Source organism: Scyliorhinus canicula, chromosome 19 (genome assembly GCF_902713615.1).
Source record: "Scyliorhinus canicula chromosome 19, sScyCan1.1, whole genome shotgun sequence".
In the NCBI taxonomy this organism is placed as follows: domain Eukaryota; kingdom Metazoa; phylum Chordata; class Chondrichthyes; order Carcharhiniformes; family Scyliorhinidae; genus Scyliorhinus; species Scyliorhinus canicula.
In genome coordinates, this window is record NC_052164.1 from 11,827,343 (window position 1) to 11,899,431 (window position 72,089).

Genomic DNA, 72,089 nt, shown 5'->3' on the forward strand with positions numbered 1-72,089 from the left:
TTCAGAGTGCCCAAATTACCTAACAGCATTTCGGGACTTGTGGGAGGAAACCGGAGCACCCGGAGGAAACCCACACAGACACGAGGAGAACGTGTAGACTGCGCACAGACAGTGATCCATGCCGGGAATCGAACCTGAGACCCTGGCGCGGTGAAGCAATAGTGCTAACAGTGCTGTGAATCTATGGAATTCGCTACCCCAGAGTGCAGCGGAATTACTAAATTTAAGGAGGTGTTAGACAGATTTTTAATTGGTAATGGGTTGAAGGGTTATGGAGAACGGCAAGATGGTGGAGCTAAGGCCAGGATGAGATCAGCCATGATGGAATGGCAGAGCAATGGGCCAAATGGCCTGATTCTGCTCCGATATCTTACGAATTTATGAAGTTATATTATGGTTGCTGTTTCCTAGACCAGGAGCCATCTGCTTTGCCATTGGGTTAAAAGAATGGGGATATAGAAACCATCCTGAAAACACTGTCAGAACAATTTCTCTTCTGTGCCACTTCGGCTTACAGCAACCAGTCATATTCACATCACACTTTCAGTGAAACACCCTGGGTGTTATCAAACAAGAAAATAGACACAGAGACTTGAGAAAAGGCATTGCCACAAGTGGACACATTTAGTCAGGAGTTGTGTATCTGAGAAAGATTGTCATGCAGAAGAAAGGAAGTGAGCTGGAGGGATTTTGAGCGGGAATTCCACGGCCACGGGGCTAGAGGCAGTGGCTAGTGGTATTGTTGTTGGACTAGTGGGCCACAGACCCAAAGTAATTCTCTGGGGACCCCGGGGTTTGATTTCCACAATGGCAGATAGAATTTAAATTCAGTTTTAAAAATGGAATCAACATGAAACCGTTGTCAGTTGTAAGAATAACCTGCTAAAAGTGGCAGGAAAGACGGACCTGAGCCGAAGGAACACCGAGAGTTCTCGTCAGAGTAGGCCACATGATTATGGGCCTGTAGCTTTTACATCTGTCTCTAATTGGTCTGTGCATCTCTTCCACTAACATCTTTCCATTATTTGGTCATCTGTAATGAAATTCCAATAGAATAAAATTCCCTTTTTCCCTATTATTGAACATCCTTGACATTTTCACCACAAACGGTATTATCCCGTACGATAAAACTAACCTGCTACAGAAATGGTAGAGCAATGTGACTGTTGGTCATTTCTAAATTGCCATTCTTTTTCTCAGAGACCATTGTTACAACTGAGCGGGAGGATGGTGTTGCAATCGTTGTGCTGTTGTCCTAATCATCTGCAGAATTGAAGACATCTAGTGAGAGTATTGGAATTTGAATTCAGTAAAAATAATTGTGGAATCAAAATGCTGTGGCATCAACATGAGGGAACATGAAACAGGAAGGTTGCTGTTATAGCCCCGGGGAGGCAATCTGCCGTCCTACTCCTGTCTGGCCTATATGTCACTTCAATATTCCACCAATTCGATCGATCCTAAACTGACCTCTGAAATGGCTCAGTTGTAGAAGACATCCTACCCGGACCCTTGTACAAACAAATAGAAATGATCACGAAATGCCAGGCTTGCTGACAGACCACAAAATAGATCATGCCCTTTAGATTGGCCCTTTGTGGAGCCGGTTTATGTAACTCGTGTCGTCAAAGGTGCCTACAAAGCAAAACAAAAATTGTCTCCGTTTCTTCCTTTTAGTATCTCCTAAACGTCAAGAAATCGCAATTTCCAGAACAGCTCTGGGGAAATTCTTATCCTTTTAAATGTAGAATGTGCTATCTTACAAAACTCAACAATTTGATCTTATTCGGCTCAGACATTTCACTGAAACTATATGTTCCGCTCAATCGCCAAAGGCAAGGAGTTGCAGTTCGTGCTTTTAAATTCAAAAACACACAAAAAATGTTCTTAATTGATACAACAATCCTGAAACTTTAATGATTGTTTTACTTTCAGTGAAAGTTTAGAGTTGTTGAAGGCTGTACGTTTAGGGCTAGTGCTAAGTGATTTATTTTTTTTTGGATTTTGCCAAAATCTTAAATTCACTAAATCAGATATTCGGGCCCAGACTTGACACCTGATATAAAAAAAACAGGAAATCGAAATTCCGCTCACTTCATTCCAATGTTGGGTCGGGTCCTGACTCCCGATTCTGAATGTGTTTCCTGTCGGGACCTGGTCAGTAAACTCGACCCCAGCTAACACAGTGCAAAACACCTCGGGGATGGGCTCGAGTTTGTCCAGTGACCCGGCTTAGCCTGGGATTCGGATTTCCCGGTATGTCACACTCTGAGGGCATCGGGAAGAAGCTGCAGGACGATCCCATTGCCAAGGGATCCCTTCACCCTCTGACCCATTGTAATAACATTGAATAACCCGTTCCTGGTCAAGATATACCAGGCAAATCCCTACATATCACAACGTTGGGATCTGTCTCTCTCTCTCTTTTACACACACACACACAATCTAATTCCTTGACTAAACTTTATAGGATCCACCTGCGCCTATAAGGTTGGAGCTGAGGTTTGATGTGGTAAATGAACGGAAATAGCTGTTTGTATACCAGCCCAGTACAAAGGTAGAAGATGTGTACATTCTGAGTTGAACAGTCTTTGCTGTTAATTCCTGGGCCACAGGTAAGGTCTGACGGATGAATAGGAGGGCTCGGTAGAAATTACCTTCGCGGCTTTAGTTCTGGACTCCAGGCTGGACTGCAAAGTAAGATTTGCCTTTTATTATTAACTCGCTCGGGGGGAAAGTCTCTTCGCGTTTCGCAGCCAGGGAATTGCTTGCCCAGTCAGCTGTGTACAGCTCCCTGGTTTGGCGTTTGGAGGATTTCCCCTTCATGGCTACAGAAACATACATTTGAAAAAAAACCCAAATTATTCCTGCATTTTATTTTGTGAGTTGCACTCTCTTCATTTTCCGATCGGCAGCCGAAACAAACTGGACGGAAATGTTCTCTGCCAAAGCGGTTTTGTGTTTTCCTTTTTTAAAGTTTGCGATGAATTGATGAGTTTTCCCTCAATCTCTTTCTTTGCTCTCGATATCCACATTCCTCCAAATCGCGCCTTCCCCGGCGGTGCTGGCAGATACATCTTACAAAGGTCTCTCTTTGTCAAAGACAGGTTTATTTGATGGAACTGCAGACCTGCGGATTTTACAGAGGAAAGACTCAGATTCTGCATAGGGGACGCCTTCATTTCTGCCCCTACACTGTAATCGTGTGTGTGTGTTTTGTGCGCTTGCCTTTTGAAACTTGACGATCCCAACCATTCCTGGCTGCTCTCTCGCATTCTACCCACCATAACTTGAGGTTATGCCGTCCTCCTGAACCCACAATAAGCCCCCTACCCCAACACCCCTGCGCTCGCTGACCTACACTGACTCCAGGTCAAGCAACCTCCTGGCCTTGATATTTTCATCCTTGTTTTCAAATCCTTCCGTGGTCTCACCCCTCCCCATCTCTCTATTCCCCCCAGTTCCACAACCCTCTGAGATACCTACTCTCCTCTAATTCTAGCTTATGGAGCATCTTCGATTTTGATCGTTCCCCCAGTGCTGGCGGTGCCTCTGTTTGCCTGGGCGCCAAGTTGGAATAATAGAATCCCTACAATGCAGAAGGAGGCCATTCGGTCCATCGAGTCTGCACTGACCCTCCGAAAGAGGACTCTATCTCGGCCCATTCCCTGCCCTATCCCAGTAACCCCTCACATTGATCATGGCCAATCCACCTAACCTACCCATAGTACCATAGAATTCCTTCAGCGTCGAAGAAGCCCATTCAACCCATCGAGTCTGTGCCAACCCTCTGAAAGAGCACCTTATATAAGCTGACTCCCCCACTCTATCCCCATAACCCCACCTAACCCACATAGCTTTGGCCACTAAGGGACAATTTAGCATGGTCAATCCACCCAACCTGCACATCTTTGGAATACGCTCCCTAAACCTTTCTGGCTACTACCTCTCTGCTTCTTTAAGACATTCCCTAAAACCCTACCTTGTTGACCAAGCTTGAGGGCATCTAAGATAACTCTGCTCGTGTGGTGTCATTCTTATAATGTTCCTGTGAGATGCTTGGGACATTTTATTACATTTAAAATGCTGTCTAAATATAAGTTATTATCGTTATTTTGTGTGCCGGCATGTCTATCTTGGTGCAAGTATGTGTATGTGTGCTGTGTGTGCCTGTGTTGTGTGCTGTGTTATGTATGTGTTGTCTGTACATATATGCACGTGTGTTGTGTGCTTTGTGCATATGTGTACACATTGTATGCTGTGTGTGCATATATGTGTGTTCTGTGTATATGTATGTGTGTGTTGTATGTACATATATGTGTGTGTTGTGTGCTGTGTATGTATGTGTTTAGTAAGAAGTCTTACAACACAAGGTTAAAATCCAACAGGTTTGTTTCAAACACTAGCTTTCAGAGCACTGCTCCTTCCTCAGGTGAATGTTGTGTTGTGTTTTGTATGTGTTGTGCGTCATAATTGCTTATGTTGTGTATTATGTGTGCATATATGTGTGTGTGTTGTGCATGCAAAAGTAATTGTGTGTTTTGTATGTGTATGTGTTGAGCAGTCCATAAGGTGCCCGGGATAGGCTTGAATTTTTTAGCCAAGACTAAATTTCTGACCTGTGAGATGTTTCAGGAGATTCAACTGTAGGTTAACAGGTGACCAAATCTAACATTAGACATAGACATAGAACTTACAGTGCAGAAGGAGGCCATTTGGCCCATCGAGTCTGCACCGACCACTTAAGCCCTCACTTCCACCCTAACCCCATAACCCAATAACCCCTCCCAACCTTTTGGACACTAAGGGCAATTTAGCATTGCCAATCCACTTAACCTTTGGACTGTGGGAGGAAACCGGAGCATCCGGAGGAAACCCACGCAGACACGGGGAGAACGTGCAGACTCTGCACAGACAGTGACCCAGCGGGGAATTGAACCTGGGACCCTGGCGCTGCGAAGCCACAGTGCTAGCCACTTGTGCTACTGTGCTGCGTTTTAAAAGCAACGCAACAGATTCTCGGAACCATCTTTAACTCTTTTTTAAAAATTCAACTAACTTTGGGAACTAAGCTAAATCTTAAAACCAGGTGACCGATTCATCTAAGCCTAACTCAAATGTGCAACCCTCCCTCCTAAGGTTGAAATACTGTGGCTAATTTTCTTACTCTGAGAATATTGCTGCTGCAGCGCTGCTGGTCCACAGTATCTCACAGCACAGAAGGTCATCATTCAGCCCTTCGTACTTGTGCATACTCTTTGAAAGAGCTTAACAATTAATCCAACTCCATTGCTTTTCCCTAAAGCCTTCTATATTTTTCTTTTTTGTGGTATTTATCAAATCTTCCCTTTTCAGATCATAATAAATTTCTGTGGGAAACGTCATTTGCCTATTTCCCCTCTCATCCACTTACCGATGATTGTATCTCTGCATTCTTTGGTTACTGACCCTCTTTTATTTATTGCTTTTACTTACCATCTACTCTATCAAAAAGTTACATAATTTTGAACACCTCTAATAGATCTCTCCTTACATTATGCAAGTCCCACTTGCAAGTAGGAGCATGAATGCTAAATTTAAACTTAAACAAGGCAAGTCTTCCTGTTTACCCAATTCATAATTGGGACAACACGGTGGCAAAGTGGTTAGCACTGCTGCCTCACAACGCCAGAGACCCGGGTTCGATTCTGACCTCGGGTGACTGTCTGTGTGGAGTTTGCATGTTCTCCCCGTGCCTGCATGGATTTCCTCCGGGTGCTCCGGTTTCCTCCCACAGTCCAAAGGTGTGCAGGTTAGGTGGATTGACCACACTAACTTGCCCCTAGCTGGGGTTACAAGGATAGGGCGAGGGACTGGACCTGGGTAGGGTGCTCCTTCAGAGGGTCGGTGCAGACTCAATGGGCTGAATGGCCTCGTTCTGCGCTGTAGGAATTCTATGATAATAAGAAGTGTGTTTCTGTGTCAGTAAGTGTATTGGTGTGTCACTGTGTATGTTTGTGTGTGTGCGTTTGTGTATCGGTGGGTTTCATAGATTACATAGAACGTACAGTGAAGAAGGAGGCCATTCAGCCCATCAGGTCCGCACTTCAGCCCTCACTTCCACCCTATCCCCCTAACCCAATAACCCCTCCTAACCTTTTTGGTCACTAATGGCAATTTATCATGGCCAATCCACCAAACCTGCACATCTTTGGACTGTGAGAGAACACCGGAGCACCCGGAGGAAATCCACGCAGACATGGGGAGAACGTGCAGACTCCGCACAGACAGTGACCCAGCGGGGAATCGAACCTGGGACCCTGGTGCTGTGAAGCCACAGTGCTATCCACTTGTGCTACCGTGCTGCCCGAGTGTGTTTCAGTGTGTGTGCATCAGTGTATGTGAGTATCAGTATGTATCAGTGCATGAGGCATTGTGTGTGTGTGCATGAAGTGTGTGTCAGCGTGTGTATCAGAGCATGTGTCATTGTGCGTGTGTGTGTGTCAGCGTGTGATTCAGAGCATGTGTCATTGTATGTGTGTGTCAGTGTGTGTATCAGAGCATGTGTCGTTGTATGTGTGTGTCAGTGTGTGTATCAGAGCATGTGTCGTGTGTGTGTGTCAGCGTGTGTATCAGAGCATGTGTCATTGTATGTGTGTGTCAGTGTGTGTATCAGAGCATGTGTCATTGTGTCAGCATATGTTTGTGGGTGTCAGTGTATGTGCGTGTCAGTATGTATCATTGGGTGTGCCATTGTGTGCATATTGGTGGGTGCCAGTATGTGTGCATCAGTGTATATGTGAATCAGCATATAACAGTGGGGGTGTAATTGTGTCTCAGTGTTTGTGTGTGTCAGTGTATATCAGTGGATCTGTCAGGCAGCTAGTTCCGTAGCCTGTGTAGCCTAGAAATCCGATGCTAAGAACAGATGTCCAAGCAGAAAATGTATATTTTACAGCTAACATTTCAATAGACGTATGAAAAGTCTGATGATAGAAGCACGTTGACTACTTTGAAATAAAGAAACCTAACGGGAATAGACGTACACTGAAATATGTGTTGGTGAAACCAAAGAGTTTGAACCAGGCTTGCATATATCACCAGTGCTGATATTGGACTAGTATCGACTGAAATTGACAACAGATTGTCTATAACCAATTTATATTTTATGAAATATTGCCTGGAAAATATCGTGGAAGGCACGATTATTTAATTATCCGTTACAGTTACCAGGGGCTGGTTTAGCTCACTCAGCTAAATCGCTGGCTTTTAAAGCAGACCAGCAGCACGGTTCGATTCCCGTACCAGCCTCCCCGGACAGGCGCCGGAATGTGGCGACTAGGGGCTTTTCACAGTAACTTCATTGAAGCCTACTAGTGACAATAAGCGATTTTCATTTCATTTCATTTTCATTTCATTTCAGTGCATGTGGAGGTCATTCAGCCCATCCAGTCTGAACCAAACCTCCGAAAAGAGCCCTCCAATGTGGCCAACTCTCCGCCCCTATCCCGTGACCCAGCACATTGATTCTGGCCAATCCACCTAGCCTACCCATCTTCGGACTGTGGGAGGAAACCGGAGCACCTGGAGGAAATCCATGCAGACACGGGGAGAACGTGCAAACTCCACACAATCATCCAAGGCTGGAGTTGAACCCGGGTCTCTGGCGCTGTGAGGCAGCAGTGCTAACCACTGTGCCACCGCGCCAACCACAAAATAATGCATGACTAATTTTCTGTTCTAAATTTAACCATTTACCTGAAGGCCAGCTCGCTAAGTAACCTTACATTTTCCATCGGTTGTATATTTTATTAGTAATCCTTGAGATGTGAGTGTCATTGACAAGACACAACCTCTCTCTCCTTGAGATAGTGGTGGACATTTCTCTTGAACAACCGGCAGTGGTTTTAATGCAACTGAGCAGCTAGCTGGGGTCCAGCAGGTTAGTATGGGGACAGGAGTCACATACTGGGCAGCAAAAACATAGATATCCTACTCTAAAGTGCATTTGTGTTGGCCAAATGGGTTCTTGGATAATGGGAGAACTTCGTGATCACTTACTGAAGCCATCCTGCCTGCAAATGTGAGCTCACTGTCTAGGTTACTAATCCAGTAACCTGGCCATCGACCGCTTGCATTTGTACAGCGCCTGTAACTGCTAAAACATTCCAACGATCATTACCCTCCAAAACTGCACCAAGCCACATGAAGCAGATGGCAGAGTGGGTGGTGTGGCTGCTCTGAGCTAGAGGCTTCTGATTCAAGTCAGGTCTGTGCTCAGAACGTGGCCAAACAGGTTGAGTGCGTCAACCTGCAAAGTATTTCCAAAGGCAGACAGACCCCTGTGTCAGCCACCCTTGCTCTCCTCAAGCTATAAGCCTCTGGAGACATTTGAAGGATCGGCTTGGTGCAGGAGAGTTTGGGGAGGAAGTTCCACTATTTTTCAGGACTCTGAAACTGAGCACCGTGTCTGACCTGCTATTTCAAATTATTTGGGGGGACTGCGCTTTCTCAAAAATTGGCAGACCGCGGTTATTTGTGACTCCGGTCATTCTGACCTGTATTCCGTTTTGAAATGTTCGGCCACACGTCCATTCTGAAAATGGGTTACTTTAATTTCGATCATGGGAGGACAGTCTGCCCCAAGTGCGGCGTTTTAATGCGAGTCCGCACAGAGAAGGCCAATGAGATAATGGTCGAGATTAATTGGTGAATTTAAAATGGGAATGAGGAATTAACCCCCAAAATCAGCTCCACAAACACTTCAAAAAGTGAATCATGTTCGAATAACACTAACAGCATGGAAAACCGATGGCAGTTGGTGAGAATCAGTATGAGGTTGAGAATTGATTCTGAAAGGTGTGGTTTAACGTTTTTAGTTGGAACAGCTGCTTCGTTTTGTTCTGGGAACAGATGGTGGTTCCATTGACCAAATGAATAAATTTAAGCAGAACAATATCGTCAAGAAATGTTAAATTGTTCAGCTCCACGAGTCGGGGTTGCAATGTGTCGATCGTGAACACATATATAAATTATTTCGGAAGTATTTTGCAAAGCCTTAGCTCCTAAAAAGTAATTTAAGTCTTTCCCCTAATATAGTTATTCGCAATATTTTGAACTGTCTCTCTCTCACACACACTTTGCACAGGTGTAGTTTATCTCTCACACACACTTTGCACACGTGTAGTTTATCTCTCACACACACTTTGCACAGGTGTAGTTTATCTCTCACACACACTTTGCACAGGTGTAGTTTATATCTCACACACACTTTGCACAGGTGTAGTTTATCTCTAACACACACTTTGCACAGGTGTAGTTTATCTCTAACACACACTTTGCACAGGTGTAGTTTATCTCTCACACACACTTTGCACAGGTGTAGTTTATCTCTCACACACACTTTGCACAGATGTAGTTTATCTCTCACACACACTTTGCACAGGTGTAGTTTATATCTCACACACACTTTGCACAGGTGTAGTTTATCTCTCACACACACTTTGCACAGGTGTAGTTTATCTCACACACACTTTGCACAGGTGTAGTTTATCTCCCACACACTTTGCACAGGTGTAGTTTATCTCTCACACACACTTTGCACAGGTGTAGTTTATCTCTTACACACACTTTGCACAGGTGTAGTTTATATCTCACACACACTTTGCACAGGTGTAGTTTATCTCCCACACACTTTGCACAGGTGTAGTTTATCTCTCACACACACTTTGCACAGGTGTAGTTTATCTCTTACACACACTTTGCACAGGTGTAGTTTATATCTCACACACACTTTGCACAGGTGTAGTTTATCTCTTACACACACTTTGCACAGGTGTAGTTTATCTCTTACACACACTTTGCACAGGTGTAGTTTATCTCACACACACTTTGCACAGGTGTAGTTTATCTCTTACACACACTTTGCACAGGTGTAGTTTATCTCTAACACACACTTTGCACACGTGTAGTTTATCTCACACACACTTTGCACAGGTGTAGTTTATCTCTAACACACACTTTGCACAGGTGTAGTTTATCTCTAACACACACTTTGCACACGTGTAGTTTATCTCACACACACTTTGCACACATGTAGTTTATCTCTAACACACACTTTGCACAGGTGTAGTTTATCTCTAACACACACTTTGCACACGTGTAGTTTATCTCACACACACACTTTGCACACATGTAGTTTATCTCTAACACACACTTTGCACGCATGTAGTTTATCTCCCACACACTTTGCACAGGTGTAGTTTATCTCCCACACACTTTGCACACGTGTAGTTTATATCTCACACACACTTTGCACGGGTGTAGTTTATCTCTTACACACACTTTGCACACGTGTTGTTTATCTCCCACACACTTTGCACACGTGTAGTTTATCTCTAACACACACTTTGCACAGGTGTAGTTTATCTCTCACACACACTTTGCACACGTGTAGTTTATATCTCACACACTTTGCACAGGTGTAGTTTATCTCTAACACACACTTTGCACAGGTGTAGTTTATCTCTAACACACACTTTGCACAGGTGTAGTTTATCTCTCACACACACTTTGCACAGGTGTAGTTTATCTCTCACACACACTTTGCACAGGTGTAGTTTATATCTCACACACACTTTGCACAGGTGTAGTTTATCTCTCACACACACTTTGCACAGGTGTAGTTTATCTCACACACACTTTGCACAGGTGTAGTTTATCTCCCACACACTTTGCACAGGTGTAGTTTATCTCTCACACACACTTTGCACAGGTGTAGTTTATCTCTTACACACACTTTGCACAGGTGTAGTTTATATCTCACACACACTTTGCACACGTGTAGTTTATCTCCCACACACTTTGCACAGGTGTAGTTTATCTCTTACACACACTTTGCACAGGTGTAGTTTATCTCTTACACACACTTTGCACACGTGTAGTTTATCTCACACACACACTTTGCACACATGTAGTTTATCTCTAACACACACTTTGCACGCATGTAGTTTATCTCCCACACACTTTGCACAGGTGTAGTTTATCTCCCACACACTTTGCACACGTGTAGTTTATATCTCACACACACTTTGCACGGGTGTAGTTTATCTCTTACACACACTTTGCACACGTGTTGTTTATCTCCCACACACTTTGCACACGTGTAGTTTATCTCTAACACACACTTTGCACAGGTGTAGTTTATCTCTTACACACACTTTGCACACGTGTAGTTTATCTCCCACACACTTTGCACAGGTGTAGTTTATCTCCCACACACTTTGCACATGTGTAGTTTATATCTCACACACACTTTGCACGGGTGTAGTTTATCTCTTACACACACTTTGCACACGTGTTGTTTATCTCCCACACACTTTGCACACGTGTAGTTTATCTCTAACACACACTTTGCACAGGTGTAGTTTATCTCTTACACACACTTTGCACACGTGTAGTTTATCTCCCACATACTTTGCACACGTGTAGTTTAGCTCCCACACACTTTGCACATGTGTAGTTTATCTTCCACACACTTTGCACACGTGTAGTTTATCTCCCACACACTTTGCACACGTGTAGTTTATCTCCCACACACTTTGCACACGTGTAGTTTACCTCCCACACACTTTGCACAGGTGTAGTTTATCTCTTACACACACTTTGCACACGTGTAGTTTAACTCACACACACGGAGTTACTCAGGGTAGTGTCCTCGGCCCAAATATCTCCAGCTGTTTCATCAATTACCTTCCGTCCAACATAAGGTCAGATGTGGGGATGTTCCCTGATGATTGCACGATTCCACATGCAAATAGAGCAAGATCTGGATAATATCCAGGCTTGGGCTGGCAAATGGCAAGTAACATTCGTGCCGCACAAGTGCAAGGCAATGACCATTTCCAATAAGAGAATCAAACCATCACCCATTGACATTCAATAGCATTACCATCACTGAATCCCCCATTGACAACATCCTGGGTGTTACCATTGACCAGAAACTGAACTGGACCAGCCATATAAATACTGTGGCTACAAGAGCAGGTCAGAGGCTAAGAATCCTACATCAGGTAAATCATCCCCTGACTCTCCAAAGCCTGTCCGCCATCTACAAAGCACAAGTCAGGAGTGTGATAGAATACTCTCCACTTGTCTGGATGAGTGCAGCTCCAAATACATTCAAGAAGCTCAACACCACCCGAGACAAAGCAGCCCACTTGACTGGCACCCTTTCCACAAACATTCAAACCCTCCACCACCGAGGAACATGACAGCTGTTTGAAACATCTACAAGATGCACTGCAGTAACTCGCCAAGGCTTCTTAGGCAGCACCTTCTAAACCCACAACCACTAACATCTACAAGGACAAGAGCAGAAGATACCTGGGAACCCCACCACATGGTGGTTCGCCCCCATGTCACTCCCCACCCTGACTTGGAAATATAATACTGTTCCTTCACTGTCGCTGGGGCAACATCCTGGAACTCCCTCCCTAACAACAGTGGGTGTATTTACACCTCAAGGACTGCAGCAGTTCAAGAAGGCAACTTACCACCACCTTCTGATGGGCAACAATTGATGGCCTAACCAGCGACACCCACATCCCGTAAATTAATTAAGAAGAACACAAACAGACACACACTTTGCATTGGTGTAGTTCTCACACACAGACACACACTTTGCATTGGTGATGTTCTCACACACACACAGACACACACTTTGCATTGGTGTAGTTCTCACACACACACTTTGCATTGGTGTAGTTCTCACACACACAGACACACACTTTGTATTGGTGTAGTTCTCACACACACACACAGACACACACTTTGCATTGGTGTAGTTCTCACACACACACACAGACACACACTTTGCATTGGTGTAGTTCTCACACACACAAACAGACACACACTTTGCATTGGTGTAGTTCTCACACACAGACACACACTTTGCATTGGTGTAGTTCTCACACACACACAGACACACACTTTGCATTGGTGTAGTTCTCTCACACACACACAGACACACACTTTGCATTGGTGTAGTTCTCACACACACACAGACACACAGACACACACTTTGCATTGGTGTAGTTCTCACACACACACAGACACACACTTTGCATTGGTGTAGTTCTCACACACACACAGACACACAGACACACACTTTGCATTGGTGTAGTTCTCACACACACAGACACACACTTTGCATTGGTGTAGTTCTCACACACACACACAGACACACACTTTGCATTGGTGTAGTTCTCACACACACACACAGACACACACTTTGCATTGGTGTAGTTCTCACACACACACACAGACACACTTCGCATTGCAGTGAAGATGTTTTCTCCCTCAGACACACGCATGCGCCTTGTTTCTGACTGGTTGTGCAGAATTGAAGGTGTATGTAGGTGTTTTTGAAAACGTCAGGCGGCATTCACTAAGGGGGCAGATAGGGATTTAATTAATAAAGAGCTATGCCCCTCTTTGGTATCCTCTCCATAAACCAGGTCTCCAAACTCTACTGGAGATGGGGGTCTAATTCTTCTTTGTAAAGGGAGATGAAAAAGATTTAGAAGATCACACAAATACTTTTACTCGGATCTGAACCAAATTAGCACGGGAGGCGCAAGTCTTAGAGCGCAAGCAGTGAGAAAGTGGGTTAGGCTATGGTCTGGATATCTTTCTCTTTGACCTTTACAGATTGCTTGGCGCGCTTGTTCAGGAGGGACTGTTACAACTATCTGCACCGTGACTTTCTAAAGCGATAGTTTAAACTGTATATAAACGCCCAAAGCAATGTCCTCGTTTAAGAATCAAGTTGGCTCTCGGCGTTAATCGTCCTTTTGTCGTATTTGCTATGAATTGAGTTTGGCTTTACCTAACAAAACAGTTGAGATTTCATTAAGCAATCTTGCCTGATCTCAATGAACAGCAAAGCTGATGATTTGTTGAAAGATCCTGCAAGCTCTCATGTTAAAAAAACTTCTCATTTTCAGACATTTATTTTGTTGACTGTCGCTTGTTTGCGGAATGGTCCTGTTTCTTATTCTGCATTTAATCTACATAAACGTGCGCCTTTTTTTTTTTCCAATTTCACCCATAAATCCGAATGGAAGAAAGAAACAGCGACCCGAGCACCAACATCTGAAATAACAATCTCTCTCCTTGTGCCCCCGCAATCTCTCGGCGTGACTCACAATTCTCCCGTTTGACCAGCAAACTAATCCCTCCGTCCACCCCGTAAAACCAACCATCCCAATGATTTCATTTTTGTAAAAAGTTTGAACACCGTGGAGTTTTCCAATTTGAGCAAGTCCATGGCGTTGGACTGTGAGTGGGCTGCAACTAACAGGCAGTTACCTCAAATAAACTACTTCCCGGATTGCCCAGAAATCTATTCTTGGTTTTGGTGTCGACTTGTGTTTGTACAGGCTTTCTCAGAAAGATTACCTTTCTGCCTAATATTTCACCCTTCTTCCCCCGACACGGTGCAGTCGATGTTCAATGGAAGCCCGAGAATACAGGGACCACATTATTGAATTCCTTAACTCTCTACCAACACGTTCTATATTCCAACTGAATAAAATTCTCATTATAAAACGACCTTAATTCAATCGCAACTGCTTGTGGCAAAGTACTGATCAAGAATCTGCAAAGAGGGACATGTTGCCCCAGGTCTAACTATGCAGACAGATGGGGAGATATTGAAATAATGTAGCACACGGCTACATTAAATGTGCAGATGACATTATTTATAGATTCGGTTGCGAACGCAAGCGTGTTTTTTTGCGAAATAAATTGAAATAATTACAATTACAACACAGAAGAGTCTGAAAAGTGAAGGGACCCGTTAATGTTTCAGTCAGAAGAATAATTAGCCTTCCAATAAAATAAAAATATGCTGGAAATACTCTGGCAGAATCTGTGGGGGGAGAAAGCGCCTCGAATCCAATATGACTTCTTCAGAACCCTCACCTTCAGGGTCTGTAGGAGAATCGTGGTGGACTCGGAAAGTTAGCTCCGTTTCTCTCTCCACAGACCCGCTGAGTACTTCCAGCATTTTCTGTTTTTATTTTAGGTTTGCAGAATCGGCAGTATTTTGCTATGAGTACTCCGAGGGTTTATCTATGTCTGTCCCCTTACCAATACTGAAGAGTTCTGCTCTGGATTGAAAACCTTTCTTTAAATTTATGTTTCGCCTTGAGATGGCGACTTATAAACGGTGGACAATTATAGAAAGAATATCACCATCAACGGTTCCTATATTTGTCCGGGTATGTCATTTCTGGAGTCCCCCCCCCCCCCCCCCCAGGATCTATTCTTCCCCCACCTCCCACCCCAACCCGCTCTCCTCAGCCCCTCAGTGAGCAGCCAGAGGCACAGTCTTGTCTGCTGCCGACAGTTCTACCTGCCCAGCGCTCCCCTCCACCTGATTGCCATGTTTCTGATCATCAAATCCTAAATGAGTCAACATTTCAAGCTGGATTGACAAGGCCACCATTTTTCCTCCCTGACTTCCACTCCCCTCCCCTCTTCCTGGCCCCATTTTCAGGCTACACCAACCATTATGGAACCTCGGTACCCTGTTTGATTCAGAGTTTCCATCCCGTCCCTCGCCACTTCCCCGCCTGCACAACTACTTCCCAATCCCTCATTCCACATATCCCCAAATGTGTCTCGCCAACAGTCCATCCTTCTCCATCCATCCAGCTGTGTAACTGTGTCCAAGTTCAGCTGCCCACATCCTGTCCTACCTGCATTCACCCACCCTGAGCTTCAAATCATTGCCCGCCAGTCCCATGGGCTCAGCTTGTCCGAATTCCTGCCCCTTCCTCCTGCCATGGACACAGGGCACCCGGGCAGCGATTTTGTCAATCAGGTGCTGCTCTCTGCCATACTTTCACAGTAGCTTCATTGCAGTGTTAATGTGAGCCTACTTGTGACACCAATAAAGATTTTATTACATTCATTCACTCTCAGCGGTTTAAAAAAAACCCAAGATAGGGCAGCACGGTGGCACAGTGGGTTAGCCCTGCTGCCTCACAGCACTGAGGTCCCAGGTTCGATCCTGGCCCCAGCTCACTGTCTGTGTGGAGTTTGCACATTCTCCCTGTGTTTGCGTGGGTTTTGCCCCACAACCCAAAGATGGGCTGGGTAGGTGGATTGGCTACGATAAATTGTCCCTTAATTGGAAAAAATGAATTGGGTACTGTAAACTTTTTAAAATGTTTTTTTTTTAAACCCAAGATCCCAACGTTTCCCGGACAAGCCTCCCACAACAGGCGCCGGAATGTGGCGACCAGGGGCTTTTCACAGTAACTTCATTTGAAGCCAATTTGTGACAATTAGCGATTTCCATTCCATTTTCATTTCATTTACTGACCAAGTTTTGGATCAGCCCCTCCTGATCTGTCTCCACTCCTTCCTTTGCTCCTCATCTTTATTCTAACCTCCTTTAGCAAAGCCCCTCGGAATGGCTTCCACATTAAACACAATAAAGGAACGCGTGTTGTTCCATCAGGACGTTGCCGGGGTTGGAGCGTTTGTGAGGAGAGGCCGGATTAGGCTGGGGGATTCTCCCCTTGGAGCAGAACAGGCTGAGAGGTCAGCACTGTTGCCTCACAGCGCCAGGGTCCCGGGTTCGATTCCCGCCTCGGGGCACTGTCTGTGGGGAGTTTGCACTTTCTCCCCGTGTCTCCCCAGAGCCAAAGATGTGCAGGTTAGGTGGGGGTTACAGGGAGTGGGCTCTTTCGGAGGGTTGGTGTAGCCTCGATCGGCTGAATGGCCCCCCCTTCAGCACTGTGAGATTCTATGGATCGTATGATAAGGTGTACAAAATGATGAGGGAAATAGATAGGGTAAACAGGAAGCCCCCCACCCCCAGTACAGGGGTCAACCGGGGAATATGGATTGAAGGCAATTGGCGGGAGATTTCGAGGGGATCTGAGGGGAAACACCCAGAGGGTGGTGGCGATTTGGAATTCACTGCCTGAACATTTAAGATGCATTCAGATGAGTAATTGAAACGCCAGAACAAGGCTACCGACTAAGTGCTGAAAAATGGGTTTAGAATAGACAGGTAGAATAGAGTAGCACAGACGCAATGGGCCGAAGGGTGTCTTTCTGTGCTGTCAAACTTTACGACTCTCTGGATCTTTCACAATAATATACAGATGAATGGCCCCCGTAATGCAATTGAATCAGAGGCTGTGATTTTCAAGTTGGAGCATTTGTAAATGATTTAGGTGGATGGTGCTGAGGGCTGGTGTTCACTACCTGCGGATCAATCATTGGGGTTGGCGGCTTGAGAGACAGGAGCTAACTTGCTGGGTCAAACAGAGTCGGGTCAGATCAAGTTCAACCCCCATCGGTTTCGTAATAACCCGCAAAACACCTCCACCTTCAAGCTGCAGATTGCAGGATTGTGCAGGAGAAAAACGAATGGATTCTGTGCCCAATTCCAGGCTCGGGGGGGGGGGGGGGGGGGGATCAGTTCAGTCTCACCCCCAGCCCCACCGCATCTGCTGAGAATGGGGTCTGTGTGGGGCGCGGGAGTCAATAGTCAAAGAGGGAATTCTGATCTTTATAATCTCACTCCTTCAAACCCGGCGGGCTGAGTTTGCACCATCTGCTGTGTTGTATTGAATAAATAAAGCAGAGCTGTGCTGGGATCTTGGCCATTGCCGAATCCGTTAACCTCTCAGCAATGTGTATTAAACAGGTTCATTGGACTGAAATAAACATTCATATCGCTGGGTATCTGAAAGCGCTTTAACACCAATGAATGATTTGGAAGAGTGATCACTGTTTTAATGTGACAGGGACGGGTTTTATTGAAGATTTAACCAGATCCTTTCAGAGTCTTTTTTGCTCTCATGGTCGTAAAATTGCATCAAAAAATGGAAGTGAATTTCAGACATCTAACACCCCCCTCCCCACATCCCCTCCCTCCCCTCCACCTCCCTCATCCCCTCCACCTCACTCACCTCCCCACCCCCTCCCCTCACTCACCTCCCTCCCCTCCACCTCCCTCATCCCCCTCATCCCCTCCCCTCCCTCACCCCCTCCACCTCCCTCATCCCCTCCCCTCACTCACCTCCCCCCTCCATCTCCCTCACTCCCCTCATCCCCTCCCCTCCCTCATCCCCTCCCCTCCCCTTCCCTCATCCCCTCCCCTCCCCTCATCCCCTCCCCTCATCCCCTCATCCCCTCCCCTCCCTCAGCTCCCTCCCCTCCACCTCCCTCATCCCCTCCCTGCCCTCAACCCCTCCCCTCACCCCCTCATCCCCTCCCCTCACTCACCTCCCTCCCCTCCACCTCCCTCATCCCTTCCCCTCCACCTCTCTCATCACCTCCCCTCCCTCTCCTCCCCTTCCCTCATCCCCTCCCCTACACCTCCCTCAACCCACATCACCTCCCTCACCCTCCCTCCCTCCCCTTACCCCTCATCCTCTCCCTCACCCCCTCAACCCCTCCCTTCCCCTTTATGCCCCTCATCCCCTCCCCTTTATGCCCCTCATCCCCTCCCCTACACCTCCCTCACCCCGTCCCCTCTCATTCCCTCCCCCTTCCTCACCTCCTCAACCCCGCCCTTCCACCCCTCACCCCACTTATCCCCTCCCCTCCCTCATTCCTTCCCCTCTACCTCCCTCCCCCCCCCCCCCTTACTCCCCTCATCCCCGTCCCCTCACCTCCTCACCCTCACAACACCCATCCCCTCCCCCTCCTCACCCTCACCCCACCCATCCCCTCACCTCCTCCCCCTCACCCCTCCATAAACAGAAATGGATCGGCCGAGTGTCAGTTCCGAGTCTGTGGTTGGCTGTTGGCGGGTTTTCTGTGAAGTTGGTGCCGAGTCAGAGTCTGGGAGGAGCCAGGTCCGACCCGCGGTAAAAAGAGCAACTCCTCAATCAGCCCGAGACAGAGACAGAGCAGAATGAGGAGAGAGAGACGCGGAGCCCAGCCCAGAGCAGCCTGAGCACAGCAACTACAGCAGCGCCCGGTCACCCTGAGCCTCCCCCCCGGGGCATTCACCCCCCTCTGTGTGCCTCCCTCCCCCCCCCCCCCCCGGGGCATCCACCCCCCTCTGTGTGTCACCCCGGAGACCCCAGCCACCCCCCCCCCGCAGCCACCCACCCTCCTCTCTGTGTCTCCCCCAGCCCCCCACCTACCCCTTCCCCGTGTCTCCCCCAGCCCCCCACCTACCCCCTCCCCGTGTCTACCCCCAGCCACCCACCCCCCAGTCTCCCTCTGTGTCTCCCCCAGCCAGCCACCCCCTCCCTCTCTGTGTCTCCCCCAGCCAGCCACCCCTCTCTCTCTGTGTCTCCCCCAGCCAGCCACCCCCTCCCTCTCTGTGTCTCCCCCAACCAGCCACCCCCTCCCTCTCTGTGTCTCCCCCAGCCAGCCACCCCCTCCCTCTCTGTGTCTCCCTCAGCCAGCCACCCCCTCCCTCTCTGTGTCTCCCCCAGCCAGCCACCCCCTCCTTCTCTGTGTCTATCCCCCCCCCCCCCCCCCAGCCCCCTCCCCAGCCCCAGCTCTGTCCTCACTCTCTACCTGGTGCAAGAGGCGCCTCTCAAAGAGCCGCCGTCATTCTCGAGGAAGTGAATTATTTGTTTAAATCGTTGCCAACTTCCGCACGGTTCAACTGGCTGAGGTTTTCCAGAGCGAGGAAAGAAAGCGGAGATTCACCCCCCTAACCCCCCATCTCCTCACCCACCCGCCGGTGGAAGAGCAGGTAAGCCCGCGACCTTTCCTCATTGCTCTGGGCCAGCACGGGAGCGCCTTTCGCCGGCCTGAATGTGCAACCCGGCGCCTGAAATACTGTATAGTGAGTGTGACAGAGGCGGGAGGGAAGGGACTGGTCCCGGGGTTCACCCTCTACCCCTGCACCCCACCCAGGACCCATTGGGCTGGGGGGGAGAGGTGAGTGGCAGGGGCTGGGTGGGAGACAGAGAAATGCCCCCATCTGCTGCCACTTGCCAATGGGAGACACAGTACAGAGAGAGCAGTAACTCTGACTGGGACCTGCTCCTCACTGAGAATCAATTCAGTGCCAGCACCACAACCTTCATGGGAATAAAGACAGAAAATGCTGGAAATATCCAGCGAAACAGAGAAACAGAGTTAAACGTTTCAGATTGATCACCTTGCCTCAAGAGGTTCTTTAAAACTTTGGTATTAATTAAATTGAGACTAATTATATTTCAGGACAGACTATTTCTGTATATCCTAGATTCGACCAAATGTTTAATCTATGTTCTCATTCAAGGAAGATATTCCCACCCCAGTTCTGAATATCTTACAAAGCAGGATTTCAAGAAATTGAACTTCAATTCAGTTAAAGAGATTCTGCTTTGCCAAGGTGTTAGTGGGGTAAACAGGGCGTCGGGACCGTCCGGACGGGCAGACGGGATTCTCTGAGCTCCTGTCTTCTACATATTTCATATCAATAGAATCATTTGCATTGCGCTTTTGTGGTTGATTGGTTTAGGGTTCAGGGCCACCCGTCAGGATGAAAGCAGCAGAAGGAAAGATGAGATATACAGGAAGTAACGATTGGGCAATGTTTGGGTCGAGTTTTACAGCCTGTACAATGCAGCCGAAGGGGGAAATAACTGGGAGATAGTTGCGGGTTAGAATAGGAGCGAGGGCGATGGATTCGGAATTGAATACAGTGCACAGTACAGGCTGTGCCTGTGTTTTCTATCCATTCCCCCCTTTAGTTGAAGACTATTAGAGAAAGAGACACTGCCTGGTTAACTGGGGCTCCTGCCAACTGCGACGAAGCAGCAGAGTTGGAGTATTGAAGCTCACATTATTGTTCGCGCGCCCCGCGTGAATATGCCGCGTCTTTTCACAATGCCACCGTCAACAGTCAATAGGAGGTGTCCTGATTTCACAAGCTCCCCGGGAGCTGAGCCAAGCCGGTAACTGCTTGGATTGATCCCGTTCCACATTTCGGACACTGCGCTTAAGAATTGAGGAATTAGATTGACCAGTCTTTGAGGAATTGTTGAACTCAATAGTTTAAGTAAGTCACCAGAATAGGTCGCCAGTGGCTCCTGCGGACGATACACAACTGCGGGAGTCACTTGTTCGTCTTTCAAAGTTCTTGGCCACAGGTTAAACTCCCAGGCCCAACAACTCGTGTATTGTGATCAAAAGTGTCGTTTACCGAGAACATCTAACAGCAGAATAGTCACGCACACACCCCCTTTACACCCCCTCTGCAACCCCCCTACACCCCCACTGCCCCTCCACACCCCCACTGCCCCTCTACACCCCCTCTGCCCCCCTACACCCCCACTGCCCCTCTACACCCCCACTTCCCCTCTACACCCCCTCTGCCCCCCTACATCCCCCACTGCCCCCTACACCCCCACTTTCCCTCAACACCCCCACTGCCCCTCTACACCCCCACTTCCCCTCAACACCCCCACTGCCCCCTACACCCCCACTGCCCCCTACACCCCCACTGCCCCCCTACATTCCCCCACTGCCCCTCCACACCCCCACTGCCCCCCTACATCCCCCACTGCCCCCCTACACCCCCCACCGCCCCCCTACACCCCCCACTGCTCCTCCACACCCCCACTGCCCCCCTACATCCCCACTGCCCCCCTACGCCCCCACTGCCCCCCTACAAAGTTGTCAGACAAAGTTGTCGAGGAGAATACTGAGATACAGGCTACTAGACTAGAAGGGCTTGAGGTTCATAAGGAGGAGGTATTAGCAATTATGGAAAGTGTTAAAATAGATAAATCCCCTGGGCTGGATGGGATTTATCCTAGGATTCTCTGGGAAGCTAGGGAGGAGATTGCTGAGCCTTTGGCTTTGATCTTTAAGTCATCTTTGTCTACAGGAATAGTGCCAGAGGACTGGAGGATCGCAAATGTTGTCCCCTTGTACAAGAAGGGGAGTAGAGATAACCCCGGTAACTATCGACCATTAAGCCTTACTTCTGTTGTGGGAAAAGTCTTGGAAAGGTTTATAAGAGATAGGATGTATAATCATCTGGAAAGGAATAATTTGATTAGAGATAGTCAACATGGTTTTGTGAAGGGTAGGTCGTGCCTCACAAACCTCATTGAGTTCTTCGAGAAGGTGACCAAACGGGTGGATGAGGGTAAAGCAGTTGATGTGGTGTATATGGATTTCAGTAAAGCGTTTGATAAGGTTCCCCATGGTAGGCTATTGCAGAAAATACAGAGGCATGGGATTCAGGGTGATTCAGCAGTTTGGATCAGAAATTGGCTAGCTGATAGAAGACAAAGGGTGGTGGTTGATGGGAAATGCTCTGACTGGTGTCCAGTTACTTGTGGTATGCCACAAGGATCTGTTTTGGGGCCGCTGCTGTTTGTCATTTTTATAAATGACCTGGAGGAAGGCGTAGAAGGATGGGTGAGTAAATTTGCAGATGACACTAAAGTCGGTGGAGTTGTGGACAGTGCAGAAGGATGTTACAAGTTACAGAGGGACATAGATAAGCTGCAGTGCTGGGCTGACAGGTGGCAAATGGAGTTTAATGCAGAAAAGTGTGAGGTGATTCTATTTGGAAGGAATAACAGGAAGACAGAGTACTGGGCTAATGGTAAGATTCTTGGTAGTGTGGACGAGCAGAGAGATCTCGGTGTCCATGTCCATAGATCCCTGAAAGTTGCCACCCAGGTTGAGAGGGTTGTTAAGAAGGCGTACGGTGTGTTAGCTTTTATTGGTAGAGGAATTGAGTTTCGGAGCCATGAGGTCATGTTGCAGTTGTACAAAACTCTGGTGCGGCCGCATTTGGAGTATTGTGTGCAGTTCTGGTCGCCACATTATAGGAAGGATGTGGAAGCATTGGAAAGTGTACAGAGGAGATTTACAAGAGTGTTGCTTGAAATGGAGGGAAGATCTTATGATGAAAGGCTGAAGGACGTGAGGCTGTTTTCGTTAGAGAGAAGGTTAAGAGGTGACTTAATTGAGGCATACAAGATGATCAGAGAATTAGATAGGGTGGACTCAAGAGCCTTTTTCCTCGGATGGTGATGTCCAGCACAAGGTGACATAGCTTTAAATTGAGGGGAGATAGATATAGGACAGATGTCAGAGGTAGGTTCTTTACTCAGAGAGTAGGAAGGGTGTGGAATGCCCTGCCTGCAACAGTAGTGGACTCGCCAACACAAAACGCATTCAAATGGTCATTGGATAGACATATGGACGATAAGGGACTAGTATAGAGGGACTTTAGAACGGTTTAACAGGACGGCGCAACATCGAGGGCCGAAGGGCCTGTACTGCGCTGTAATGTTCTATGTTCTACACCCCCCACTGCCCCCCTACACCCCCACTGCCCCTCTACACCCCCCACTGCCCCTCTACACCCCCCACTGCCCCTCTACACCCCCCACTGCCTCTCTACACCCCACTGCCCCCTACACCCCCCACTGCCCCTCCACACCCCCCACTGCCCCTTCACACCCCCCACTGCCCCTCTACACCCCCACTGCCTCTCTACACCCCACTGCCCCCTACACCCCCCACTGCCCCTCCACACCCCCCACTGCCCCTTCACACCCTCCACTGCCCCTCCACACACCCCACTGCCCCTCCACACCCCCCACTGCCCCTCCACACCCTCCACTGCCCCTCCACTACCCCCACTGCCCCTCCACACCCCCCACTGCCCCTCCACACCCCCCACTGCCCCTCCACACCCCCCACTGCCCCTCTACACCCCCCACTGCCTCTCTACACCCCACTGCCCCCTACACCCCCCACTGCCCCTCCACACCCCCCACTGCCCCTTCACACCCCCCACTGCCCCTCTACACCCCACACTGCCCCTCCACACACCCCACTGCCCCTCCACACCCCCCACTGCCCCTCCACACCCTCCACTGCCCCTCCACTACCCCCACTGCCCCTCCACACCCCCCACTGCCCCTCCACACCCCCCGCTGCCCCTCCACACCCCCACTGGCCCTCTACACCCCGCACTGTCCCCCACTGCCCCTCCACACCCCCCCACTGCCCCTCCACACCCCCCACTGCCCCTCCACACCCCCCACTGGCCCCCTACACCCCACTGCCCCTACACCCTCCACTGCCCCTACACCCCCCACTGCCCCTCTACACCCCCCACTGCCCCTACACTCCCCACTGCCCCTACACCCCCACTGCCCCTACATTCCCCACTGCCCCCTACACCCCCACTGCCCCTACACTCCCCACTGTCCCCTACACCCCCACTGCCCCTCTACACCCCCCCACTGCCCCTACACCCCCACTGCCCCTCTACACCCCCCACTGCCCCTACACCCCCACTGCCCCTACACCCCCACTGCCCCTCTACACCCCCCACTGCCCCTACACCCCCACTGCCCCTACACCCCCACTGCCCCTACACCCCCACTGCCCCTACACCCCCCACTGCCCCTACACCCCCACTGCCCCTACACCCCCACTGCCCCTACACCCCCACTGCCCCTACACCCCCACTGCCCCTACACCCTCCACTGCCCCTACACACCCACTGCCCCTACACCCCCACTGCCCCTACACCCCCACTGCCCCTACACCCCCACTGCCCCTACACCCGCCACTGCCCCTACACCCCCACTGCCCCAACACCCCCACTGCCCCTACACCCCCACTGCCCCTACACCCCCACTGCCCCTCTACACCCCCCACTGCCCCTACACTCCCACTGCCCCTACACCCCCACTGCCCCTACACTCCCCACTGCCCCCTACACCCCCCACTGCCCCTCTACACCCCCCACTGCCCCTACACCCCCACTGCCCCTCTACACCCCCCACTGCCCCTACACCCCCCACTGCCCCTACACCCCCACTGCCCCTACACCCCCACTGCCCCTCTACACCCCCCACTGCCCCTACACCCCCACTGCCCCTACACCCCCACTGCCCCTACACCCCCACTGCCCCTACACCCCCACTGCCCCCTACACCCCCACTGCCCCCTACACCCTCACTGCCCCCTACACCCCCACTGCCTCCCTACACCCCCACTGCCCCTACACCCCCACTGCCCCTACACCCCCACTGCCCCTACACCCCCCACTGCCCCTACACCCCCACTGCCCCTACACCCCCACTGCCCCTACACCCTCCACTGCCCCTACACCCCCACTGCCCCTCCACACCCTCCACTGCCCCTCCACTACCCCCACTGCCCCTCCACACCCCCCACTGCCCCTCCACAACCCCCGCTGCCCCTCCACACCCCCACTGGCCCCCTACACCCCCCCACTGTCCCCCACTGCCCCTCCACACCCCCCCCCCCACTGCCCCTCCACACCCCCCACTGCCCCTCCACACCCCCCACTGGCCCCCTACACCCCCACTGCCCCTACACCCTCCACTGCCCCTACACCCCCCACTGCCCCTCTACACCCCCCATTGCCCCTACACCCCCACTGCCCCTCCACACCCCCCGCTGCCCCTCCACACCCCCACTGGCCCCCTACACCCCCCACTGTCCCCCACTGCCCCTCCACACCCCCCCCCCCACTGCCCCTCCACACCCCCCACTGCCCCTCCACACCCCCCACTGGCCCCCTACACCCCCACTGCCCCTACACCCTCCACTGCCCCTACACCCCCCACTGCCCCTCTACACTCCCCACTGCCCCTACACCCCCACTGCCCCTCTACACCCCCCACTGCCCCTACACCCCCACTGCCCCTCTACACCCCCCACTGCCCCTACACCCCCACTGCCCCTACACCCCCACTGCCCCTACACCCTCCACTGCCCCTACACCCCCCACTGCCCCTACACCCCCATTGCCCCTACACCCCCACTGCCCCTACACCCTCCACTGCCCCTACACCCCCACTGCCTCCTCCACCCCCACTGCCCCTACACCCCCACTGCCCCTCGACACCCACACTGGCCCCCCACACCCCCCACTGCACCTCTACACCCCCCACGGCCCCTCTGCACCCCCACTGCCCCCTACACCCCCCACGGCCCCTCTACACCCCCCACTGCCCCTCCACACCCCCCACTGCCCCTCTACACCCCCCACTGCCCCTCTACACCCCCCACTGCCCCCTCTACACCCCCCACGGCCCCTCTACACCCCCCACTGCCCCCTACACCCCCCACTGCCCCCTCCACACCCCCACTGCCCCCTCCACACCCCCCACTGCCCCCTACACCCCCCACTGCCCCCTACACCCCCCACTGCCCCCTACACCCCCCACTGCCCCTACACCCCCCACTGCCCCTACACTCCCCACTGCCCCCTACACTCCCCACTGCCCCCTACACCCCCCACTGCCCCTACACTCCCCACTGCCCCTCTACACCCCCCACTGCCCCTCTACACCCCCCACTGCCCCTCCACACCCCCCACTGCCCCTCTACACCCCCCACTGCCCCTCTACACCCCCCACTGCCCCTCTACACCCCCCACTGCCCCTCCACACCCCCCACTGCCCCTCTACACCCCCCACTGCCCCTCTACACCCCCCACTGCCCCTCTACCACCCCCCACTGCCCCTCTACACCCCCACTGCCCCTCTACACCCCCCACTGCCCCTCTACACCCCCACTGCCCCTCTACACCCCTCACTGCCCCTCCACACCCCCCACTGCCCCTCTACACCCCCCACTGCCCCTCCACGCCCCCACTGCCCCTACACCCCCACTGCCCCCTAGACCCCCACTGCCCCTACACCCCCACTGCCCCACACCCCCACTGCCCCCTACACCCCCACTGCGCCTACACCCCCACTGCCCCTACACCCCCCACTGCCCCCCTACACCCCCCACTGCCCCTCTACACGCCCACTGCCCCCTACACCCCCCACTGCCCCTCTACATCCCCACTGCCCCCAAAACCCCCCGCTGCCCCTCTACACCCCCCACTACCCCCTCCACCCCCCACTGCCCCCCACACCCCCCACTGCCCCTCCACACCCCGCACTGCCCCTCCACACCCCCCACTGCCCCCTACACCCCCACTGCCCCTCTACACCCCCCACTGCCCCTCTACACCCCCACTGCCCCCTACACCCCCACTGCCCCCTACATCCCACACTGCCCCCCTCCACCCCCACTGCCCCTTTACAGCCCCACTGGTCCCCCACATCCCCCACTGCCCCCTACACCCCCACTGCCCCTCTACACCCCACACCCCCCACTGCCCCTCTACCCCCCACTGCCCCTCCACACCCCCCACTGCTCCTCCACACCCCCACTGACCCCTACACCCCCACTTTGCCTCCACACCCCAACTGCCCCCTCCACACCCCCACTGCCCCTACACCCCACTGCCCCCCTACACCCCCCACTGCCCCCTACACCCCCCACTGCCCCCATACACCCCCACTGCCCCATCACACCCCCTCTACACTTGCACTTCCCCCCACACCTCCACTGCCCCTCTACACCCCTACTGCCACTCTACACCCCCACTGCCCCTCTACACCCCCACTGCCCCCTACACCCCCACTGCCCCCCTACACCCCCACTGCCCCCTACACCCCCACTGCCCCACCTACACTTGCACTGCCCCCCACACCTCCACTGCGCCTCTATACCCCCACTGCCCCTACACCTCCACTGCCCCCTACACCCCACTGCCCTCCTACACCCCCACTGCCCCTCTACACCCCACTGCCCCCCTACACCTTCACTGCCCCCTACACCCCCACTGCCTCCCTACACCCCCACTGCCCCCCTACACCCCTACTGCCCCCCTACACCCCCACTGCCTCCCTACACCCCCACTGCCCCCTACACCCCCACTGCCCCCCTACACCTCTACTGCCCCTCTGCACCCCCACTGCCTCCCTACACCCCCACTGCCCCTACAACCCCACTGCAACCCCCACTACACCTCCACTGCCCCCCTACAGCCCACTGCCCCTCTATACCCCCCACTGCCCCTCTACACCCCCCACTGCCCCTCCACACCCCCCACTGCCCCTACACCCCACTGCCCCCTACACCCCCACTTCCCCTCCACACCCCCCACTGCCCCTACACCCCCACTGCCCCTACACCCCCACTTCCCCTCCACACCCCCCACTGCCCCTACACCCCCACTGCCTCCCTACACCCCCACTGCCTCCCTACACCCCCACTGCCCCCCTACACCCCCACTGCCCCCCTACACCCCCACTGCCCCCCTACACCCCCACTGCCCCTCTACACTCCCACTGCCCCCTACACCCCCACTGCAACCCCCACTACACCTCCACTGCCCCGTTACAGCCCACTGCCCCTCTACACCTTCACCGACCCTCCTACACCCCCACTGCCCCCCTACACCCCCACTGCAACCCCCCTACACCTCCACTGCCCCCTACAGCCCACTGCCCCCTACACCCCCACTGCAACCTCCCTACACCTCCACTGCCCCCTACAGCCCACTGCCCCCCTACACCTCCACCGGCCCCCCTACACCTCCACTGCCCCCCTACTCCCCCACTGACCCCTACACTTCCACTGCCCCCCCTACACCCCCACCGCCCCCTACACCTGCACTGCCCCCCTACACCTCCACTGCTCCCTCCCTACACCCTCACTGCCCCTTCCAAACTTGCCTCAGAGTGTGAAAGGGAAGAATCGAGAGGTTGTAATGATGATAGTTCGCAATCTCAAATGAGGATGGGAGCAATTGGAAATGCTGAGTTGGGGAGATGGTGATGCAACCGGACTAGTAATCCAGCAGATTAGGCTAATTCTCTGCCGAGGTGGGTTCAAATCCCGCCATGGTCGCTGGTAGAATTCAAATGCGATTAATTCTAATAATGTGGAATTGGAAGCCGATGTCAATCTCGCCCTCAACAGCCTCAATCACAGAGGCTGGCAGGTTTATAAAGGCCTGGTCATTAAAATATTGTGTTTTAGAAGACTGGAACAAAGTGGAAGTTACATTTCAATAAGGATATCATTACATTTAGAAAGTGCTCTATCCTCTGCATGTCCTGAGAATAACATAGCTGCGTTAGCACAATGCTAAATTGCTGGCTTTGAAAGCAGACCAAGCAGGCCAGCAGCACGGTTCGATTCCCGTAACAGCCTCCCCGAACAGGTGCCGGAATGTGGCGACTAGGGGCTTTTCACAGTAACTTCATTTGAAGCCTACTCGTGACAATAAGCGATTTTCATTTCATAATATTTGTTACAACTGGCAAAAACTGCTAACTTTGGCACGAGTAGTGTTTTGGGAAAAAAACTGAGGAGATTCCTCCCCAAATTCCCGATGCTGGGAAAGTGGGAGTTCGAGTTATAGACAGTATAGTGAGTGTTAAGGTGCAGGAAGAGCAGGCAGGAACAAGCTGTGGTAACTTTGGAAAAAACAAGAGACAATTGTTGGAGGAGAGCTGGGCGCCTCACCAGTTCTGGGAAAGAGAGACAGAGAGTGTATTCAGGTGACAGAGCTTTTCTTGTCTGTTTTTCAGAAGTGTGAGAAAGAAAGTTCTCCAAACATGTGCAGGGTGTAAATCAGTTCTGACACGAACAGATGGTTAATCTCAAATATTAATCGGAACAAGTTGGGTCATAAAAGCTGATCATTTTGTCAAGTTTGTTAGATTTATAGTTTCTTCTAAATCAGAAGCCCAGTACAATATTAAACTCGCACAAAAATTCCCGTACCAGCCTCCCCGGACAGGCGCCGGAATGTGGCGACTAGGGGCTTTTCACAGTAACTTCATTGAAGCCTACTCGTGACAATAAACGATTTTCATTTTCATTTCATTTCAAATTCAAAAATTATAACATTTTACAACCTTTACCGCCCAATAGGAATGGGTGGTTCAGTATCGCGAGTTTGCTATTGGTCCGTTTCCCCACCTTTAATAAACATTTTTCCCTGCTATTTGCCACTATGGTCCAATTTCTCTTGCTCCATTCCCTCTCACTTATTACTTAATGCCAAACCCCATCCCACTTATTGAACAGTCTTTGGAGTTGGGCATGGAACGGTCAGTCCATTCAGAGTTGACTGGATAGAACTCGGGGACAGCTCAGGGGCAAACCCCTCATTAATCCAGCTCACATATCAAATAGGTTGATGTGGAGATGCCGGTGTTGGACTGGGGTGAGCACGGTAAGAAGTCTTACAACACCAGGTTAAAGTCCAACAGGTTTGTTTCCAATCACTAGCTTTAGGAGCGGAGCTCCTTCACCTGAGCTGCGCTCCCAAAGCTAGTGATTGGCAACAACCCTGTTGTATTAAATAGGTTGGTGCTGGCTGAAAGGTATCAGGAGGACACATTGGGTTTCAAACCGCACAGCAGCGTTCAAGCTGCTGCTTTCTCTTTTGTAGATATTTTTGACCCGAAGGACAACAACCCTTAATAATAAATTGGAGGGCTGAACGGTGGCACAGTGGTTAGCATTGCTGCCTATGGCGCTGAGGACCTCGGTTCAAATCCCGGCCCTGGGTCACTGTGAGGAATTTGCACATTCTCCCCGTGTCTGCGTGGGTTTTGCCCCCACAACCCAAAGATGTGCAGGGTAGGTGGATTGGCCACGCTAAATTGCCCCTTAATTGGAAAAAATAATTGGGCACTCTAAAAAAAAATTTTTTTTTAAATAATAAATTGGCAATTTGTGTTATTTACCTGGTGCCTGTCATGGAGCCGGGAAGGGTGTAAAGTAACCAAAATCCTTTCAATGACAGGTCTGCAGTTTTGATCATTGACCGGCAAACTATTAGTTTAATGATAGATTATAGCTTGACTCAGGATTTATCACACCTCCATTTATTTTACTGAGGTTGTCCCGTTACAGTCTGGTAATGTTACAGTCCCGTTACAGTCTGGTAATGTTACAGTCCCGTTACAGTCTGGTAATGTGTTTTTTTCTTTGCAGTCGGCCTGGACCCTTGGTGAAAATTCCCTCGGCAATGCAAACTGCCACATGGAATAGCCTCGGAGAACAACAAGCATCACCGTTAACCCCCAGCTTCAACACGTGGAAATCACCCGCCCTTCCCAAGAATTTGGGCATAACCACGTCCGGGAGCAGTGCCTTCAGCCCCTCATTGACCACCACCCCCAACTTCTCCTTTAACAATAAGTATGCTTTACTCAACAGCCCGGGCTTGAAGCCTCAGGATTGTGTTCAGTTCAAACCCAACGTCCAGTCTTCGGTTGAATACTTTTCAAACTCGCTGCACCCAGCTGTGGACATGGCTCACTATCATGACACTTGGTTCCGACCCCCTCATCAGGGGAATGCAGCTGAGGAGGGGGCTCTACCGGCCACCTGGTGGGACCTACACACTGGATCAAACTGGATGGATCTTCAGAACACGCAGGGTGGTCTCCAAACATCCACCCACCCAGGTGGGCTTCAGCCTCCTTTAGGGGGCTACGGGTCTGACCATCAGATCTGCGGCCCCCCAACTCACTTGATACAGTCAGGCCAAGTTATGATCAACCAGGATGGATATAAGCAAACTGACCCCATCCAGGAGCCCCTGGTCCTCAACCAGACGCTGGAAGGTGCGACCAGGGCGAAGAGCAGCAGGCGCTCCCTGTCCAGGAGCTCGGCACAGGGCAGCTGCCGATGTCCCAACTGCCTGGAGGCGGAGAGACTGGGGGCATCCACGGATGGCAACGCCAAGAAGAAGATCCTTCACAACTGCCACATCCCAGGCTGCGGCAAGGCCTACGTAAAGACCTCGCACCTCAAGGCCCACCTGAGGTGGCACAGCGGGGACCGGCCCTTTGTCTGCAACTGGCTCTTCTGCGGGAAGCGCTTCACCCGCTCAGACGAACTCCAGCGGCATCTGCAGACCCACACAGGCTCCAAGCGCTTCTTCTGCCCCATCTGTAACCGGGTCTTCATGAGGACCGACCACCTCACCAAGCACTTGAAAACGCACGGGGAAGGCAGCCTGGCAGCCAGCAAAGAACCCAGCGGGGAGGCCAGCAAATGCAGCTCAGTTTCCATACAATCGCAGTCCCCAGGAGACATGCAGAGAGACTGTGAGGGTAAGGGGGTCAGCGATGGACTCCCAGTCACTGAGAGGCAGCAAAATTGAAACTATTTTTTTCTCTAGCAGAATGAATAACCTATTGTCAGTGTGTGGACTTATCAACTGCTGTATATTGTCCTGGGGTGAGATTTTGAAGGAAGTTCAACATTCCCAGAAAAGGTTACACTCAAAGGGGCTGTATAGTTTTGAAAAGTTGCTAAGAAAATCAGTTTTCATTTCTTTACAATGTAGTTAGGACTCCCCACAATCCCACGGTATCTTCCTCCATTTCAAAGAGATGCAATAGTCCCTATCTCATCCATTCCCTGTGGCAAAGCAATTCCTATCCCGTCTGCGTAAAGAATTTGCTCTTAGTCTCACTCGGCATGCTCTTACTTACAATCTTAAATTAATGGACCCTCATCACCAACCAGAAGAAAATGCCCCTTTTCTGTTCATTCTATTGAAATACTTTGGAACTTTAAAAAAAAACTCCTTCAAATCTACTTTTCCTTCTCTGCTCCTTGGAAACAGTCCCAGTATTTCAGTTCTCTCTTCATAACTGTAGCTTTCCACCCCTGAGATCGTCTTAATGAATGTTCTCTCTTAACTACTTCAATGAAAATTTAGAAAAATGTTTCCTGTCAACTTTTGTTTTTAACACGAGGCAAACGTCCCATTTAGCGTGCTTGTTTCTGATTCATCTATCTTTCGACTGATGTTCATTGTCAACATTTAAACCATCAATTTGAACAGAAATGTACTGACTAGGGCGGCACGGTGGCGTAGTGGGTAGCACTGCTGCCTCACGGCACTGAGGACCCGTGTTCGACCCCGGCCCTGGGTCACTGTCTGTGTTGAGTTCACACATTTTCCCCCTATATGCGTGGGTCTCACCCCCACGACCCAAAGATGGGTAGTTTAGGTGGATTGGCCACACTAAATTGGCCCTTAATTGGAAAAAAAATGGGTACTCTAAATTTTTTTTTTAAATGTACTGACTAGAATAATTTGGACAATAAGGGGGCATCACTACAGTGGTTATTTACATATTAGGCTCACTTCTACTGAACAATCATTTCTGAAAACGAACTGCATGAGGACTAGGGTAAGCTACACTCTGGGAGGGTACTATCTGCCTTGGCCTGATTTCTGCGATTTAAAGAAAAACATCACTCTTATTTTGTTTTCAAAAATTAAAATGTTACAATTTCTGCACTTCAAAAAGTGGTTCGCTGTGTGCAGTGTTTTGAGATGGTTTGATGTGATAAGGTACTATGTAAGTGCAAATATCTTCCCTAAATTGCTCCAACTGGCAAGAATGACTCTTTGAAGGAGGTTTGTGCCATCAGCTCAGCCTTACTATAGCCTCTTCAACTGAAGGAATTATTCACATCATAACCACTATATAATTCCAAAGCAGCAGAGAATATTTGTTGCAGCCACATGTTCAAAAAATGTAAAGTAAAACTTACTGACAATATTTAACAGAATGAGCAAACAGCTTGGAGACATCTACTTTGGTGGCTCTTGCAATGTTAGGCAAAGAGTGAGAGTGGTAACTTTGTTTTTTTAAAATTTAAAATATGGTTTCAAGACCAATCATCTAGGTTGCATCTGGACAGCAATAAATAATGCGCTAATGATTTTAGTTGTGACACAGGACTCCATTAATAGTTAGGATGAAAGGCGCAATGGCAGGTGCACTTCAGGATCTTGCCCTGGCGCGAGTAGTGTTTTTTTTATAGTCAACACCCTGCGACCAATGTAGTTAACGTGTCACGGCAGTAATGGGTGGGATAGCATGTGCTTGATGTCCCTCAACACACCAGAGAGTGATGTGACATCGAGCAAAGGTGACTTCAAAACAAAGCCACCATCGCAAATCCTAGATAAACAAGTGTTTTTTTTTAATTTACTGGTATTAGATACGGTTGTGTGTAATTTTATTGTTTTCTTTTCAACAACACCTTGCCATTCATTTTCAACTGTTGTCTGTGTTTTTATTTTATTCCACGGGCATTAATATAATTTTTCGTTTTCCTTATGCGGTAATATTTCACATGGGGAGCAAAAAACTAAATATGCTACACCTTCCAGAAAATCTGAACTGTAGCACCTTTTGTTGCACTTGAGATACAGAGAGAAAAATATCCAGTCAGATCGTAAAGTCATTCGACTGCTGGAATTGAGACAGGAATATTAAATAACTTGTATATTTGCATTAAAAATTACGGATATTTATATTTTTAATGTAAATACATAGAATAAATAGAAACTTACATCGACTTTAGCCATTTCTTGGATTATTTGACTTTGTGGGAGGCATCTCATTATTTACTTGTGGTAATGATCGCTGTAAGTTGTTCGTCTTTACCAGGAGTGAGATAAACTAATAGTGCACTGCAGCTGGTGCAATATTGTGTCATCAACCACATGTTATCAATCATGATATGGTATGTTAAATCTGAATTATATGAATTGAAAACCCAGTTTTCCCTTGAATAGCCGTGCTTCTGATAGTTGCCTCACAGTTTCTGATAGCATGATCTTTGAAAGATTGCTTATTGACGGCCCTTCCCTTGGTAGCTTTGTTCCAGGGGCTAAGCTATATCAGCTCCTAATGATTCTGTCTCTCTTACCCCCTTACTTCTACTCCTGATGGCCCAGCCCTGTGTTCAGCCATTTTCTGATTAATTCTAGTTTTTTGAAATCACTCTTGGGATTATTGTCCATTCCTGGTTTCCCTTTAGCAGTCGGTGCTAAACCTTCCTGAACCACTGCATTATAGGAGGTGAAGGTATTCCCACAGTGCTGTCTGGAATTTCCTTCTAACCCAACAGATCATCATTTAACTGTACAAGAAAAAGGAATAAACCACGCAAATTCTAGGAACCAAAAATTAAAATAATTACACATTCTATACGTACATGGCAAGTTCATTAGTATCTGTAATGAGAAATGTAGGTTAACATTTTAGCTATTAATCCTACATCAGAGCCAAGATCAATACCTGAAACTTGTGTTTCTCTTAGTAGAAGTTGTGGTGTAGTCCAACATTATTTATTAGCGTTTCAATGCATATCATATGTTGCATATCATGATCAAGCAGGTGTAACAAATGTTAATGAGAAGTGAACAAAGTAAGATGTGTTAGTGTAGAAATAAATAATTATTTACTTTCAATCAAAATTGAACTACACAGATAGGACAGCACACAAACTGGCCATACAGCCCAACCAATCCATGCTGGCATGTATGCTCCACACCAGCTTCCTCTCTCCCAGCTTCATCTAACTCTATTAGTCAAACAGCCCATTTCTTACTCCCGCATGTGGTTATCCAGCTTCCCCCTAAAAATTAACGATCAATGCAGTGCTGGGAAATTCACTCCTCTGACACTGATTCAAGTCACTTAATTCACAGATCTGATGGTAACTGTGACGGTGGGACAGAGTGGGAGGCTATAACGATGGTTCTCGACCAATCAGAGCCATGGCTATGTTTAAACAGGATTTTAGAATATTTGTTTTGTATGACAAATTTAAAATGGGATCCAAATTATTCCAACAAACTCCTGTACAAAGACTGTGATTATGTAGAACCATGATATGTGTTTCAAATATTAAAGCATATGTTAAATAACACACTCTCCATCCACTTGACCTGTATAGAACCAGGATTCTACGCTGTGAAGTACCTACACAATAGGAAACTAATGCTGAGTCTTTTATTTAATTAACGTTGTCTTTATAGTTGACAAAAAAATAAAGATTTGTCTTCAAATGTTTCATGGTGCTTCTGGCATGGTTTTTCTGCAGTTTGGACTGTGTAAAGCTAATGAAAAAGCACGGAGGGATTCCAACTGATAGCAAGGTTGGTAAACTAAATGCTCATTGTTGATTTGAACCATACAGGTCAGAGTATATCGAGGTTGATCCAGTTCTGTTCTTGGGGTGGAAATTCTGGTTGGATATATTCCAGGGGATTTCATCTATGATCTCCAATGACCTGATCCCATCAAAACAAATAGTCATTGTTCCCATCCCTAATATTTGTACAACTAGTTCAATAAAATTGTTCAAAGATAATGAAAAACTACATTGTTTTAACGCTCAGTGATTTTCCTCCTGCTTTGCTCACAGCAGTCTTAATCAATAATTCCTTATGGAGACTCCTTGAGGGTTGGAGCCTTATCTGTATAAAAGCAAATTACTGCGGATGCTGGAATCTGAAACCAAAGACAAAATGCTGGAAAATCTCAGCAGGTCTGGCAGCATCTGTAGGGAGAGAAAAGAGCTAACGTTTCGAGTCCGATGACAGTTTTGGCAAAGAGTCATCGGACTCGAAACGTTAGCTCTTTTCTCTCCCTACAGATGCTGCCAGACCTGCTGAGATTTTCCAGCATTTTCTTTTTGGATCCCTATCTGTGCTGAGTTAGCTGATCCCAGATAGGTACTCTACAAATAATCGCAGGGGTTCCAGTCTCAGAAAAAAATAGACGAGACAAGGCTCATGCTTCTAATCACTATCCAATTTTCCCGACTAGAATTTATGTACATGTAAATATGAGGGAGGACAAAATCAGGTTGGGTTGTGCTGCTTTCTGTAGTCCGATAACTTACAACACTGATAGCCTGCCCATTGTTCATGGAGAGTGAACACTTAGTTGGGGACCAGAAAGTGGCTGACACTGTGGAATCCAATCCCATCAATCGTCAATGCTCTCAGGAGAGGGACAACACTGTAGGCATGGAAAGGCAATGGAACACCAAAATGGTGACTCTGAACGAGCTGGAAAGTGGGTCAGCAGCGATCGTCACACAAAACATTGGGTGTTGCTGAAAGCAAAAGAAATAAGAAATTAGGGATAGGATTAAATGTACAGACCCAATCGTAAACAATTGGGATAAATGGGTCAAAAGTGGACCGCTCTTTCAGAGTTATAGAATAGGCATCAAAAATGGCCTCCTTTTGTGCTCTTCACACAACAAATGGTTAAGATCTGGAATGCGCTGTTTAAGAGTGTGGTGGAGGCGTTCCCAAGGCAATTAGGTTAGTCTCTGGAAAGGAGAAATGTGCAGGTTAGAGGGCGAAGACATGTGAATGGCCCTCGGTGAATTGCTCATTTGAAGAGCTGACGCAGGCACGTCAGTCTCTTCTGTGCTGTAACAATTCTGCGATTCTGTTAGACTCGCTGCCTCTAAAAATAGCAACAAAGATTGAGTCCCTGAAATACAACATTTGAGGTGGAAAGATAGAAATTAAGGAGTGATAACCGGTGGCCAAAATACGGAGTGGCAGAGACAGGCAGCCAGAAAGACATCAATAAAGGAGGATAACACTTTGTTAGTCAGAAATACGTAGAGAGAAAGGGGAGAGGCTATTGGGAGAGTCATAGAAGTAGAGAAATGGAGAGCAGATCGGCCAGGGTGAGAAACAATCAGAACAAATTAATGTACCGACAAAAGATGCAGTGAGTGTGCAACCAAACAATGAACAGGTAAGTCCAATAGATGGTGAGAGATGAGAATACATTTTGTTGTGGCAGGTTTGCATCAATTGTTAATTTTCAGCGGCGTCACAGTGTGAGAAAAGATGCATAGTTGGGAGTTATTCTGAGTTCAGAGTATCAAGATTTCTGATCTGAGCAGTGCTTGTACCTCATATACGTTTGTGTCAGCTTGACACTACTTACAACAAGCGCGTCCCCAGAGCGTCGTGGACTGTCAGCCTTGCACCGGTACCCGAATCAATCTGGACAATCACTGCAGTGCAATACTGAGCAGGTACTGCATTATGGCGTCACAGTAGCACAGTGGTTAGCACTGTTGCTTCACAGCGGCAGTGACCTGGGTTTGATTCCCGGCTTGGGTGACTGTGCAGGATCTGCACGTTCTCCTCGTGTCTGTGAGGGTTTCCTCCGGGTGCTCTGATTTCCCCCCACGAATCCCGAAAGACATGCTGTTAGGTGAATTGGACATTCTGAATTCTCCCTCAATGTATCTGAACAGGTGCCGGGATGTGGCGACTAAGGGATTTTCACAGTAACCTCATTGCAGTGTTAATGTAAACCTACTTGTGACACTAATGTAGATTATTATATTAGATACAAGATGTTACATCAAGAGGATTTTACCTGTTCAGGTGGATGCTAAAGATTCAAAAGGGAGCAGAGATTTCTCTAAGCCCTGCTCAAAATCCCTCCTTCAGCCAGTACCATTAGAACCTGAAGAATTGCTCTTTCATCTCATGTCTATATCGTGGACATTGTTGTATTAAATGTGCTTTTGTATAAATAACAGGCACTGAGTTCTAAAACAGATTCATTGTGCAAAGTGTTTTTAGGTCCTTAGAAATGCCTTGACCTCTCAGTCAACCAGTGGGTACAAAGCCTGACACTGACCCAATAAACTAGGAATCCCAGAATGAAAAAACACAGAAGGCCATTCAGTCCATCATCGCTATGTCGGTTCTCTGGTTGTCCCAACTATTAGTCCCATTCAACACACTCTTTCCCATAAACTTATCATTATTTTGTTCTCCGCAAGTGTTCATCCAGTTCCCTTTGGAAAATTACCATTGAATTTGCTCCCACCGTTCTTTGCAGACATCCACCCCAGACCACAACAGCCCACTGATCCCTTATTCTGCCTCGGGAATCTTTGCCAATCATCTGAACTGATTCCTGGAACTCACTTCCTAGGAAGTGGGTGGAAGCTGAGACAATGGGTGATTTCAAAAGGAAATTGGATGGGCCCTTGAGGGAAATAAAGTAACCCAGGGGCAGAGTGGGGGATCGGGACTGACTTGATTGCTGTACAGAGAACCAGCATGGAGTCGATAGGCCAAATAACCTCCTTTTATGCCATATTGACTCTGTGACTAAATCTTGTTACTGACTCTCTCCCATTGGGAAGTAATTTCTTGTAATTTTTCTATCTAAACCATTCATGCTTTTGAACCCCCAATTAAATCTCCTCCTAGTCTTCTTTGTTCTAATGAGAACAGTTTCTCCACACAATTGAATTCTTTCACTTGTGGGTATCTACAAAATCTATATCTACAAAAGTCTCAAAGTCCAATCCCTGACCTGTGGTCATTTAAATTGATCCAAATTGAGATGATGTGGACAGTACAATTGGCTTTAACGCCTCTGTATTCTTCTTCGTCCCTCTTCCCCACCTGGTGGTGGTGTAGGAGGCACATGCTTATGTTGGTTTCCATGACTAAGTTTTCTTGGAACAAGCTGCTAGCCTTGGCCATGGCTTGGGCGTGCCACTCCCAGTCTTGGTCTACAGGTAATAATCAACCTGAGGAATTGAACAAACAAATGTGATATAAAATAGTTAGTTCAAATATTAGTTACAATAATGTAGATGTGAGCCAGTCTGATAGTGAGTTCACAAACAAAGGACAAAGGGATTCAGAAAGCATGGCCAGGAAGGGGGGAGGGGTGCCTCATGGAGGAGGGGGAAAAGGATGCTGGGTAACAAGAGGCCCAGGGTTGAGGAATGCGAAGTGAGCCAATCAGGATATATGGCCAGGTCAGGAGGTGTATAGGATGACCTATGGGAATCTTGTATATGAAACTTGATGCCATTTGAATGATATATAGATATAGAGAAATACAGCACAGAACAGGCCCTTCGGCCCACGATGTTGTGCCGAACTTTTGTCCTAGGTTAATCATAGAATTTTGGACACTAAGGGCAATTTATCATGGCCAATCCACCCAACCTGCACATCTTTGGACTGTGGGAGGAAACCGGAGTACCCGGAGGAAACCCACGCACACACGGGGAGGATGTGCAGACTCCACACAGACAGTGACCCAAGTCAAAATCGAACTTGGGACCCTGGAGCTGTGAAGCAATTGTGCTATCCACAATGCTACCGTGCTGCCCTTAAGAAGAAATTAATCTACACTCCATTATTCTACCCTAATCCATGTACCTATCCAATAGCCGCTTGAAGGTCCCTAAAGTTTCCGACTCAACTACTTCCACAGGCAGTGCATTCCATGCCCCCACTACTCTCTGGGTAAAGAACCTACCTCTGGCATCCCCCCTATATCTTCCACCATTTACCTTAAATTTATGTCCCCTTGTAATTGTTTGTTCCACCCGGGGAAAAAGTCTCTGACTGTCTACTCTATCTATTCCCCTAATCATCTTATAAACCTCTATCAAGTCGCCCCTCATCCTTCTCTGTTCTAATGAGAAAAGGCCTAGCACCCTTAACCTTTCCTCGTAAGACCTACTCTCCATTCCAGGCAACATCCTGGTAAATCTCCTTTGCACCTTTTCCAAAGCTTCCACATCCTTCCTAAAATGAGGTGACCAGAACTGCACACAGTACTCCAAATGTGGCCTGACCAAGGTTTTGTACAGCTGCATCATCACCTCACGGCTCTTAAATTCAATCCCTCTGCTAATGAACGCTAGCACACCATAGGCCTTCTTCACAGCTCTATCCACTTGAGTGGCAACTTTCAAAGATCTATGAACATAGACCCCAAGACCTCTCTGCTCGTCTACATTGTCAAGAACCCTACCGTTAACCCTGTATTCCGCATTCACATTTGTCCTTCCAAAATGGACAACCTCACATTTGTCAGTGTTAAACTCCATCTGCCACTTCTCAGCCCAGCTCTGCATCCTATCTATGTCTCTTTGAAGCTGACAACAGCCCTCCTCGCTATCCACAACTCCACTAATCTTCGTATCATCTGCAAATTTACTGACCCACCCTTCAACTCCCTCATCCAAGTCGTTAATGAAAATCACAAACATCAGAGGACCCAGAACTGATCCCTGCAGTACGCCACTGGTAACTGGGCTCCAGGCTGAATATTTGCCATCCACCACCACTCTCTGTCTTCTATCGGTTAGCCAGTTCGTTATCCAACTGACCAAATTTCCCACTATCCCATGCTTCCTTACTTTCTGCATAAGCCTACCATGGGGAACCTTATCAAATGCCTTACTAAAATCCATGTACACTACATCCACTGCTTTACCTTCATCCATATGCTTGGTCACCTCCTCAAAGAAGTCAATAAGACTTGTAAGGCAAGACCTACCCCTCACAAATCCATGCTGACTATCTCTAATCAAGCAGTGTCTTTCCAGATGCTCAGAAATCCTATCCCTCAGTACCCTTTCCATTACTTTGCCTACCACCGAAGTAAGACTAACTGGCCTGTAATTCCCAGGGTTATCCCTATTCCCTTTTTTGAACAGGGGCACGACATTCGCCACTCTCCAATCCTCTGGTACCACCCCTGTTGGCAGCGAGGACGAAAAGATCATTGCCAACGGCTCTGCAATTTCATTTCTCATTTCTTGCTTCCCATAGAATCCTTGGATATATCCCGTCAGGCCCGGGGGACTTGTCTATCCTCAGGTTTTTCAAAATGCCCAACACATCTTCCTTCCTAACAAGTATCTCCTCGAGCTTACCAGTCTGTTTCACACTGCCCTCTCCAACAATATGGCCCCTCTCGTTTGTAAATACTGAAGAAAAATACTTGTTCAAGACCTCTCCTATCTCTTCAAACTCTATACACAATCTCCCGCTACTGTCCTTGATCGGACCCACCCTCGCTCTAGTCTCTCATATTTCTCACATATGTGTAAAAGGCCTTGGGGTTTTCCTTGATCCTACCCGCCAAAGATTTTTCATGCCCTCTCTTAGCTCTCCTAATCCCTTTCTTCAGTTCCCTCCTGGCTGTCTTGTATCCCTCCAGCGCCCTGCCTGAACCTTGTTTCCTCAGCCTTACATAAGTCTCCTTCTTCCTCTTAACAAGACATTCAACCTCTCTTGTCAACCATGGTTCCCTCACTCGACCATCTCTTCCCTGCCTGACAGGGACATACATATCAAAAACACGCAGTACCTGTTCCTTGAACAAGTTCCACATTTCACTTGTGACCTTCCCTGACAGCTTATGTACAGCATTGTATTTACCCTTCCCCCAATTGTAAACCTTGCCCTGTTGCACGCACCTATCCCTCTCCATTACTAAAGTGAAAGTCATAGAATTGTGGTCACTACCTCCAAAATGCTCCCCCACTAACAAATCTATCACCTGCCCTGGTTCATTACCAAGTACCAAATACAATATGGCCTCCCCTCTGGTCGGACAATCTACATACTGTGTTAGAAAAGCTTCCTGGACACACTGCACAAACACTACCCCATCCAAACTATTTGATCTAAAGAGTTTCCATTCAATGTTTGGGAAGTTGAAGTCACCCATGACTACTACCCTGTGACTTCTGCACCTTTCCAAAATCTGTTTCCCAATCTGTTCCTCCACATCTCTGCTGCTATTGGGGGGCCTATAGAAAACTCCCAACAAGGTGACTGCTCCTTTCCTATTTCTGACTTCAACCCATATTACCTCAGTAGGCAGATCCCCCTCGAACTGCCTTTCTGCAGCTGTTATACTATCTCTAATTAACAATGCCACCTCCCACCTCTTTTACCATCCTCCCTAATCTTGTTGAAACATCTATAACCAGGGACCTCTAACAACCATTTCTGTCTTATTCCTGATGCTTCTTGCATTGAAATATACACATTTCAACCCATCTCCGTGCCTGCAAGTACTCTCCTTTGTCAGTGTCACCTTCCCCACTGTATCACTACGTGCTTTGGCATCCTGAATATCGGCTTCCTTAGTTGCTGGACTACAAATCCAGTTCCCATTCCCCTGCCAAATTAGTTTAAACCCTCCCGAAGACTACTAGAAAACCTCCCCCCGAGGATATTGGTGCCCCTCTGGTTCAGATGCAACCCGTCCTGCTTGTACAGGTCCCACCTTCCCCAGAATGCGCTCCAATTATCCAAATACCTCCCTCCTACACCATTCCTGCAGCCACGTGTTCAACTGCACTCTCTCCCTATTCCTAGCCTCACTACCACGTGGCACCGGCAACAAACCAGAGATGACAACTTTGTCTTCGATTTCACTCAGTTCTGGAGCTTCAGAAGACGCCTGTGTGTTCTGAGCGTCTGTGGAGCGAGTCAGCCTTGCAAGTTGGTTAAAAATAAATAATACTACAGTATACCTACAAATCCATCTCGAGTTTTATTGAGGCCAGACTGACAGGTAAAGAACTCATATTGTCAAACCCAATGACCCATTTTGAAAGCACCTTCCTGGAATTAGACTCGAATCCGGAGCTTCCGGCTCAGAGGCAGGAACGCTATCCCCTGCACCACAAGACCTCTCTGTCTCTGTATTAGGGAGGGAGGAAAAAATAAGGACAGCCTTTAAACCTGATTGCTGTTTGTGGTATACTTGATTAGTATGTACAACATCCATATCCGAAGCCTGGATTCAAAATTGTTTCTGGCTGATTTGGATAAAAGGTTTCCCCCCGCTGTTAGCTGAAGCGCCTTTAGGTAAAATTATTTGGTTGGTTCCAACTCTGCCTGAGTGGACACAGTACAAAATCACATACAAATGAGCAATGTCGCTCTTAAATTCACAAGATTCAAGAACAGTAGGGAGCAACTTTGGTGTTAAGAACATAGAACATACAGTGCAGAAGGAGGCAATTCGGCCCATCGAGTCTGCACCGACCACTTAAGCCCTCACTTCCACCCTATCCCGATAACCCCAATAACCCCTCCTAACCTTTTTGGACATTAAGGGAAATTTAGCCTGGCCAATCCACCTAACCTGCACGTCTTTTGACTGTGGGAGGAAACCGGAGCACCCGGAGGAAACCCACGCAGACACGGGGAGAACGTGCAGACTCCACACAGACAGTGACCCAAGCCAGGAATCGAACCTGGGACCCTGGTGCTGTGAAGCAGCACTGCTATGCACTTGTGCTTCCGTGCTGCCCCTGTTAAGTTGGGACAGAGGGGGCAGCACAGTGGCGCAGTGGTTAGCATTGCTGCCTCACGGCGCCGAGGTCCTAGGTTCGATCCTGGCTCTGGGTCACTGTCTATGTGGAGTTTGCATGTTCTCCCCGTGTTTGCGTGGGTTTTGCCCCCACAACTCAAAGATGTGCAGGGTAGGTGGATTGAACATGCTAAAATTGCCCCTTAATTGGAAAAAAATGAATTGGGTACTCTAAATTTATTTTTTAAAAAGAAAAAGGCTCCATTGCCCTTAACATCCCTTACCCCAGCTGTGGGTAGTGAGCAGCACTCTGCATTTGTCATGTCACTGTAGCTCGGTCTCATAATGATTACCAAGACACAGCTCTGCAGAGGACTATGGCCTTCTGATGGCCTCTAAGCAACACATGTCTGAGTCAGTCGACTCTCACATCTGAAGCACCAGGTTGCAGCCTGAGGTTATACTCCAGTGCCCCACTGAGAGAGTTATGCCCTGTTTGAGGTGTGCATTTCTGGGTGAGGTGTCAAGTCAAGGCCCTGACTGCCCTCTCAGGTGGATGTGAAGTTCATGATGCAGGAGTTAGAAAAGCACCAGGCAGTTATCACTGGTGTCCTGGCCAATATTTATCCTCAATCAATATAGCAAAACCAGATTATCTAGTTGTTGTCACAATACTGCTTGTGGGATTTGATTTTGATTTGATTTATTGTCACTGTACCGAAGTACAGTGAAAAGTATTTTTCTGCGGCCGAGGGAACATACACAGTATGTACATAGTAGACAAAGAGAATAATCAACAGAGAACATTGACAAATGGTCCATTGACAAACAGTGATTGGTTATAGAACAAGGAGCTAATCAAAGCAAATACCTGATCTTGCTGTGCACAAATTGGCTCCATTTCCTACATTACAACAGTGACTACATTTCAACAGTATTCCTTTTCAATATTTATGGATTGAATAGTGCTGTGCAACATAACCAACAACACATTCATACTTTATTGCTTTAGCTTAAATTGCAACAAAGGATTTAATCTATTTGTTTTCAATCCTACAAAGCAATCTCATATAAATGCAGTAATATTAAACTGTAATTTGAAGCCTTTAATGTTTTAGGGCAACGTCACTGGAGTAACTTCCGCTTTCTTTATTTGCCGTCAGTCTGGTTTTGAGCTGGCCAGTCCGGTTTCATTCAAAAATCTCAGACATACAACAAACACCAAGCAAAAAAAAAATTAAAGCAAATTTCCCCTTGTGTGTTCATCCTCTGGCATTACATAAGGGTTAAGGGTTATAAAACAAACAAATTTAAGCCATAAACTGTCACAGCTGTTAAGTGGGGAACATTAAGATTCAAAAATCAAAGTAAAACAGGGAGTTGATTGGAGGCAGACGTCTGGAGAAATGATGAGATGCAAATTTGCCTATCAATGGAAAACAAGAATGTTATGTACGTGACTAGAGAGAACAATGGGACTATAGAGGTAATGGAGATATAAGGACATTGACAGGTACCTGCCTAAAGCCGACTCCACAGGGTGAGTAACATCAAAGGGAAAGAAATAGTATAACTGCACAACACTAAATAAAGGGAAGGCAGAGAGACAACTAACATCACAACTGGAGCAGTGGCAGGTATAGTCTCCCGAAAGAAGGAGCCATTTTTCACCTTCACTGAACCTGAAGACTATTTCCCAGATGTGGCCACCTTAACCTGGTTGTGGTAATTATTTGCTGGATTCAGCTCATAGAGTTACTTAATATTGAATGTAATGGGTGGCAGAATGGTTAGCACTGCTACCTCATGGCGCTGAGGTTCGATCCCAGCCCCGAGTCACTGACCGTGTGGAGTTTGCACATTCTCCCCTTGTTTGCGTGGGTCTCACCCTCACAACCCAAAGATGTGCAGGCTAGGTGGATTGGCCACGCTAAATTGTCCCTTAATTGGAAAAAAATAATTGGGTATTCTTAATCTATTAGAAAATATATATTTTTGATTTTGTTTGGGAAAAGGAATGCCTCAGAGAGTTCGGGTACCATAGGTAGTTGGAGACCAAGGGATAGTTTCATGTAAAATTGTATGTGTATAGTCAGCAGTATATTTAAGTGTCATAGTCCTTCTTGTGTGTATTTTTTCCTTCTTTTCAGTTAATAAATATTCTTTGTTAATTGTTCACGCACCGAATGGACTGTTCCTCAATGGGTTGCAAATCGTCCCACACATTATACCCCAAAGGTACACATACATCACTATGAACCGATGTTCCAAGTTACCCTCTGGGTTTCGGGATGTCCTCACACTTAGCATCAGCGTGTTTCACAACAAAGCTAGGGCTCTTGGCTGGGATTTTAAAAACATAATTCTTTGGATGTTGAGAATTTGTGATTTTTTTAAACATAACTAGAGTAAAGGAAGTGTGGAACCAAGTGATGAGGTGTGCAATTTAAAATAAGGTTGCTGTACAAATGGCCAAGGCTTGTTTAGGACTAGACAATGTGACCTTGGAAAGTATGAAAAGTGTACCTAAAACTAAATTGATGGAACTGGCGAGTATATTACAATTAGGATTATCTGCAACGATTAAGAAAGATGAGGTAATTGACGAAATGGCAATGCATTTAAATGTACAAGAGTTGTGAGACAGAACAATTATTTCGAAAAGGGAGGAAACTGAATTAGCTAAACTTCAATTACAACTAGAAATGAAACAAACTTGAATTTGAAATGCAGGAAAAGCAAAAAGAAAGGAAAAGAGAAGAAAGAGACAAAGAAAGAGCTTTTCAGAGGTAATTGGAAATGCAGAAGTTAGCAATGGCAAAGAGGAAAAAGGAAAGAGAGAGAGAATTTTAACTTCACATGCAGGCAGTGCGAAAAAGAGATACCGGAGCAGGTGGAGGAAGAAGCAGTTGTAGACATGAATCTAATGGAGAGATATTTAGATTTGTGCTGGCACTTCCAAAATTTGATGAAAAGGAAATGGAGACATTTTTCAAATCCTTTGAGAAAATAGCGAGACAAATGAAATGGTCGCAAAACATTTGGATACTGCTCTTACAGAGTTAACTTGTAGATAGGGCTGGTGAATTCTATGTGTCTTTGTCAGAGGAAAGGTCTGGGGAGTATGATACAGTAAAGACAGCGTTTATCAGTTAGGCTGGAAGCTTACAGACAAAAGTTTCAAAATGTAAGAAAACAGGCTGGTAAAACTTATATTGAATTTGAACGGATTAAACAAATTAATTTTGATAGGTGGATGAGAGAATTGAAACTAGAAGAAACCTATGATACCCTTAGAGAAGAAATGCTGCTGGAAAATTTAAAGATTTATCACCCGCAGTGATATGAACTCATGTGGAGGAACAAAGAGTTAAAACTGTGAGACGAGCTGCAGAGACTGCTGATGTGCTTATTCATAGGTCAAAGCCTTTTTCTCGACACGCTTTCAAATCTGGGTCGGATAGAAAATGGGAAGCTGAGAGAAAAGGCCGTCAAGCAAGGGAGGGAATGGTTGAAAATTCCAAGGCGGCTTCACCTCAAAATAAAAAAGATAGTGCTGAAGGATTGAGAGATACGAGGAAAGTTAGATGCTTTCATTGTAATAAACTGGGCCATTCCAAATCATTAGGCTGGAAGTTATAACGTTTGGAGTTATTAATCTTAAGAAAGGAACTATTATGGGCAGCACGGTGGCACAGTGGGTTAGCCCTGTTGCCTCACAGTGCCGAGGTCCCAGGTTCGATCCCGGCTCTGGGTCACTGTCCGTGTGGAGTTTGCACATTCTCCCCGTGTTTGTGTGGGTTTTGCCCCCACAACCCAAAGATGTGCAGGCTAGGTGGATTGGCCACGCTAAATTGCCCCTTAATTGGAAAAAATGAATTGGGTACTCTAAAAGAAAAAAAAAGAAAGAAACTATTAAAACTAATACTGGAGAATAAGAGAAGTCGATATAACTTATACACAGAGAAGACCAAAAGGTATGGTTGAAATTGGGTGCACAAATTGTGCAGGGGCAGAGTGACTGGCTGATGTGTTTAGGAATTTTGCATCTTAAGGGAAAATGTATAAAAAATAGGATGGGGAATATAGTAAAATTTTATCAAGTCAATCTCTAATGTTGTGGGGTAAGGATATTTGTTGTCCAGGAGGAATATTGAAGGAAAAGGTTCAGGTCAGCTGCATTCACGGAGAAACAAGAAACATTCCTTTGGTGAAAATAAACTTAAGGAGTGGCTTGAAGGTGGAAGAAGCAGTTGTAAGAGGAGTAGAAACATTTTTTTAAATTTTAAAGTACCCAACTCATTTTTTTCCAATTAAGGTGAAATTTAGCATGGCCAATCCACCCACCCTGCACATCTCTGGGTTGTGGGGAAGACACCCACACAGGCACAATGACAGAGAAATGTGCAAACTCCACACGGGCAGTGACCCGGGGCTGGGATCAAACCTCGGCACCAAGAGGCAGCGGCAGGAGTAGTAGAAACATTGCCCATTGCATGGATTCAATTCGTTCAAGGGAATTATATAGTCGGATCACTGTATAGGACCATGTTCCTTCTGGACTTTGGGATACCCTCGCATTTAACATTAGCGTGGTTCCTAACACAGCCTTATTCTACATTTTTCTGCTTCTTAAAGAACAAAGAACAAAGAACACAGTCCAAAGATGTGCGGGTTAGGTGGATTGGCCATGCTAAATTGCCCGTAGTGTACTAGAAAAAGTAAGGTTAAGGGGGGGTTGTTGGGTTACGGGTATAGGGTGGATACGTGGGTTTGAGTAGGGTGATCATGGCTCGGCACAACATTGAGGGCCGAAGGGCCTGTTCTGTGCTGTACTGTTCTATGTTCTATATATAAAAGTACAGCGCAGGAACAGGCCCTTTGGCCCTCCAAGCCTGTGCCGACCATGCTGCCCGTCTAAACTAAAATCTTAAAGGACAAAGAAAAGTACAGCACAGGAACAAGCAAAGGTTCTTACATTGGAAACCGTGACAGCTCTTCCCCATTGCGGTAAACAAAACTCTCATTCTGTAAGGAGATCAGCTGATGCTCCGTGATTCAGTGGGTTTGATTTACTCTGTTTCTTGTTCCTTTACAAATGAAGAAATTCCCTACATCACCACCTCTAGGTAATCTTACACTCATCCAAAACCCCACTGGCTGCATGCGAACTCACCAAGTCCCATACACCAACCATCTCCCACCCACACACTCATCCCCCTACTCGCACTATGCCTGAATGCCTTGATTTCAAAATTCCCATTGTCCTGTTCAGATCCTTCCATGGCATCACTCCACCCTTTTCCCACCCGACCTCTGTAGCCTCCTCCAATTCGGTGCTGCTCCAATGCCCCACGTCCTTCACTCCGCCATTGCCTGGGATTTGAGCTCTGAAAATTCCTTCCCAAGTTTTTTGCATCTTTCCCTCTCTCCTTTTAAGACCCTCCTTAAAACCGACCTCACATTAATGGTGCTACACAAATGCAAACTGTTGGTGTTCTCTTCTTTAGGCTTCCCTTTGCTCAATCTGTGATCAGGAATCCGGGAAGTTCACAGGCTCCAATTTGTGGCCTACACTCCTCGCTCAGTGCATCATTCCATTTACAGCTATTCAAGTCAACATACTCCAGTTGGTTTTCTTCGTGGACGCTACCAGAAAGCGATGAATACCTTCTTTATCATACCAACATTTTTCAGAGAGTTAAATATAGAATTAAGCAGGGTTATAAATGAGTGAAAAGGTTGTAATTTACTCTAGGGATTCTGATGGCATCAGAAACCATGATAGCCGTTTTTAAGTAGTTTAGGGATGTTGCCTCAACCCAAAGATTAAATTATAGCCTTCTACTGTCTGCCATCTGTGTTTTCTTAAAAACAATATACACTGCACCCTCAGTAAAATGAAGTTGATGTTAACCATTCTTAAAGCAGCATTGCCGCCAGTAAATGCGCACGGCTAATCTCTTCCTGTGTTTGTACGATGCACTGATGGCTATGACCTTAGTCATCTAGGCCACAGGATGTGCAGTTCCCTCCCTAAACTCTATTACCTCTCCAATTCACTCTTCTCTTTTGAAACCTTCTTGACAAAACATCACTTTCCCCCAAGGTTTTCGCCATCCACTCCTTTTTTGGGTCAGAGTTCATTTTTTAAAAATTTTTGTTTGTAAAATTTAGAGTACCCAATTAAATTTTTTCCCAATTAAGGGGCAATTTAGCTTGGCCAATCCACCTAACCTGCACATCTTTGGGTTGTGGGGGTGAAACCCACGCAAACACGGGGAGAATGTGCAAACTCCACACAGACAGTGACCCAGAGCCGGGATTCGAACCTGGGACCTCGGCGCCGTGAGGCTGCAGGGCTAACCCACTGCGCCACCGTGCTGCTCCAGGTCGGAGTTCATTTTTGTTTGAGCACACCACTGTGTGATTATGGTGAGGCTGTTCTACAGTAAAGATAGGAAGATAGGGGCAGCACGGTGGTACAGTGGTTAGCACTGCTGCCTCACGGCACCAAAGACCCGGGTTCGATCCTGGCCCCGGGTCACTGTCTGTGTGGAGTTTGCACATTCTCCCCGTGTCTGTGTGGGTTTCACCCCCACAACACAAAAAGATGTGCAGAGTGGGTAGATTGGCCGTACTAAATTGCCCCTTAATTGGAAAAAAATAATTGGGTACTCTAAAAAAAAATTTTTTGAAGTGCTGGAAGATGCTGAGGAGGCCATTTCCGTGAGAAATTGCCATTGTATAATTTGCACACAGCTTGATTTCACAAATAACAATGAGGTACGTGACCAGATAAGCATTTTAATGATGTTGGTTGAAGGATAAACATTGGCCAGGACACCTCACATACTCTCCTCAGAATAGTTCCATCTGATCCATCCCATTCACCCAAGGGAACAGATGAGACCTGGTTTTACTGTCTCACCTGAGCGATTGCACATCCAACACTGCCGTTCTCCTTCATTACTGCACTGATGTGTCAGCTTACGTTATACTCAAGTCTTTGGAGTGGGGCTTAGGCTCAGAAGTGAAAGAGGCCAAAACTGACATCCATCAAATTGCTCATCTCAAAAAAAGTTCCCTCTTCCTGTGGGAAAGTGCCTGGTCTCGCCTTGGCAACTAACCTAAGTGACCTGATTGAATTTAGGATTCGCTATATGGTGATTCACAAGTTGACCCGCCCCCCCCCCCCCCCCAACATTCCTTGAGCAACCTGGTACAGCATCCTAGAAAGCAATTTTCAAGTAAGAAATTAGTAGATTGTGACCTTTAATATTTAGTTAGTGTGATAATCCTCACAAGGACCACAGAGAATCACTAATCAACCTCCCTGCGAGGCTCAATGAGGATGGGTTCCCGTGGTGGCAGGTGGAGGCCCGTCCAGCTGGGACTCATTAGGGAGCTCTTTAAATGCTGCTTCGAAACCCGGACAGGGAATTCGATAGACCCGGGTTGGCACATTTACATTTTGCACCGTGGTAGTGGCTTTATCTTTTGAGTTAAAACAAGCCTATTTACCCTTCTTCTTCGTGTCTCCTGGATTACTACATTGGCGATAAGGATCAAGTACAAGAATCAAGACAGCCTTCCTTGTAACTCCAGTAAGGAAAAAAGTGCAAGGATAACCCGGAAGTGCATTTATTTGGAAAACTCAAGCCATATGATGTGGGCTTAGAGGACTGGCCCCTCTATGCCAAAATAATGCACTTTTTCTCATGCAAAACGTATACAAAGGTGATAACCAACACAAGATAATCCTTCTGAGTACTTCTGACATTCAGCATCGTCAAGAGTTTGACATACCCAGCAGTCCCGGACTCAATAAACTTTAACAAACGTAGAGTTAGTGGCAAACCACTATGACGCAAGACCATTAGTAATTCTCCAGCATTACAAACTTAACTCAGCTCAAATCATCCCTGGAGAATCCATGATGGAATTCCTGACCAGGCTCATAAAACTGGCGGAACATTGTGAGAATGGCCATTCCTTCCTGAGATGTTTCAGGACTGGTTGGTATATGGAATAAACAACATTGCAACAGAGTGAAAGCAACTAGCAGAACTCACCCTAGTCCTTAAAGAGCCATTGAGCTGGCGTTGTCCTTGGAGAATGCCGAGAAAGTTCCACAGGAACTGCAGGAGTCAATGGATGGTCGCGTGCTCAGTGTAGGGTGACCCCATCGAGAGCACTCACGTGCCCCACCCACCCCGTGTTTGCTACTCAGTCGTGGCACTCAAAAATATGGATGGATGACCAGTAAACCCTAGAAATATTAGAGAAGATTCCCCAGAGGACTTCAGGAAACAGTTGCAAGGCTGCCGTACCTGTGCACAAGGCAAGGCTGCAATTGACTGTACCCGTGCCACCCGGGCCAGAAGCCAAAGTGACCACAAGCGCGGGCCTTAAATAATTCATCAGCCCGAACAGGACAAAATTATACAGTTGCACTGTATCAGAGAAGCCAACGGCCACCCAGGGGTCTCCATGATGAAGATGCTGGCCAGGAGCTATGTCTGGTGGCCGGGGCTTGACAATGACTTTGAGAGTTTGGTGAAACTGTTCCCTTTGTGTCAGGAGAACCTGAAGCTCCCACCTTCGGCCTCACTGTATCCATGGGAATGGCCAGGGAGGCCTTGGGTACGGGTACTTGCCCACTTCACCAGGCCACAGGTTTAGCACACTGGGCTAAATCGCTGGCTTTTAAAGCAGACCAAGGCAGACCAGCAGCACGGGTTCAATTCCCGTACCAGCCTCCACAAACAGGTGCCGGAATGTGGCGACTAGGGGCTTTTCACAGTAACTTCATTGAAGCCTACTCGTGACAATAAGCGATTTTCATTTCATTCACGGGATTCAATATTCTTATTCTTGTTTGCTGCCCATTCTAAATGGATGGGCACGTACCAGATGTCCTGCACAACTTCCAGTATGATCATGCAGAAATTCCGGCATTCATTTTGCATTCATGGGATACCGGAGGTCCCTGTGTCAGAGAACGGTACCCCCATGACCAACAGAGAATTCCAGGCATTTGTGAAGTTTGTTTGTTTATTTTGTTTATTGTCACGTGTACCGAGGGACAGTGAAAAGTATTTTTCTGCGAGCAGCTCAACAGATCATTAAGTACATGAAAAGAAAAGGAAATAAAAGAAAATACATAACAGGGCAACACAAGGTACAAAATGTAACTACACAACACCGGCATCGGATGAAGCATATCAGAGTGTAATGGTAATCAGGTCAGTCCATAAGAGAGTCATTTAGGAGTCTGGTAACAGCGGGGCAGAAACTGTTCGTGCGTGTTCTCAGACTTTTGTATCTCCTGCCCGATGGAAGAAGTTGGAAGAGTGAGTAAGCCGAGTGAGAGGGATCTTTGATTATGCTGCCCGCTTTCCCCAGGCAGCAGGAGGGGTAAATGGAGTCAATGGATGGACAGCAGGTTTGTGTGATGGACTGTGCTTTGTTCACGACTCTGAAGTTTCTTGTGTTTTGGGCCGAGCAGTTGCCATACCAGGCTGTGATGCAGCCGGATAGGATGCTTTCTATGGTGCATCTGTAAAAGTTGGTGAGAGTTACTGTGGACATGCCAAATTTCCTTAGTTTCCTCAGGAAGTATAGGCGCTATTGTGCTTTCTTGGTGGTAGCGTCGACGTGGTAGACCAGGACAGATTTTTGGAGATGTGTACCCGAGGAATTTGAAGCTGTTAACCATCTCCACCTCGGCCCCGTTGATGCTGACAGGAGTGTGTACAGTACTTTGCTTTCTGAAGTCAATGACCAGCTCTTTAGTTTTGCTGGCATTGAGGGATAGATTGTTGTCGCTGCACCACTCCACTAGGTTCTGAATCGTCCTCCTGTATTCTGACTCGTCGTTATTCGAGATGGAACCAAATTTTGCCACGCAGTCATGTGTGTACAGGGAGTATAGTAGGGGACTAAGTACGCAGCCTTGCGGAGCCCCGGTATTGAGGACTATTGTGGAGGAGGTGTTGTTGTTTATTCTTACTGATTGTGGTCTGTGGGTTAGAAAGTCGAGGATCCAGTTGCAGAGTGAGGAGCCAAGTCCTAGGTTTTGGAGCTTTGATACGAGCTTGGCTGGGATTATGGTGTGAAGGCGGAGCTGTAGTCAATAAATAGGAGTCTGTTGTAGGAGTCCTTGTTGTCGAGATGCGTTAGGGATGAGTGTAGGGCCAGGGAAATGGCGTCTGCTGTGGACCAGTTGCGACGGTATGCAAATTGTAGTGGATCAAGGCGTTCTGGGAGTATGGACGTGATGCGCTTCATGACCAACCTCTTGAAGCAATTCATTACGACTGAAGTCAGGCCACCGTACGGTAGTCATTGAGGCACGTTGCCTGGTTCTTCTTTGACACCGGTATGATGGTGGTCTTCTTGAAGCAGATGGGGACCTCGGAGCAGAGTAGGGACTGGCTAAAGATATCCGCAAACACATCTGCCAGCTGGTCCACGCAGGCTCTGAGTGCACGACCAGGGATCCTGTCCGGACCTGTCGCCTTCCAAGGGTTCACTTTCAGGAAAACCGATCTGACTTTGGGAGCTGTGATGGTGGGTATGGGCGTGTTATGGGCTGCTGGGGCACTCGTCTGCGGATTGTTGGTTTCCTGCTAGAACCGAGAATAGAATGCATTGAGTCCATCGGGGAGGGGTGCGCTGCTGCTGGAGATACAGCTCGGCTTTGTAGCCTGTTATGCTGTTTAGGCCTTGCCACAACCGCCGAGAGTCTGTAACGCTAGTCTGTGACTCTGGCTTGGTCTGATATTCTCTCTTAGCATCTCGGATGGCTTTGCGGAGATCGTACCTGGATTTTGTGTATAGGTCAGGGTCTGCTGACTTGAACGCCTCTGACCTGTCCTTCAGTCGGGAGTCAATCTCGCGATTGAGCCATGGTTTCCAGTTGGGGAACGTACATACTACTGAATGAAAAAATGAAAATCGCTTATTGTCACAAGTAGGCTTCAAATTAAGTTACTGTGAAAAGCCCCTAGTCGCCACATTCCGGCTTTCATCCGGAGTCCATCCGAACTTATATCCGAACGGCGCCATACCATCCAACCCCCAATGGCCTGGCTGAACAAGTGGTCCGAGAGTTTAAATATAGCATGAAGAAACCACTGCTTCTCTAGACACCGTAAGAAGTCTTACCACACCAGGTTAAAGTCCAACAGACTTGTTTCAAATCACTAACTTTCGGAGCACTGCTCCTTCCTCAGGTGAATGAAGATATATATATATATTCAGAAACATATATATCGACAAAGTCAAAGATGCAAGACGATACTTTGAATGCGAACATTTGCAGGTAATCAAGTCTTTACAGATCCGGAGAGAGTGGTAACCCCAGGTTAAAGAGGTGTGAATTATCTCAAACCAGGACAGTTGGGAGGATTTTGCAAGCCCAGGCCAGATGGTGGGGGGTGAATGTAATGCGACATGAATCCAAGGTCTGGGTTGAGGCTGTACTCACAATTGCAGAACGTGGCTATAAGGTTTTGCTCAGCGATTCTGCGTTGCCGCGCATCCTGAAGGCTGCCTTGGAGAAACCTTACCCAAAGATCAGAGGCTGAATGCCCTTGACTGCTGAAGTGTTCCCCAACTGGAAGGGAACATTCCTGCCTGGCGATTGTCGTGTGATGTCCGTTCATCAACTGTCACAGTATCTGCATGGTCTCGCCAATGTACCACACTTCCGGACATCCTTTCCTGCAGCGTATGAGGTAGACACCTTGGCCAAGTCGCACGAGTATGTACCGCGTACCTGGTGGGTGGTGTTCTCACGTGTAATGGGAGTACCCCTGTCGATGATTTAGCACGTTTTGCAGAGATTGCCATGGCAGGGTTGTGTAGTGTCGTGGTTGCTGTTCTGAACCAAATTGGCTCAATTCTTCTTTGATTACAGGACCTTGCCATCGACTACAATGAGAGGTGCTGGTGGAGTCTTCATGGGCCATTGGCTTCTGGCCAGACTCAGCCGATTGTTTCCCAATCTAGGGGAGGAAAGTGGAATCAGGACAAGAAGCCCAGAAAATAAATTTTGATACCCAAAGGGCCGACAGGACCTCCAAGACAGGAGACACAGTCTATGTAACTTTGGAGACAGATCGCCTTCACTCCCAGGAGTCACGCCCCGATCTGGCTCCATTGGTGGTGGAACCGAGGCCTTGCGCCAAAGAGTGAAGGAGGCCTCATCGTCATGGGAGTGAGGGAGTGATCTGGATTTGGGATGGAGGGATGTGATAACCCTCACGAGGACCACGGGGATCACTAATCAATCTCTCCGTGGGGCTGGTAGAGTACAGGTTCCCATGGTAGAGGACGGCGGTCTTCCCAGCTGGGACTCATTAGTGAGCCCTTTAAATAGTGCTTCCAGACCCGGAATTCCGATAGGCCTGGGCTGGGACATTTGGGTTGTACGTCACAGTAGCAGCTTTATCTTTTGAGTTAAAATAAACCTGTTTAGCCGCCTTTTTTGTGTCTCCTGGATTACAACAGTTAGTGACACTTGTTTACAACATAATCCAAGCCTCTCGGGCGTTAGCACTGAGTCAGCACGGTATTAAAATCATGTAATCATCCTTCCACTGGCATCTTGAACAGAAACATCTAAGCTCAGACCTACATTGTACTTGCACAATTAATCATTTCCTTATTTATATTTATTTGCACAGATTTCAAAAGGTGCACTGGGAAAGTAGCATGCGGCCCTCTATCTATCCGAGGACAGTGCAAAGAAAAATAAAAAGTTAGGCGAAATCTTCAAGACCTTTGCCAGAACAATTTTTTCCTCACACAATTATGGAGAATACTTGACAAGGTATCGACGGTCGACCAAAGTCAACTTCATATCGGAAGTACATTGTCAGCTTGAGTTGTGAACTCTTAATAGGAATTTATCTTCTGTCACATTTCCAGTGAATTGCATCAGCTGAGGGCAAGTGACATGAATAGTAATTGTGTGAGGTCAGCACAGATACATTCTGGATTTATATGGTTTCCTGTAATCTATTTCACTTTTTCCAATCTCAGATAACATTCCCAAATGCTTCAGATTTTGACAGTGAAGTTGTCTCATCACCAAATCGGCTGAAAAAAGATTATGGCATTTCAGGAAAAATACAATCGCAGGAAACACCAGCCATGATTCAAAACTGTGAAGGTGTTGTTGAGTTGTAAAGACTGTTTTAGCAAGAGACAAAGTTGTCGACTGAAATGGCCTGTGTGGATAGCTGGATCAATCATGGTGCTTAATTCCCGTGGACAACATTTCAGTGCTTGAGTTTAGTCTACAACAGACTCAAAAAGCGTACAGTTTGATTTTTGGGTCATGGGTTTTCTTCCTTATTTGACCCTCCTCTGAAGGTGCTGGGATACAATCTCATGTAGTACACTATTAACTCTTTTCTCAGAGAGGTATCACGGACTTCAGTCTGAAATACCTGTCTCAAATCAAATACAGGTACCTGAAAGTAAATCTCAGGAAACAGCTCCTCCCAATGGGAGTGTGGGGTAATATATGACTGACACAGCACCAAATCCTACAGCCCAGAAGGTTCCTGTTCTGATCAGTGGTCTCCACTGAGTGAGCTTTACTGAGCAATCCTTGACGTTGGACAGAGCTGCCAACACTCCAGGATGGTAGCATAATGGTTAGCACAATTGCTTCACAGCTCCAGGGTCCCAGGTTCGATTCACGGCTTGGGTCACTGTCTGTGCGGAATCTGCACGTTCTCCCCGTGTGTGCGTGGGTTTCCTCCGGGTGCTCCGGTTTCCTCCCACAGTCCAAACATGTGCAGGTTAGGTGGATTGGCCATGCTAAATTGCCCTTAATGTCCAAAATTGCCCTGAGTATTGGATGGGGTTACTGGGTTATGGTGATAGGGTGGAGGTGTGGGCTTGGGTAGGGTGCTCTTTCAGGGAGCCGGCGTGGACTCGATGGGCTGAATAGCCTCCTTCTGCATTGTAAATTCTAAGAAACAATGAAATTGTGCAAGGCCTAGAGTCTCCAGGAATTAAAGATACACCTTAAATACGTTCAACATCTGTCCAATATTTGATCATAAACCACACTGCTAACTTTTCCTCAGATTTAATGGCATTAACACAAAAAAAGTTGGAATTAGTGTGTTACACTGATTTAAGATGATCTTAAAGTGACCCTAAGTGTTACCGATGAGTCACATCAAGCTTGGAATTCTCCTGAGATTGATAAACAAGGCATCCCATCATCAGATTTTCCAGTCTAAAGAAATGGGTTACATTAAGCTTGGTTTAATGGGTGTGTTACCTTTCATCCACACAGTCCTGGGGTTACGTGTGTCATCTTTGATTCACATTAAATGGGGTTTTGTATGTGACACGCTCTGAGATAGATTTGCTGTGTCATCTAGGCTAGTATTCCAGTGCGGCACTGAGAGAGTGCTACACTGTCAGAGGTCCGGTCTTATGGATGAGTCATTAAATTGGTAGATTCATCTCAGGTAGATGAAAAGATCTCATAGCCACCATTTCCAGGACGAGCAGGTGGATTATCCCTCATACACCATCATAAAAAGCAGACAATCTGGCCATGGGTGACATTGCTGTTTACCAGAGCTTGCTGTGCACAAATTGGCTGCCTGGTATCCCATATTACAACAGTGACTACAGTTCAAAAGTAAATTTAACGGCTGTAAAGTGCTTTGGCTGTCTGGTGGTTGTGAAAGGCGTAATATAAATGCAAGTTTTTCTTCTCTGACAGATTTGGAGTGTTATGTCTGACATTATGGCTGGGCAGCACAGTGGTTAGCATTGCAGCCTTACAGCGCCAGGGACCCGGGTTGACTGTCTGTGTGGAGTTTGCACTTTCTTCCCGGGTCTGCATGGGTTTCTTCCGACTGCCCAATGATGTGCAGGTTAGGTGGTTGGCCATGATAAAATTGCCCTTAGCGTCCGAGGATTAGGCGGGGTTACAGGGATAGGGAGGGGGCGTGGGCCTAGGTAGGGTGCTCTTTCGGAGGGTTGGTGCAGGCTCGATGGGCTGAATGGCCTCCTCCTGCCCTGTATGGATTCTATGGAACTGATAGATTTAGTATTATCTCGAAATGAGCTCATGGAGTCTGAAGGGTTTAGAGACATATTCTGTTCTAAGGTGCTTCACTGCAGTTCCTGCTGTAGAGTGGGAGTGAGACTGCTGGGGGGCTGGCAGGGGCTAGCTATCGATGTGACGTTTTGGACGGAGAGATTATCTGTGTCTTTCTGATTTGCCAGACCACACCTCACGGATAGGGACGGAAGGGTTAACTTCATCACCTAACGGCGTGTGTGACTGTCAGCTGACCCTGAGAGAAATAGAGAGTCAGACATTGATCTCCGCTCGGCTTTGAGCGTTGCTGGGACTTCCATCTAAAGAAGGAAAGGTAGGTGCGGGGAGGGAGCTCTGCTGGGTGGTGATTATTTCCCCCTCCCATCGCTAAATGCGGGAGCCAGGCACTGGAAATGCCGCAAGCTCTGCAGGCGCGGGTGGCATTGTCATTGGAAGGTGTTTGGGAATCCGCCCAAAATGCGGCTCTGCAGGCCCGCCTGTCGCTTGGACATTTTCCCTCTCCCCTTTTTGCCTGAGTTTTATTGTTGAGGTTCTGCTGGTTTGGTAGCAACCGTGTATTTGTTTTGCCCTTCCCCCTGGCAGCACAGGAGCTGGAGACCGGCGGCGGGGCCCGGGGGGGGATTCGCAGAGAGTGGCCTGAAACTGACACTGATCTGTTACTGTAACCATTTCAAAATGATACAGTCACACTTCCGCTCGGGAACCAGCTGAGGCTTCCTGAACACTCACATCCAGCATCAGGATTCTCACTCCAACCAAACCCAGGCTGACACTCCCAGTGCTGCACTGTCACAGGCGCTGGCTCTCAGGGGCAACCTTACACCGAGGCCGTGTCTGCCGCTTTAGGTGGATGTAAAAAGGACCGGGTTAGCTCAGTTGGTTGGACAGCTGGTTAGTGATTCATTCCCCTTACTGGCTGAGGTTATTCCTGAAGGCCCCGCCTTCTCAACCTTGTCCCTCGCCTGAGGTGTGGTGATCCTCAGGTTAAATCACCAACAGTCAGCTCTCCCCCTCAAAGGGGAAAGCAGCCTATGGTCACCTGGGAGAATGGTGACTTTACTTCCTTTGTAAAAGATCCCTTGGCGCTGTATGAAGAAGAGCAAGGGAGTTTGTCCCGTTCACGTTACTGTTTGAAAGCAGAATACTGGGGTGCTGTAAATCTGAAATAAAAACTGGAAATGCTCAGCGGGTCTGGCAGCGTCTGCTGAGACCTGTTTAGCGACTTGTTTGTAGGATATTGTTGTCCGCAACTGGCTGCAGAATGCTTTTGGACATCTTGTGGGCAGTACGGTGGCACAGGGCCAAGGACCCGGGTTCAGTTCTGGCCTTGGGTGACTGTCTGTGTGGAGTTTGAACTTTCTCCCCTTGTCTGTGTGGGTTTCCTCCGGGTACTCCAGTTTCCTCCCACAGTCCAAAGATGTGTAGTTTAGGTGGGATAGGGCGGGGAATGGGCTTGGGTAGGGTGCTCTTTCAGAGGGTCGGTGCAGACTTGATGGACCAAATGGCCTCCTTCTACACTGTAGGAATTCTATGGTTGGGAGAGATTGTCAAAAGGCAAATTAATCATTTCTGTCAATCACCGTGTGTGGGCGTCTGTCTCGGTCCCAGAATTGGTCTGTTTATGGTCACTGCTATTTAAAGAGACTGACTAGTTTCATTTATTTTCTTAAAGGGACCCGTTTTCAAATATTGGTGTATTTGTGATAATGCCTTCACCTTTGTATGTGCTGGGGTAGAGTTCCACATTGATCTCCACATTACCCACCCCACCAAATGGCCATTCTTCATGCGTGGGCCTTGATGATAAGGCATCCTGTCCGTGTACACATTTTCATGGAAGTTGACGGATAAGAATTGGGAGCAAGGAGGTAGCTCCATTATTTTTCCCCATCCTTAAGTCTGGGGCACTGAAGCCAATTATAATTATTCCTGATGTCTTGCCTGACTCAGCTATACAAGATATCTATCCAAAGAACATCTGGATTGAATATCATAGTACTTCCCCCATTTTGACTGTCAAATTACTTTGTTGTTGCAAAGAGAAAGGTCTGGAGGTGCCCACACTCTGGATTCTGGTGAAGCACCATGAGAGGTTTATTGAGGTTGTTGCTCATCCAATCAAGATGGTGATCTGCTCAAAGCCCACGAAAGCACTCTGCTGATGTTACTAAACCTCACGTGACAGAACCAGCAGGAATGTATTCCCATGTACATAAGACTCTTTACTTCATTAGTGCAATGACAACAATTAATATTTATCCAACAGATCCCCTGATATATTATTTCTGTACATATATGCAATTCAATAAGACCGTCTCTGTGATGGATGTCTATTCCTTTTTGGTAGAATATGGCATTCTTGAACTTGGCTACTTGCAACATCAGAAATGTCCTCATTTTCTGTAGCTGCTAATTCTTGAGTGGTTAATTCAGTGTCTGTCACTATTGGTATTGAAAAGTCTTCAGAAACAGAATCAAAACTCATCACTGACTCTGGCCTCTGGTGCAAAGTATAGCTCTCTGGATCTTCTAAAGTTGGACTTCTTGAGAAGTTTCTGCAAACTCACTTCATGCAGCAAGTAACTGATGAGCATGATGTCACCAAACTCTTTCATCGCCTGTCTGTATGGTGTATGATATTGGACCTGTCTTCACTAGGACCATAGCTGGTACCCATTTCTTCTTAGTGGTGTAACTCTAGCTAATAACATGGTGACAATCGGGGGCAGGGCACTATTTTAACAGTGGCTTGCACTCTATAAGACGGTTTGTTATTAAATGCTGGTACTTCAACTTGATTTTGAAATCTGTGATCAAACATGTAACTGTGTTTTCGAGATTCTTTCCTTCCGAGCAATTTGTGCCTGTTGTTGTCATTTAACAATCTCCTGAAGTATCAGGTGGAGTTAACAAATCAAACTGTTCGTAGATTCCTCTTACAACAGCATTTCCAGTGAACTTTGCATAGTAACAAGTACAGTTTTCGGATAAGATATTCAAAACTTGTTTACTCATCTTGATAATGTTCCCTGGTCCTTTGATGCTGTGACAGAATGCTTTAATGATAGCACAAAACATTCGGCCAATCCATTTATTGCTGGATGATATGGCGCAGACTTGATATGGTGTATACCGCTCCCTTTCAAGTAATCCTCAAACTCCTTTGAAGTAAACTGTGTACCATTATCTCTGACAATCTGCTCTGGTGTTCCAAATCTTGCCAATATTTTGAGTAGTTTTTCAATGGTCTGCTCAGTCTTCATTGACTTCATTATCATGACTTTTGGCCATTTTGAATGCACGCTCACTAAGAACATGTGACCCTCTAGTGGATCAGAATAATCGATGTGTATTTTCTGTCATGGCTGTGTCGTCAATTCCCATGTTGTAATGGTGGAGTGTTCACTAATTTTGCACAAGATCGGCATTGTCCAACTTTCCCTTCAATTTGGGCATCTAATCTTGGCCACCAAAAATAACTGCGTCCCAATTCCTTCATCCTCGCCACACCAGAATATCCATTGTGCAATTGGTCAAGGACCCTGCTATACAAACACGGATGAATAATCCCACTGATTCCTCATACTAGAACTCCATTCTGGTCTGTCAACTAAAGCTTTTATGTGATGTAAGGCTTGACATTTTGAATTTTACCTCTGAACATCTGGCGGTGTTCCTTTTCAGACCAAGTCCATCACTTTCCCCATCACCGGATCAGTTCTTGCATATCTTTGAACTTGAGATTAAGTCACAGGTACACTATCTATGAGTGAGAAATAAAAAATATTGACACTGTTCTTCAGCATCATGCTTGACTTGTAATGGCAATCGTGATGGTAATCATGATAAAAGTATCGATTTGCATACTGATCTGACTTGTGATACTGGATATCGTAAGTGTGTGCCGACAATATCAATGACCATATTTGCAATCTACTAGCTGCCGAAGAAGGTATACCTTTATACGGCCCAAAGATTGTACTCGAGAGTCGATGATCCATTAAAAGAGTAAAATTACACCCATAAAGATAATGGTGGAACCTTCTTACAGCGAAGATGATGCTCAAAACTTCTCTTTCTAGCCGAGTGTAATTAATTCCTGTCCTCGTAAGGGTGCGTGAAGCAAATGCTACCTGCCATTCCTCTTCTGAAGGCAGAATGTGAGTGACGACTCTACCAACCTTACAGGATGAGGCATTGCAGGCTAATTGAAACTTCAACTTGGGATTATAATGAACCAACAGCTTGGACTTCTGTAACGCTTCTTTTCCCTTATTGGATGCATTTCCACATTCTTCTGACCAGTGCCATGCTTGGTTGATACATAGCAACGTGTGCTAAATACGGCACAAATTTACCATCATAATTGATTCATCCAAGGGCGGCATGTGGGGCAGTGGATAGCACTGGAACTGCGGCACTGAGGACCCCGGTTCGAATCCTGGCCCTGGGTCACTGTCCGTGTGGAGTTTGCACATTCTCCCCGTGTCTGCGTGGGTTTCACCCCCACAACCCAAAGATGTGCAGGTTAGGTAGATTGGTCACACTAAATTGCCCCATAATTGGAAAAAAATTAATAAATAATTGGCTACAATAAATTTATTTTAAAAAAACAAATTGATTAATCCGAAAAATGACCTTAATTATGTCACATTTTGAGGGCTTGGTGCTTCTAAGATTCCTGATGTTTTCTTTGGCTCTTTGCGTAAACCGTCTTTGCCGATATGACCAAGGTCGTTTATGGAGGAGTTGAAACAGTCACACTTTTCCTTCTTAACTCTCAGGCTGTGGCTCTGTAACTGCTTTAGGGTAGATTCCAAATTCCTCAAGTGTTCCTGGTCACTCGAACCGGTGATGAGTATGTCATCTAAATAACATTGCATTCCATTCAATCCACTTAGAATTTGATCCATAGATCTTTGGAAAAGAGCAGGTGAGATGTTATTCCAGAAGGAGATCTTCTGTAACAAAGCAGACTTTTGTGCATCACAAATGGTGAGTAGTGGCTGTGAATCAGCAGCTACATTCATCTGCAGCTATGCCTGGGAAAGATCAATTTTACTTGACTTCTGTTCTCCAAAAGAGTCCAGCAAACAAGCCTCCAATCAACGACAGTCGATAATGATCTGCGCACACAACTGGGTTATTAGTAGTTTTAAAATCTCCACAAATTCTCACTGAGCCTCTTGCTTTAATAAGGGGATGATTGCTGTCGCCAAATCACTTGGAACAACAGGTTCAATGGCTCCTGTCCTCACTAATCCATATAGTTTTTCTTCAACTCGACAGTTCTAACTTTGAGAGATTTGGGTGTGCTGTCTGGCTTGATTCTGAGATGTACTTCATTTCCAAACACCTTCTCATACTTCTTCAGAAGTTGTTGCAAGTTACTCTTTGAACCCACTAATTGATTAACTGTTTCCCAGTTAAGCCTAATCTTAGCCAACCATGCTCTGCCAAATAGAGCAGGAAACTTTCCACGGGCAACGTGAAGAGGCAACTTTGCTGCCTGCCCATTTGTTTCTAAGTTCACCATAATGCACCCTTTTAATGGTACAGCCTCTTCAGTGTATGTCCTTAGGATCACATTTGATGGTTTTAAAGGCAAATGCCTCAGCTTGTGATGATAAATTGTCTCGGGTATTAGCGATACTACCGCGCCCGTATCCACTTACATTTTGATTTCATGACCTTCAAGTTTCGGATATGTCCAAAAACATTGATGATCTCCCTGCATTGACAAAACACCTAGCTTTTAGCTCTTGCTGTAGCTCAGTTTCCCTGTCCTTTGAGTGATCTTGAGCTTCATCCACTAATTTGTAGACACAACTAGATTGTTTACCTGGATCGTTCTTCTTGCACTTTCTCGGTGTAGAAGAGGTTTATTGAGCCCCACACGCTTTGGCAATGTGGCCCTTCTTGTCACAGTTCTTGCATGTACTTGATTTTCTCCAGTATTCCCCTGCTGGGTGTCCAACCTTTGTAGCCTTGTCCTTGAGGTATCTGTTTTGTGGATCTTAACTCCAGCCTCTATCCATCTCTCATAGCAAGCTCCACAGATGTGGCAACTTCCACAGCAGCTTTCAGAGATAAATCACTTACAGTAAGCAGCTTCCTCTGAATTGCTTGACTGCGTGATCCACAAACCAGCCTGTCTCGAAGAATATCATTAAGTGTTGGACCAAATTCACAATATCTAGCTAATCTCCTTAAAAGATGCTACAAACTGAAAAATACTTTCACCACTTCCTGACTATGGCGGTGAAAACAGAACCTTTCTGTAATCAATAATGCTTTAGGAGAGAAATATCTCTCTCAAATTTCATTAACTCGCTGACGAATTTGTCTCCTGGTTTTGCTGGGTGAACAAGAATCTGTAGCAGCATAAAGTGAGCTGAGAAACATTTGGGTCCTCCGGAGTCCGGTTAGCTATTTAAAAACAATTGGAATCTTTCTTCATATGAATTCTATGTTTCATAATCCTCATCAAACACATCTGTGGTGCCCTTGTTTCCTCCATTTTTGGATCCCGGTTCCTAGGATCTTCAATTCCTTATTTCTGACTGTGTTGGAAAATATGGAACAAACAATCCCTCAAACAAGCAAATGGGAAAACTTTCTCTTTTTTGTGCCTGAGTATTTTGACTTTTTGCCTGAGTAGTTGCCCATGCAGAGTCAGCAGACTTCGAAATCCCTGTTCCCCCGCAGTTTGATGTGCACAGTTCCTGCAGCCCAGACCACACTCACTTCAACACAAGCAATTCTTCCCTGACAGTCGATCTTCTCACTCACACTTGTTGTTGAAAACATTTGTTTGCCTCCACATCTACGGCAATGCTTTGCCCGACGTCTGTATGTAGGCGAGCCCAGACCCGAGAGTCTACTGTTGCTCCCGATACCATCCCACAGTTATGATGTGGAGATGCTGGGGTTGTGAATGTGTCTCTAATTCACTTGTCTCTCAGTCCGGAAGAAACGGTCTCGAACACGTTCGTACTTTAGAATATTCTTTATTGGGCAGCCCTCTAGGTATTCGAAAGAAACACCTGTGAGTGTGCCAAAGTTTTGCCCGAAGCATCCTATCTTTATATGGTTTTTTAAGGGGCTGTCCCTTACATTCACTTGAGCTTGCCTCCAGTACAGATTACAGCTTGTTTTTACCAAATGTTTAGTACATGATTAATTTGTTATTGTCATATTTTCAATACATAATTTTACAGACATTGAGGTTATCTATTGGCACATGAGCGTATAGCAATTTTAGCAAAACACCAGGTGTCCAGCCATGATTTATCAATGGCTTTTACATTTCATATTCCGTCATCCAGCCATCTTCCTTGTTTCTCAAGGCTATTTGGCTTACAGTCATGAATCGGCTCACGAATTCAATAACAACTCCCTCCTTAGTAAATTTCCACTAATGTGTCCCATTAAGTTTGGATTGTTCTAGCTATTAACCCTTGCTTCACATTCTCAGGGTGGGCACAGTATGACGTCTTACAACACCAGGTTAAAGTCCCAACAGGTTTATTTGGAATCACAAGCTTTCAGAGTGCACCTGAAGAAGGTGCTGCACTCCAAAAGCTAGTGATTCCAAACCTGTTGGACTTTAACCTGGTGTTGTAAGATTTCTTACTGATGCCACAGTTAGTCAACGAAAATCTCCCCAGCGATTTTTCTGCCTCAATCCTCATTGCCAGTTTTCTCTCCTGTTAAAATATGATGAGAGGTTTAATGAGTGTTGCCCATGCAATCAAGATGGTGAACTGCCCAAAGCCCGCGCAAACACTTTGCTGATGTCACTACACATCATGTGACATGTGAGCAGCATGTTATGTATTCCCAGATACATAACATTAACCCATTGGGAGAGTGATCATAAAAGCAACATACTGTGGATGCGAGAAATCTGAAATAAGAACAAAATACTGGATAAACTCAGCAGGTTTGACAGCATCTGTGGAGAGAGAGAGAGAGAGTTGACGTTTTAAGTCTGACAGTATCTGTGGAGAGATAACAGTTGGACGGCACAGTAGCACAATGGTTAGCACTGTTGCTTCAGAGCGCCAGGGTCCCAGGTTCGATTCCCAGCTTGGGTCATTGTCTGTGCAAAGTCTGCACGTTCTCCCAGTGTCTGTGTGGGTTTCCTCCGGATGCTCCGGTTTCCTCCCCCCAAGTCCCGAAAGACGTGCTTGTTAGGTGAATTGGACATTCTGAATTCACCCTCAGTGTATCCGAACAGGCGCCAGAGTGCGACGACGAGGGGATTTGCACAGTAACTTCATTGCAGTGTTAATGTAAGCCTACCTGTGACACTAATAAAGATTTATTATTATGTTGTTTGTCTCTAAATCAGTAAAAGTAAATGGTGAATTTCCTTGGCATGTTGGTGACACTGGCAAGACTGGCGTTTATTGGCCATCTCTAATTACCCCTGGGAAGGTGGTGGTGGTGAGCCGTCTTCTTAACTCTGTGTAGTCCGTGTGATGTAGTTTCACTCGTAGTACAGTTCGAGAGGAAGTTCCAGAATGTTGACAAAGCGAGGGTGAAGGAACAATGATATGTTTCCAAGTCAGGATGTGAGGTGGAGGATTATATTGTGTTCTCTATGTAATACCAAAGCTTGTGAGGCTGACTTTAGTGTGATGCTTCTCCCTCCTACAGCATGGCTGCCAGCACCCTTTGTGTTCCCTCTTCCTGTGACTGCTTCGTCGCTCTCCCACCAGCCACTGAGAGAAAAGAGGTGATTTTTGGGAAGAACTCCGACAGACCACGGGATGAGGTTCAGGAAGTGGTTTACTTCCCTGTAACTGTGCATGCGCCAGGCTCCATGGTGGAGGTAAGAGACTGACCATCGTATTTGAATGTGTGAGGTTGCCCACCTGGGTAGGGAGAGCAGAAAGCAGGACATTATGGTCGAGAGGGATCTGGGCGTCCTTGTAAATGAATCTCAAAACAGTGGCATGCAAATAATTAGGAAGGTAAGTGGGAATATTGGGATTTATTGCAAGAGGAGTGATATAAAAGTAGGGAAGTTGCTATAACCGAATAGGTGAGATTGTTTAAAGAAGGCTTTTATTGCTTTGGAAGCAGTTCACCAGGCTGATTACTGGGAGGAAGGGGTTGCCTTATGAGTAAAGATTGAATAGGTTGGGCTTATTCTCATCCGTTCATGAGATGTGGGTATCGCTCGCTGGACCAGCATTTGAAGCCCATCCCTAATTGCCCTCGAACTGAGTGACTTGCTAGGCCATTTCAGAGGGCATTTAAGAGTCATTGTTGTGGATTTGGAGCCACATCTAGTCTTGATCAGGTAAGGACGGAGAGCAGTTTTTGTTCCCTAAAGGACATTAATGAACCAGAAGGCTTTTTGGGACAATTGACAATGGTTTCACGGCTTTTAATTTTTATTGAATTAATTTACGCCATCTACTGCGGTGGGATTTGAACTTGGATCCCAGAACATTGCCCTGGACTGCTGAGGTACCAGTCCAGTGACAAGATCACTGTGCCAATGCCACTGTTGAGACGAATGAGATCTGATTTTAATGAAACCTGTGGAATTCTGAGGGGACTTGATGGGACGGCAAGGTGGCACAGTGGTTATCACTGCTGCCTCACAGCGCTAGGGACCCAGGTTCGATTACGGCCTTGGGTTACTGGGTGATGTTTGCATGTTCTCCCTGTGTCTGCGAGGGTTTACCCTGGGTGCTCCAGTTTCCTTCCATGGTCCAAGGATGTGCAGGTTAGGTGGCTTGACTACGCTGAGGTGCCCCTTAGTGTCCAAAGGTTACGTGGGGTTACGGGGATAGGGCAGGGGAGTGGGCCTGGGGAGGGTGCTCTTTTGGAGAGTCGGTGCAGACCCGATGGGCCAAATGGCCTCCTGTGTTGCAGGGATTCTATCACAATAGAGGATTTGTTGATTCTTGGCTGTTGTTATTTCCAGTTGAGGGAGCTAGCAGCAAACGTTAAAGGAGGGACCCTCTTCCATGGAGAATCTAGAACTAGGGACATCAAAGAAAACGTGACTCCCACTTAAGACAGATATGAGGAGGAATTTCTTGGAGGGCTATTAGTCTTTGAAATTATTTTCCACGGTGAGTATTAGAACCTGGGTTTTTGAATATATTCCAGGCTGAGATGGACAGATTGTTCTTTGGCAAGGGAGTCGAGGGTTATGAGGGACAGGCAAGAAAGTGATGTTAAGGCCATAGTTGGATCAACCATGATTTTATTGAATGGTGGAGCAGGCTTGAGGGGCTGAATGACCTACTCCTCATTTTCCTTATGACCTTAGGAACTGCTGTTCAGTTGCAGTTCACTGGTACATCTGGAATCTGATCAATAGTTTACTGCTTATGAAGATCAGAAAATGTTGTTCATGCAGAATCAATGGAGAGAGAGATGTAGGCTTAACGTGGTGAGGGAGGCAAAACTAAATAAGGAAGAACAATGGGTTTTTGCAACCTTCGCAATGTCAATGTCCAATGTTTCAGGAGTGCAGAGTGAGAATTAGACAGTTTTGTCCAGATTTATTATTTGGAATCACAATTGTCTAAAAAGCCTTGAGAGAAGGTGTTTGAGAGGAAGCTGTGTAATTGGGTGATGCGTGCATGAAATTTGCTGTTTCTACCATAGTTTTGGCAGTACACAGTGCAAATACGTTCTCTTGAAAAGTACAATCTGATGCAAACAAATTATACATTTTTTGAATCTGCTATCTTTTTCATGTTGCTAAGTCAATTTCAAAATGTTATGCCATCATCTAGTATCTAGTTATGCAAAATCTCTCCCAACATTTGCTGATACAGAATGATCTGATTTAACTCTGGAAGGAGGCATTTGCTGCATTACTGCGTGAATTTGCTGTTGAAGTTCTTTGTCTTGCACTTATCAGGACAGAATCGCCAAAATACCCCATCTCAAAAGAGGGAAACAAATTATGCTGCATGAGAAGAGGATGATGTTTGCTTGGAGAGTGGACTCTGATTGGTCGAAGTGTTGCCATGGAAAATACATGTCCAGGCATTGTGCCTTTTCAAAATTAAACAAAAAACGTAGAGCACATAGCTCCTTGCTGCATTCTCTGTGACAGCATCTTGACCAATCAGAGCTGACTGGCCAACCAATCAGCATCCTTTTCTCAAGCAGCATATATTGTTCCTTCTCTGGAAATTGGTATTCTTGCATCTGTCCTGTTGAGTGCAAGAGGAAAAACGTTGACGGGATGACTCTTTTTTTCCCCAGCAATAATAAAGGACATTTGTGCAACTCTACAATCCTGTTATACTGGAACTTGAATGTTATGGATATTCAGCATTCTTCCGTAAACATATTTTCTTGTTATCTTTCATTGACATGAAAAATATTAGCGTTTGCGCCGAGGCAAGTCTTCCATTTTCAGGGACCAAGTGCAGCCAATCGTATTCTGGACTTGAGTTAAACCCACAATGGCTAAGTCAAATATATTGTAACTTTTCCCATTACACCACCCAGTTTCTCGGATACTTGCAACCAATGCAACTGAATTACATGAGGGACTTGTATTAATTCTTGTTGTGGTGTAGATATTTTCCTTCTTAAGCAGTATGATACAACAGCAATGCAAGTTTACAAAATGCTGCAGTGAATATATGGTTCAGTGTAGCAGATAAATAAACTCCAATGGCTCTTTATTAAGTTCCTTGCGAAACAAGATCTGGAATAGGTCATTTAGCCCCCCTCAGTTCTGCTCTGCCATTCAGTTGGGTCATGGCTGATCTTGTATCGGTTCTGTTCACCTGCTTTGTTTCCATATTCTTATGTATTGAAAAAGTGTAACAATGAAATTTTCAATTAAATAATCTTTTATTATCATAAGTAGGCTTACATTAACACTGCAATGAAGTTACTGTGAAAAGCCCCTAGTCGCCACATTCCGGTGCCTGTTCGGGTACACAGAGGGAGAATTCAGAATGTCCAATTCACCTAACAGCATGTCTTTCGGGACTTGTGGGAGGAAACCGGAGCACCCGGAGGAAACCCACTCAGACACGGGGAGAACATGCAGACTCCACACAGACAGTGATCCACGCCAGGAATTGAACCCAGGTCACTGTCGCTGTGAAGCAACAGTGCTAACCACTATGCTACCGCACCACCAATTAATTGTTAGCCTCTCCTTTGTGGCAGAATTTTACTACTCTTTGAGTGGAATTCTCCGGCCGCGGCTCCCCCGCCAACTGCAAATGTCTGCCTGAGGTCAATGGACCTTTACATGGTCCGCGTCCCGCCCATGGCGATCTTGTGGTGGGTGGAGTGGAAGAACCCAGCCCTTTGTGTTTGGATAAAAACGCTTCTTGACATTGCCCTAAATGGCCTGTGTTCTGGATTGCTCCACATACCCGATTTAAAATCCTTTAGTCATCTCGAGTGCCTCAATTTGACTGCTCTTTAATCATCTACAAGGTACGATGGTACACTGTCTGGTTAGTGGGCTGGCTTGTTGCAGTTCAAATGAATGCATGCCTCTTGAGTGCTCATTTTGAAAGAACTGTCTATATTTAATACAAACCCTTTTCTTAAAATTAAACAGTGCACATACATTGAAATTGAGCAGATACAGAAAACACATGCGGTGATTCTTAGCCGACCAGCCTGGTTATGGGGAGCAGAGATGGGAGCCAACAATCATGGTGTCTGCATCGGCAATGAGGCCGTGTGGACTAAAGAGCCCATCGGTGAGAGTGAAGCGCTGCTCGGAATGGACCTGGTCAGGTAGAAACTTATTCCTATTTTGTACTGCTTGGTGCTCAAGTCTTCAATTATAATTAAGTTACAGGTTTATTGTGTCAATCAACATGCTTCAAAGCCAGTGGAGTAACCGTATATCAGTGCCAAAGTTAATTTATATGGACTTCAGGAGCTTGGCATGGTGGATTTAAATTTGAGAGTCACTTTTGAAATCCATTGAAATTCAACCGATAATAGTTTTTGAGTTAACGGGGGAAACTGGTTGGCACCATTTTGGATTGATATTTATCTATCCTTACTGGAAACAAAATATGCTTAGAAATAACTGGGGATTTGTTTTTGGGTGGTTGGTTGCGAGGTGCAGCCAACTTTGGCAAGCCAATATTGCCTATTCCTGTTTGTCCTGGGGGCAGTAACAGTAAGCCATCCAGTGGCATTAAGATGGCACG

General features: G+C 47.1%; 2 protein-coding genes across 4 annotated transcripts in view; both read left to right on the forward strand.

The window, feature by feature from the left end:
- The first annotated feature begins 2,592 nt into the window (after window positions 1-2,592).
- Window positions 2,593-35,729, forward strand: LOC119954340 (transcription factor Sp6-like). Of its 2 annotated transcripts, none has more exons than XM_038779503.1 (2): window positions 2,593-2,615; window positions 30,826-35,729. In XM_038779503.1, the coding sequence occupies exon 2, from the start codon at window positions 30,860-30,862 to the stop codon at window positions 32,000-32,002; it is 1,143 nt and encodes a 380-aa protein (XP_038635431.1). In that variant the 5' UTR covers window positions 2,593-2,615; window positions 30,826-30,859; the 3' UTR covers window positions 32,003-35,729. The 2 variants fall into 2 exon arrangements, with proteins under 2 accessions (XP_038635431.1, XP_038635430.1); XM_038779502.1 differs by lacking the exon at window positions 2,593-2,615 and adding an exon at window positions 19,432-19,723.
- A 23,313-nt stretch (window positions 35,730-59,042) lies between these two features.
- LOC119954215 (secernin-2-like) overlaps window positions 59,043-72,089 on the forward strand; it is a 24,780-nt gene continuing 11,733 nt past the window's right edge. Inside the window, exons 1-3 of one of the 2 annotated variants that reach the window (XM_038779249.1) lie at window positions 59,043-59,221; window positions 67,573-67,747; window positions 71,483-71,664. In XM_038779249.1, coding sequence (XP_038635177.1) covers window positions 67,574-67,747; window positions 71,483-71,664 — 356 coding nt within the window. In that variant the 5' untranslated portion in view covers window positions 59,043-59,221; window position 67,573. The remainder of the gene's footprint in view (window positions 59,222-67,572; window positions 67,748-71,482; window positions 71,665-72,089) is intronic. The other variant, XM_038779248.1, reaches the window with a different exon arrangement.

What these genes read in the sequence shown, in the direction of transcription:
- LOC119954340 (XM_038779503.1), top strand. Translation starts at nt 30,860, where the DNA reads ATGCAAACTGCCACATGGAATAGCCTCGGAGAACAACAAGCATCACCG.